General features: G+C 35.5%; 2 protein-coding genes and 3 pseudogenes across 3 annotated transcripts; all 5 read left to right on the plus strand.

Moving 5' to 3' along the window:
- Positions 1 to 1,436: 1,436 nt before the first annotated feature.
- On the plus strand, positions 1,437 to 9,091 carry LOC142165718 (TMV resistance protein N-like; annotated as a pseudogene).
- A 968-nt stretch (positions 9,092 to 10,059) lies between these two features.
- Positions 10,060 to 19,120, plus strand: LOC107761218 (TMV resistance protein N-like). 2 transcript variants are annotated; one of them, XM_075224717.1, is made up of 7 exons: positions 10,060 to 10,216; positions 10,838 to 11,347; positions 12,134 to 13,229; positions 13,916 to 14,194; positions 15,624 to 17,284; positions 17,438 to 17,900; positions 18,430 to 19,120. In XM_075224717.1, the coding sequence occupies exons 2-5, from the start codon at positions 10,854 to 10,856 to the stop codon at positions 17,271 to 17,273; spliced, it is 3,519 nt and encodes a 1,172-aa protein (XP_075080818.1). In that variant the 5' UTR covers positions 10,060 to 10,216; positions 10,838 to 10,853; the 3' UTR covers positions 17,274 to 17,284; positions 17,438 to 17,900; positions 18,430 to 19,120. The 2 variants fall into 2 exon arrangements, with proteins under 2 accessions (XP_075080818.1, XP_075080819.1); XM_075224718.1 differs by having other exon boundaries at positions 17,438 to 17,602.
- A 12,375-nt stretch (positions 19,121 to 31,495) lies between these two features.
- LOC107761219 (TMV resistance protein N-like) lies at positions 31,496 to 37,080 on the plus strand (annotated as a pseudogene).
- A 7,883-nt stretch (positions 37,081 to 44,963) lies between these two features.
- On the plus strand, positions 44,964 to 51,262 carry LOC107761220 (TMV resistance protein N). The gene is made up of 4 exons (XM_075224079.1): positions 44,964 to 45,445; positions 46,180 to 47,275; positions 48,211 to 48,489; positions 49,661 to 51,262. Exons 1-4 carry the CDS (start codon positions 44,964 to 44,966, stop codon positions 51,260 to 51,262), a joined length of 3,459 nt encoding a protein of 1,152 aa, XP_075080180.1.
- On the plus strand, positions 51,258 to 60,116 carry LOC107761221 (TMV resistance protein N-like; annotated as a pseudogene).
- The last annotated feature ends 11,973 nt before the right edge of the window (positions 60,117 to 72,089 follow it).

Below are 72,089 nucleotides of genomic sequence, written 5' to 3' on the forward strand. Positions count from 1 at the left end.
CCCTTTGACTATAAAAGGGCTTGTTTATCATTCTTGTAGGGCATTTTTTTTTAGACTTAGACTATCAAAAACTGTATTATTTCCTCTGTAAGCAAGGGTGATATTTCTAGTTTCTTAGATTGATTCTATTTTGTTAAATCCTAAATTCACTGTTCATAATTGATTCGCCTGGATTACGTTTTCTCCAACCTATATTCATCCTTTTATTTATCCTAGCATTCTGTATTAAGTTGTACCACATATCTTTAAAACTGCGTATAAATTTAACTATATCCATTTTTCGGGTAAACAATCGTACATATGTCTTTCACAGTTCCAATTAAATCTAACGATCACAGTTTGTTCATCAAAATGCTCTCTTTTTTAATAGAGATCAAAATGCTACTTTACAAACTTAAAGCACCAAAACTATATAGGAGTATAATTTAAGGGACCATCTTAAATTTGTGAGGAACTTTGTGTTCTCTTTTAGCAGATAAGAAATTTCATTTCTTCTTCTCCTTCTCCAGCGAGATTGAGATTCGACTGTGAGTAGCTTACTTCACCTCTTTTTCTTTGTAATAGGCATAGTAATTTCTATATTTAAGTAACCGAAGCGGTTGTTGAAAAGTTAATTTGATAGATCTGAGAGTTGTTAATGATTTTGAAACATCATAATATTTGCAGTAGAGTGTCCAATCGATCTCAAAATCTATGAATTTGAGTTCCTTTCGCTGTGGAGTAACTACAATTGAGAATTGAGGTGAATTCGGGGACTTGAATCCTGAACATTGCTTTTAATCGACCTCACTAGAAATTGAGAATTTAGCTGAATTTGGGTGCTTGAATGCTAAAACATTTATAGGGTTTGAGTAAATTCAAGACTTTTTCAACTTCCGCGGAAAACTACAAACAATTCACTCAATGGGGGTCTTTTCATGGATAAATTGGTTAGTAGGAGGACAAGTTTTTGCCAGAGAAGAGAAAGGGACGTTTGTGTTTGGACTTTTGGAGCAATAATTCGGTTCAACTGGGATATTTTCCTAGGTACACTCTTTCTTTGCAGCTTCATCCTCTTGTACTTTTAGTTGTTCATTGTGTACATATTACAATGGAGTTTGGTGCAGGAGGGTAGTCTTTGAAGGAATTTTCGACTTCCTTCTATTAAAGTTCAAAGAAAACTCAATAACAATAATTCAAATCAACTGGAGTAGAGCATTAAGAAGCTTCACAAAAATTTCCTACAACTTCTAATCCTACAGTGTATATTAGTTGACTAGGTCCAATACAATAATTCTACGGAGTAGAGCCCATCTCATACAAACATTTCATATTTGAACTTTTGAAGTACTAAATTGTTTTATTTCTTCTCTCCTATTATAATCAGTTGAACTCTTATCACAACCACAATCTTACCACACGGTTTTGTTTCTTCTTTTCAGACGTACAATTGAATCCATGGTTCTGCGAGTATTTCGCAGTTTCCTCGATGGAACTACAAAGTCTTTCTAAGTTTTAGAGGTGAAGATACTCGGAAAACATTTACAGGTCGCCTGTACAAACACTTGGAAAACATGGGAATTAAAGCCTTTCAAGATGACAAAAGGCTAGAGCATGGCGCATTGTATCCGAAGAACTCTTGAAAGCTATTGAAGAATCTCAAGTTGCCGTCATCATTTTCTCAAAGAATTATGCTACATCGAGGTGGTGCTTGGATGAACTAGTGAAGATCATGGATTGCAAGAATCAGTTTGGACAAATTGTCATACCGGTCTTCTATGATGTGGATCCATCCGAAGTCCGAAACCAGAGGGAGAGCTTTGCAGAAGCCTTTGCCAAACATGAATCAAAGTATAAGGATGATGTTGAAGGAATGCAAAAGGTGCAAAGATGGAGGACTGCTCTAACTGCTGCCGCAAATCTAAAAGGATATGACACCTGCAAATTATGTGACGGGTGAGTTAAAAACACATAAACTGGAACAGAGGGAATAATTTCTATTCAAATTTGGATGCTTCTATGAGGACTGGGTACACATATTCTACTCTAGAACAGAGAATCTGTACCTCAAAATGAGTTAAACAGAATCTTAAATAATTTTTTTCATATTTTCTCGAAAAAGAATGATAGCTGATTATATATGTTTCTATAAGTACGAAGGGATAGTTCCTAGCAATATTACTCAATAACATTGTTACATAGATACTATGTTGGTTGGCTCTTCAAGAGTTTGATTTATGTGCTTAGTCCTTTTTATCATAATTGTGTACTCTACGTCTACGGTGTGCTTGTTATTGACTTAATTTCTTACTTGTATATATCAACAATCTTTTTTTTCCCGTAGGATTGAATCAGACTGTATTCAACACATTGTTGACCAAATTTCCAAATTATGCAAGATAGCTTTATCCCTGCAAGATGTTGTGGGAATAAATACTCATTTAGAGAAAGTAAAATCCCTACTAGAGATAGAAACTAATGATGTTCGTATCCTGGGGATTTGTGGCATGGGAGGAGTCGGTAAAACGACAATAGCAAAAGCCATTTTTGATACACTCTCGTATCAGTTTGAAGCTGCTTGTTTCCTTGCGGATGTTAAAGAAAATGAAAAAAGATATCAACTGCATTCTTTACAAAACACTCTTCTCTCTAAATTGTTAAGAAGCAAAGATGATTGCGTCAATAATAAGCTTGAAGGGAAGCAGATGATTCCGGACAGACTTTGTTCTAAGAAGGTCCTAATTGTGCTTGATGACATAGATGATGGAGAACAATTGGAGTATTTAGCAGGTGATCTTAGTTGGTTTGGTAAGGGCACTAGAGTTATCGTAACAACTAGAGACAAGCATTTGATAGGGAAGAATGATGTAATATATGAAGTGACTACACTACCTGATCATGAAGCTACGCAGTTGTTCAAGCAATATGCTTTTAAAGAAGAAGATCCAGATGTGTGTTTTGAGAAGCTAATATTGGACGTAGTAAGTCATGCTAAAGGCCTTCCTTTAGCCCTCAAAGTGTGGGGTTCTTCGTTACATAAGAGGGATATAACTGTTTGGAGAAGTGCTATAGAGCAAACGAAAGTCAATTCTAATTCAAAAATTGTTGAAAAGCTCAAAATTAGTTATGATGGATTAGATCCCATACAACAAGAGATGTTTCTAGATATAGAATGCTTCTTACGAGGGGAAGGAAAAGATTACATCCTACAAATTCTTGAGAGTTGTCATATTGGAGCTGAATACGGATTGCGCATTTTAATTGACAAATCTCTTGTGTTCATCTCTGAATATAATCGGATTCAAATGCATGACTTAATACAGGATATGGGTAAATATATAGTGAACATGCAAAAATATCCGGGGGAACGTAGCAGACTATGGCTCGCCGAGGATTTCGATGAAGTGATGATCAACAATACAATAAGTAGGCTAAACCATGCAATAATATTTAATTTCTAGTTTTCATATTCAATGACATATAGGGCAGTCAATTCCAATTATTTGTTCTTCTTGCTTCATATTCTTGCATGTACGCCATTTTAGTTGTTTACTTTTGCAGGAGAAGCAAAAGTAACATTAGTTGGCTAACGCGGCATAATTCGTCAAGTAGGCACTTTAATTAATGTTGCCTAATTCGCTTATGTTATTAAGCTATGAATTAGTTTAGTAGCCGCTTAAGCTGTTTAATCCAACTTTCATTCTTTGGATTAACTTAAAATTTGTATGTTATTTTGTACATAATAACTCAATCAGGAATTTTTAAAGATGATATCACTAGATATTTACCCCGAGTAACTTTTTATTAATATAAATCCTCAAATGAAAAAGTAAAAATTAGGAGGGACAAAACTTACCTTACCAATACTCAATCAAGAATTCACTTTACCATTGATTATTTTTTATTTGAAAAATGACAGTTTGTTGGTACTGTTTCAAATAATTTCGTTCTATCATTGCATGGAAAACTTTTAGACTTGACTTAAAAAAGTTCTCAGAAAATGCATTATTAGAAAATTGAATTAGAGACTTAATTGCACTAAGTATTTCTCTTAAGCGACCTATTTCTTAAAGAAGACCTAACTAATACTCCCTTAAATTTTTTTAGTGGTGCTAGCTAGCTCTTCAACGAAGTTTGGCATTGAGAGGAGTCCAAAAGTAGTCATAATGGCAAGTAAATTTTATACTTTGTTGACTAATGATCTTTTTGCCAGGGGACCAAGGCAGTGGAAGCAATCTGGTTTCGTTATTTTGAAAAACTGTGCTTTAACAAAGAGGCAATGAAAAATATGAAAAGGCATAGGATATTATACATACATGAGCAGGACGGGCATTTGCAGATCCATGGTGGCTGCATTGAGTACCTGTCCAACAACTTGCGTTGGTTTGTGTGGGATCTCTATCCTTGTGAGTCATTGCCAACTAATTTTGAACCCAGAAAGCTTGTTCATCTTAATCTCAGTTTCAGTTTAGTGCGTCATCTATGGACGGGAACAAAGGTACAATGGTTGAGTTCTATTTTATTTTTGTTTTCCTCTATAACTATTTTTGTCCTTTAGTGATGTCTTTCGTCCCGTTTTATTTGAGAGACTTTCTATTTTAGCTTTTCTGAGAATTATGATGCCTGTCTTTAAATGAAACAAAGTTATTAATTCCACAAACTCAAATTAATGTGTTTTATACTATTTTGTGTTGTCATATTGTTACTATAAGATATTTATTTCTTTTTCTTTTTTCAAATCTTTCCATCATAATTTTAACTAATAAGCTCAAATTTAAACTCATACAACATTTTCTTAACAAGACATGAATCTCATCATAGGTTTTATGCGTGCGAGTGAAGAAAAACTTATTAAAATAAAAGTAGTTCATTCTGTACAACTATTTTCTAGAATGATATATAAGCTTTCATACATTGCTTCTGAATTTAACACTTTGTTTTTCCCGTTCAATATTACACTTCGTTAAAGAGACAAAAATTTTCTTTGGCTACAATTTTTTTCAATCATTTCTAAATAGATTTAACAATATTTTCTATTTAGGCAGAATACCTACATCCCCCCCTCCCCTAAACTTGGCACATTTTATTCAGTGTATACCTAAACTTTATATTGTCTTAATTACCCCCTTAAACTTGACTGTTTGTTATTAAAATTAAGACCATACAAAATTTAACAACAACAAGAACAACATACCCAGTGTAATTCCACATAGTGGGGTCTAAACATTTTTTTTTTGGTGCATTAAATAAAATTTGTCAAGTTTAGGAGAGTTTTTAGGTAATATGCCTTTTATTTATAATACACTTCTATACTTATAAAAAAAATTATAATACATTTCTATACATGTAATTTCCGTATAAAGATATAAAAAATAAATATCTAATTTCACACAAAATAATGTGTTGACCTTCATAATCCAAAATCATCCATTTTTTGGTCTGAGGGAGTAAATTTTCTAATAAGTACTTTTCAGGATCACTAGCAACGGTAATTAAAATTCAAGAAAACAGAAGGTCACTTGGTGCCCACCAATAAAAATGGAAAAAATAAATTAGTTTCTAGATTCATAGATAGCCCACTAGCTAAATCTTTTTACAACATTTTTTGTCTATCTCATTCTTTCTGTGTTCTGAACAGCATTTGCCGTCTCTGCGGAAGCTAGATCTCGGCTTCTCTAAAAGCCTGATGCAAACACCAGATTTCACGGGGATGCCAAATTTGGAGTATTTGAATCTGGAGGAATGTAGTGATCTTGAAGAGGTTCATGGTTCCCTGGGATGTTCCAGAAAACTCATCGAGTTACATTTGTTTCATTGTAAAAGCGTTAAGAGGTTTCCATGTGTTAATGTGGAATCTCTTGAATATCTGGATCTATATGATTGCTCAAGTTTAGAGAAATTTCCAGAGATTCTCGGAAGAATGAAGCTGGAGTTAGAGATTGACATGAGATACTCTGGGATAAGGGAACTACCATCTTCTATTATTCAGTACCTAACTCATACTACCAAGCTAGACTTAAGCTCTTTTAAAAACCTTGTAGCTCTTCCAAGCAGCATTGGTTTGTTGAAAAGTTTGGTGGAGCTAGATGTGTCGGGTTGCTCAAAACTTGAAAGCTTTCCAGAAGAGATAGGAGGTTTAGAAAACTTGGAGGAGCTTGACGCCAAAAATACTCTAATTTCATGTCCTCCGTCTTCCATAGTGTGCTTGAACAAACTTAAATCCTTGAATTTTGGAAAAGATACTGAAGAAATGGGGTATCTATTGGGTTTCAAAGATGAAGTGTACTTTATGTTCCCTCCGGTAGCAGAAGGATTACACTCATTGGAAATTCTGGATCTCAGTTGCTGCAACTTAACAGATGGAGGACTTCCGGAAGACATCGGATGCTTATCCTCTTTGAAAAGCTTGTACCTCAGTGGAAATAATTTTGAGCATTTGCCTTGAAGCGTAGCCCAACTTGTTGCTCTTCGATCCTTGAACTTATCAGATTGCAAGAGGCTTAAAGATTTGCTGAATTTCAGGAGGATGCCAAATTTGGAGAAGTTGTATCTGTCATCTTGTTTGAATCTTGAAGAGTTGCCAGATTTCATGGGGATGCCAAACTTGGAGACTTTGAATCTGTCAGCTTGCAAGAGGCTTAAAGAGTTGCCAGGTTTCATGGGGATGCCAAGTTTGGAGACATTGAATCTGTCAAACTGTGTGAATCTTGAAGAGGTTCATCATTCCCTGGGATTTTGTAAAAAGCTCCGTAAATTACAATTGACTAATTGTGAACGGCTTAAGAGGTTTCCAGCTCTGTGCATCGATTCCCTTAAATATCTGTGTCTACGAGATTGCTCTATTTTAGAAAATTTTCCAGAAATCCTCGGAAGCATGAAGCTGGAGTTAGAGATTCACACGAGAGACCGTCGGATAAGGGAACTAAATTTGAGAGGTTTCAAAAACCTTGTAACACTTCCGAGCAGCATTTGCAAGTTGAAAAGCTTGGTGGAGCTAGATGTGTTAGGATGCTCAAAACTTGAAACCTTGCCAGAAGAGATAGGGGATTTAGAAAACTTGGTGCGGCTTAATGCCAGAGATACTCTAATCTCACAACCTCCGCCTTCCATTGTCCGGTTGAACAAGCTTAAATTCTTGAGTTTAGCAAAACAAAAATCAGAAAAAGGCCTCGAAGATGGAGTGTACTTTGTGTTTCCTCCCGTTGCTGAAGGATTACGTTCATTGGAAATTCTGAATCTCAGTTACTGCAATCTAACAGATGGAGGACTTCCGGAAGACATTGGATGCTTATCCTCTTTGAAAGTGTTGTATCTCAGTGGAAATAATTTTGAGCATTTGCCTCGAAGCATGGCCCAACTTGGCGCTCTTCGGTTCTTGAACTTAACAGAGTGCAAGAGTCTTACACAGCTGCCAGAACTTCCCCCAGAATTAAATGAATTGCATGTAGATTGTCATATGGCTCTGAACAGTATCCATGATTTAGTAACAAAGAGAAAGAAACTACAGAGGGTGATATTCATGCCACTGTATGATAAAGATGACGCATATAATGATTCGATCTATAATTTGTTTGCACATACCCTGTTTCAGAATGTCTCCTCCTTGCAAAATGACATTTCTGCTTCATATTCCTTGTCACTAAGAGTATTTACCATTGTGCATCCTGAAAGGAAGATCCCAAGTTGGTTACAACATCAGGGTAAGGATAGAAGTGTATCAGTCATTTTGCCTGAAAATTGGTATGTATGTGATAACTTCTTGGGGTTCGCTGTATGTTACTCTGGCAGCTTAATTGACACCACAGTTCACTTGATTCCCTTATGTAATGATGGCATGTCATGGATGACCCAGGAACTAGAATTATCCAACCGTTCAGAATATGATGAGATGTTGTTGATGAACGGGGAACTAGAGTTATCCGACCATCCAGAACGTGATGTAGAATCCACTATTCATTTTCTCTTGGTACCTCTTACTGGCTTATGGGATACATCCAAGGCAAATGGAAAAACACCAAATGACTATGGGCATATCAGGCTATCTTTTTCTGGAGAAATAAAGAAGTTTGGATTTCGTTTGTTGTATAAAGATGAACCAACAGAACATCGTGTTGGGATAAGGAGCAGATATGACAATGGTGAACACCATGGCACCGCGACTGATGAAGCCAGCTGCTGTCGCATACTCTAATAACATTAGAAACAAAGGTCACATTCTAATGAAAGTAAGTTGCAAGTTTGGAAGCCCTTTGCTCTAAAGACTGATTACACTAATTCATGATTAGATGTGATGTTGTGATCGTTTTGGATAAGCAATATGTGATAACATGTGCTGGTGTTGTTTATGTCGATCTAGATAAAGCAATAACATCTATATTTTGATTACTTATAAGCGGTTTTCATAAGTCTTTTGGTTTTTGATCACTTTTGCAGTGCAAACTGGGAACATGGTACTTTGGGAACAAAGCCGGTGACACTGCCCATGAAGAGCATATGTTTCCTTTGTTTGTAGCAGAACAACTAGACTCGTGGCCTGAGAAAGAGATTCGCAAGAGAACTTACTTGGGTATGCAATAATCCATTCTTTTTAAATCTACATATATCTATATTTTGCTCTTATTAGTAAAGGTGACATGACGCCTCTCTTAGACAAGAATAGTAGTCTTGTGAAATGAAATCACATCTTCGCCTTTGCTGACAGGTAGACTTTCAAAAACCAATTGCAGATGAATGTTCGCGAAGCAAGAAAGCTGTGCCAAAACGGATGGATGAAAGAAGCCTTGGAACTAGTAGTAAGCCGCCTCACACCACAAAGCAAGCGGACCAAAGGGGAACTATTTCCTGGAATCAAACGTACCTCCAGCGGTCGAGCATTTTTCCTTTGGGATGTAGAGCTCAAATACTCTCTGCCACTAACAAGTTCTACTGAAAAGCATAGGCTTAGAAATAGTCTTTGAAAGATGCAGTGTCCCATTTTAATGCCTCTAATGTAATCCTTATTGGCAAAAGCTAGTTAATTACTTAATTTTATTAGTTGATGTTAGTTGGAATAGCTAGTAGTAAATTTAATAGTAGAATATATGAGGTTAATGAAGTAGTGATCGTTTGTAAATAGCTCCCAGAAAAATTATTGCATTGAATTATTGGATGTTCTGTTGAATTTGCTAAAAAAATTCCCCGAGATCTCTACGATTCTTTAATTCTTCATCTTGCTGGTAAATTTAGAAGGATAAAATTATTTACTAGATCCGATAAAATCTTGATAAAATAGAAGTGATATGTTTCAAAATGCCGTTAGTCCCTCAATCTAATGTTGGCCATTCACAAATAGGCACAACTCCATCTTGAAACCCTATTCAAGAAAGAAGAAAATAACAAAAATGGTCCCTTGAGTACATACCTAAGAAGTATTTATCTTTTAAGTTTGTTAAAAGTGAACTTTTTTGGTCTTCGTCCAATATTTAACAAGCTATGGCAAGTAAAATGTGCGAAAACACACCAGAACTAGATTTAATAGGAAATGTTATTAAAAAAGATTGAACTAGAACGTAGAAAGTTCTGTCAAATCTGAGAAACTAAACATTACACCATACACTACCACTAGATTAAAAATATCAAAAACTGCACCTTAAAAAGTTGCAACAAATCCAAAAATAGACCAAAAAAAGAGCATAAATTATAGAAATGCAAATTCATATGTGAGTTCATACCTTTGTTTTCCATAGATCCAATTAAATCTAACAATCAAAGTTTGATCAAATATTTGACGGAGACTAAAATGCTCTCCTTTTACAAACTTAAAGGGCCCGTTTGGCCATAAAAAGATTTCTTTCTTTTTTTTCGATTTTTGTATTTTTTTTTGAAATTAATGTTTAACCATAAAAATTTTAATTTTTACTTGAATTTGAATTTCGAATTTTTTTCGGAATTTGAAAAACTCAAACCGTTTACAGTTTTTATGTCCAAACGCCCACAAAGTACCAAAACTATAGTATAGGCCTGGGAACATTTTAAATTTGTTTGGGGGACATTTTTGTCATTCTCTCAGAAAATCTCGGTAAAAAGCTTTCCTTTCTTAATGTTTTTTCAAGAGCAATTGGGTGTAAATGGCGACAAATTCGCTGTCTTTGTTTTGCTGCGTTGACTTTCTGTACTTTTTAGCAGATAAGAAGAACAGTAGGATTAGGCAAATGCATCAAACCGCACAAGACTTCGTCTCCTCCGGCGAGATTCCGCTGTGAGTTGCTTCACCTTTTTTTCCTTTGTAAAAGTCATGTTATTTTTATACTGTTTGAGTTCAATTGTCAAGAACAGGAACAATCAATAATCTACTAAATTGGAATCTAAATTGGTCTCTTTTGAGGAAATGAAAGATTGTATATCAAGTTACTAAATTCAGGTCAGGTACATCAAGTTGTATATCCAAATGCATCCAAGGATATGACCTAATGATCAAATAGCTCGGATATTACCCTTCTTTTTCTTTGTAGCTTCAGCTGCTTGTACTTTTAGCTATCCATTGTGTACATATTACAGGCTTACATACAGTGGACTAAAGAAAGGATAGTTCCTACTTCCTTCTATTAAATTTCAAAGAAAACAAAATAACAATGATTCAAATCACCTGGAGTAGAGCATTAAGAAGAAGCTTCACAATAACTTTTTACCACACTAAATGTTACAGTGTATCAGTTGACTAGGTCCTATACCAATAATTCTATGGAGTAAAGCCCATCTCATACAAACTTTTCTTATTTGAAGTGCTACTAATTGTTTATTTCTTTCTCTCCTATTATCATCATTTTATCCCTTACCACAACTACAATTTATCTACAAACAGTTTTTTTTTTCTTTTCAGATAATTAACTGAATCAATGGCATCATCTTCTACTTTTGCGAGTACTTCACAGTTTCCTCGATGGAACTATGATGTCTTTCTAAGCTTTAGAGGTGAAGATACTCGGAAAACATTTACGAGTCACCTGTACGAAATCTTGGATATCAGGGGAATAAAAACCTTTCAAGATGATAAAAGGCTAGAGCATGGCGCATCCATCTCAGATGAACTCTGTAAAGCTATCGAAGAGTCTCAATGTGCTGTCATCATTTTCTCAAAGAATTATGCAACATCGAGGTGGTGCTTGAATGAACTAGTGAAGATCATGAATTGCAAGACTCAATTTGGACAAACTGTAATACCAGTCTTCTATGATGTGGATCCATCATATGTTCGGAACCAGAGGGAGAGCTTTGCTGAAGCATTTGCCAAACATGAAACAAAGTATATGGATGATGTCGAAGGAATACAAAGTTGGAGGATTGCTTTAACTGCAGCGGCCAATCTCAAAGGCTGTGATATTCGTGACAAGTGAGTTAAAAACACAATTCCTTATAAAAATGGAGTAATTTCCATTCAGTTTTGGATGATTATGTGAAGACTAATGCATATTCTACTATAGAACAAAGAATCTATACCACCTAAAATGAGTTAAACGAAATCGACATTAAGCTCCAATTTGGCCATAGATTTTGGCTACTTTTTTAAAAGAAAAATTAAAAACACTGTTTGTTTCATGGAACATGATAGTTTTTGAAACAAGTTAAATTTTTTTTTTCAAGTTCCCAAAAACTGGTTTAGGACCGTTTTTTGTTGAATTTTTCTCTTCCACGCACAAAATTTCAAGTTTTTTTTCCAAATAAAATGCATGTCCAAACACAACTTCAACTTCTAAAACTATTTTTTCAAGTTTCAACCAAATCTATGTCCAAACTCTAGCTAAATAAATCTATCATATTTACAAAAATAAAAAATTAAAAGGTGGAAAGTTAATCATTTTGTTTTGTTAAGAGTACTGCATGCACAATCTAATTTCATTGAATATCATTTAAAGGTTAAAAACTATTTTTATTTTATATTTCCTGAAAAAAGAATAATGGTTGATTATGTATGTTTTTATCAGTAAGAACGGATAGTTCCTATCAATTTAATTACTCAATGACATTATTACGTAGATAATATTTAGATTGGTAATTCAAGAGATTGATTTATGTGCACAGTCCTTTTTATCATAATTCTGCACTCTACAGTGTGAAATACCTCTTGTAATTCTTGACTTATTTACCTGTATATATCGACAATCTTCTTATTTTGTAGGACTGAATCAGACTGTATTCGACAGATTGTTGACCGAATCTCGTCCAAATTATGCAAGATTTCTTTATCTTATTTGCAAAACATTGTTGGAATAGATACTCATTTAAAGGAAATAGAATCCTTACTAGGGATAGGAATCAATGATGTTCGGATTGTGGGGATTTGGGGCATGGGGGGAGTCGGTAAAACGACAATAGCTAGAGCTATGTTTGATACTCTCTTAGTAAAAAGGGATAGTTCTTATCAATTTGATGGTGCTTGTTTCCTTGCGAATATTAAAGAAAACAAACGTGGAATGCATTCTCTGCAAAATATCCTTCTCTCTGAACTTTTAAAGGAAAAAGCTAATAACAATAGTGAGGAGGACGGAAAGCACCAAATGGCTAGTAGGTTTCGTTCTAAGAAGGTCCTAATTGTGCTTGATGACATAGATGATAAAGATCATTATTTGGAGTATTTAGCAGGTCATCTTGATTGGTTTGGTAATGGCAGTAGAATTATTGTAACAACTAGAGACAAGCATTTGATAGGGAAGAATGATGTAATATATGAAGTGACTGCACTACCTGACCATGAATCCATTCAATTGTTCTATCAGCATGCTTTCAAAAAAGAGGTTCCAAATGAGCATTTTAAGGAGCTTTCATTGGAGGTAGTAAATTATGCTAAAGGCCTTCCTTTAGCCCTCAGAGTGTGGGGTTCTTTGCTACATAACCTAGGCCTAACTGAATGGAAAAGTGCTATAGAGCACATGAAAAATTACTCTAATTCTGGAATTGTTGATAAGCTCAAAATTAGTTATGATGGATTAGAGCCCAAACAACAAGAGATGTTTCTAGATATAGCATGCTTCTTCCGAGGGGCAAAAAAAGAGTATGCCATGCAAATTCTTGAGAGTTGTCATTGTGCAGCTGAATACGGATTGCGTGTCTTAATTGACAAATCTCTTGTGTCCATCATTGAAAATGATCGTATTCAAATGCATGACTTAATGCAAGATATGGGTAAATATATAGTGAACTTGCAAAAGGATTCGGGGGAATGCAGCAGGCTATGGCTCGACGAGGATTTTGAAGAAGTGATGATCAACAATAAGGTAAGTAGGCTTAACAATGCAATAATATTTAATTTCTAATTTTCATATTCCAAAGACATATGGGGCAGTCAACTCCATTTATTTGTCCCCCTGCTTCATAGTCTTGCAGGTACGTCATTTTAGTTGTTTACTTTAGTTAGTAGAAGAAGCAAAAGTAATAATAATTGCCTAATAAGATAAAAAAAATTAATTGCCTAATTCGTTTAGTAGCCTCTTTAATTTACGTCGCCTAATTCGTTTTTCTTATATTTTTAAGCGATGGATTAGTCTAGTAGCCACTTAATGTGTTTGATCCAATGTCATTCTTTGGATTAACTTGAAAATTTTATGACATTTTATTACATAATAACTCAATCAAACATTCACTTTACCATTATTATTTTTATAAAAAAGTTACAATTTATTGGTCCTGTTTCAATTACAATTACTTTCTATCACAACATGAAAAGCTTATAGACTTGACTCTAATGAACTTCTAAGAAAAATGTAATAATTGAAAATAAAACTATAGAATTAATTGCAAAAAGTATTTTTCTGAAGTAACGTCAGTATTTCTTAAAAAGAATCTAATTAATATTGTATCTTATACTTTGGCATTGCAAAGAGTGAGAAAGTAGTCATATTAGCAAGCGGATTTTATACTACGTCTGAAATTATACTTTGTAGACTAATGATCTTCTTACCAGGGGACCACGAAAATGGAAGCAATCTGGTTTCCTTATTACCATTGTGGTACATTACGCTTTAGCAAAGAGGCCATGAAAAATATGAAAAAGCTTAGGATATTAAACATAGAGAGGTCGTGTACCTGTGATGGTTCTATTGAGTATCTGCCCAACAACTTGCGTTGGTTTGTATGGAAATGCTATCCTTGGGAGTCATTGCCAGCTGAATTTGAACCCAAAAAGCTTGTTCATCTTGCAGTCAAATCCAGTTCACTATGTTATTTATGGACGGGAACAAAGGTACAATAGTTGAGTTCTATTTTACTTATATTTTTCTCTCTATCTATCTTTGTCCTTTAATTTAGTGATAATGAACAAATATTATTACTTTTTTCACGTATTATTTGAGGTACTTTCTATTTTGGCTAGAATTATGATGCATGTCTTTAAATGAACAAAAGTTATTAATTCCATACGCTCAAATTAATGTATTTCCATCTCCAAAAAATTATTGTATTTTATATTATTTATGGTTGTTCTAAGTACTATTGTAAGATCTTTATGTCTTTTTTTTCTCCAAATCTTCCCATCATCATTTTAACTAAGATGCTCAATTTAAAAACTAATTCAATTATTTCTCATAGTAAGATTAGATTCATAGAAATTTCATCCTAGGTTGTACATAGTGGGACGGAAGTAATACTTATTAGTAAAACAAAAGGAGTTTATTCTGTACAACTATTCTAAGTTACTCGGACACGGGTGTAGGTGTCCAACATGGGTGCGGATCTAGAAGTCGGATCCTTTGAGATGTAAATTCTAAGATTCGTGGATACGGATCCTAGTACGGATACGGGTGCAAGGATCCGGCTAAAAATAATTCAAAAAATAAAAATATAAAAAATATTTCTAAATTATGATAAATTTTGGGGAATACTTATGTATAGCTTGTAAAGTGTGAATTTCTTTTTTATTCTCAAGTTGTAGATAAGAAAAAGATTGATTTCCTAGATAAGGTATGCTATTTTATTCAAATTTATCCTAATTTTGGTTTTGATTTCGGGAATTAAATTGTATATCATCTCGAATTTTTTCGTCCGTCATGGTCAAAGTATCCAAAATCGTTTGACCAGATCCGGTATGGATCCCATACCTACACCCATACTAGTGTCATGTCGATACGGGTGCGGCACCTAAACTGCCATGTCGGAGCAACTTAGCAACTATTTTCTCGAATGACGTGTACACTTTCATACATTGCTTCCGGATTTAACATTTGGGTTTCCCCATTTTATATTACCCTTCTTTGAAGCACTTTTCTCTTTGCTGCAGGTTTTTTCAATCATTTTTAATTGAATTTAGCAATATTATTTTAATTATAATTTACTTTTATTCAGTTTCTAAACAAGTAATTTTCCATATATAAAAAATAAATTTCTGATTTCATACAAAATAATGTGTTGGCCCTCATAATTCAAATGCTATCATTCATTTGTTGTCGAGGGAGTCATAAATGGATTACTTTTTAGGAACGCTAGCAACAAGTAATTAAGAATTTAAGAAACAGAGGTCATTTGATGCCCACAAATACAAATGATAAAACAAAATAGTTTCTACATTCATAGATAGCCCCACTAGCCAAATATTTTATTATTGGAATCCAGTGGAGGAGCAAAATAGGTTCTTTTTTTCTTCTCTCTCTATCTCATTCCATTTGCATTCTGAACAGCAATTGTCGTCTCTACGGACGCTAGATCTCAGATACTCTGAAAGCCTGGTGCGAACGCCAGATTTCACGGGGATGCCAAATTTGGAGTATTTGAATCTGGAGGAATGTTGTGATCTTGAAGAGGTTCACCATTCCTTGGGATTTTGCAGAAAACTCATTCGGTTAAATTTGGAGTCTTGTGGACGCCTTAATTGGTTTCCATGTGTTAACGTGGAATCTCTTGAATATCTGGATCTAGATTTTTGCTGTAGTTTAGAGAAATTTCCAGAAATCCATGGGAGAATGAAGCCGGAGATACAGATTCACATGAAACGCTCTGGGATAAGGGAACTACCATCATCTATTATTCAGTACCAAACTCATATTACCTTCCTAGATTTGAGCGCTATGAAAAACCTTGTAGCTCTTCCAAGCAGCATCTGTAGGTTGAAAAGTTTGGTTAGTCTAAATGTGTCGGGCTGCACAAAACTTGAAAGCTTGCCAGAAGAGATAGGGGATTTAGAAAACTTGGAGGAGCTTTATGCAAGGTATGCTCTAATTTCACGACCTCCGTCTACCATCGTACGCTTGAACAAACTTAAAATCCTGAAGTTTGGAGGCCTCCAAGATGGAGTGCACTTTGAGTTCCCTCCAGCGGCTGAAGGATTACGGTCATTGGAACATCTGGATCTCACTTGTTGCAATCTAATAGATGGAGGACTTCCGGAAGACATTGGATGCCTATCTTCTTTGAAAGAATTGTATCTCAGTGGAAATAATTTTGAGCATTTGCCTCGAAGTATAGCCCAACTTGGTGCTCTTCGAATCTTGAACTTAAGAAATTGCAAGAGGCTTACACAGCTGCCAGAACTTCCACCAGAATCAGATACAATATATGCAGATTGGAGCAATGATTTGATCTGTAATTCGTTGTTTCAGAATATCTCGTCAGTGCAGCATGACATCTCTGCTTCAGATTCCTTGTCACTAAGAGTATTTACCAGTGTGCATCTTGGGAAGAAGCCAAGTTGGTTCCTCTATCAGGGAACAGATAGTGGTGTATCAGTCAATACGGATAGTGGTGTGTCAGTCAATTTGCCTGGAAATTGGTATATACCTGATAAATTCTTGGGATTTGCTGTATATTACTCTGGCAGCTTAATTGGCACCACAGCTCAATTGATTCCCGTATGTGATGATGGGATGTTGTGGATGACCCAGAAACTTGCCTTATCCAACCATTCAGAATGTGATACAAAATATAATATTAATTTTTTCTTGGTACCTCTTGCTGGCTTATGGGATACATCTAAGGCAAATGGAAAAACACCAAATGACTATGGGCTTATTAGGCTATCTTTTTCTGGAGAAGTGAAGAAGTGTGGACTTCGTTTGTTGTATAAAGAAGAACCTGAGGTTGAGGCCTTGTTACAAATGAGGGAAAATAACCATGAACCAACAGAACATTCCACTTGGATAAGGAGGACCCGATATAACAATAGTGAACACGACTTCGTGATCAATGAAGCCAGCTGCTCCTCGGGTAAGAAACAAAAGAGTCACATTTCTAATATTCAGGGGAGCTCTGTCTTTGAGAATCTGCAGCAACAAGTAGAGGGGCCTGTCTCTTCAGAAACTTTGCAGCTCTTTCCTGCAAACCCAGGATTTTAGCTCAGATAGAGGTATATACCTCATGCCTTGTTTTTTTTTTTTCTAGTTGGTATTGAAATTTGTGTTCTCTCCTTCTATTAGCTACAAAGTCTTCTTCCAAAAATATATTTTCTTCTCATTCTTTCTTACTTTTTCCTTTTTCGTTTTCTTTCCCCTATTTACAGGAGCTCATCAATGGGTGATGTACATATCAACAATGAGTTTTTGTCTATTGATTCTCCATCTTAACCATGGTGAGTTAAAGGATTCCAACAAGTATAACTTTTTGTGCTCAAATCAGAACCTGGAATTGTGAATGTGGAGAAAGCTGAGTACGAGATGAAGTTGAGGTTCGTTCTCCCTCGTGATCTCTCAGGCCAGGAAGTGATTTATGTAATTAGAGAACCTAAGACTATCATCTGTAACCACCTTTTAGTAGGTGGATTTCGTTCCAAAAGTTAATTACCCTGTGAATAATGATCATTGGAGTGATGAAAGATGTTATCCAAATAGTATTGAATGGATCGGCGGAAGTTTCTCCTGACTTGTGAATGATGCTGTAAGATGGATTCTAACTAATGCAATTTTGGATAAACTGACGAAATTGATGTTAGGTTTTGGTGGCTTGTGATTCCCCATGATAGCCAGGTGAATTTTCATTAGCTCACAAAACTGCTAGAAATAGAGTAACTTTACTTTATTTCTTTTTGTTGTTATACCATTCTTTGTCTATAACACCAAAAGAGAAAAAGTCAATAATTTATATGAACCGCTGTGTGCATACAAGGATGCTTCATACTTTTTTGTATTATCTTATCACAAACGAGTCAGTTGATTCAAAGAGGCAAATTACTATCTTTGGTGACATATTTTTGTTTGTTTTGTTAGTACTATTCATTCTGTCTGGTTTTTCATAACCAAGTTGGTTTCATTATGTAGGCATATTATATTAATTAATCTACTTTGGGGATTGTTCAACTCAAGTATCAATTTTAAGATATGTGTGTATAGCCCAAATTGCTACACTATTGTAATTTTGCTCTTTCACCTCTTTGTCGCCCTCCCTATGATTAAACTTAGTTCTCTGTTTGGCTTCTTTAAAGCAACGATTCCTGTGCCTTGATTCTTTCTTGTTTCCTGTCTTTGTTATCTTACTACCTTTTCTGGTGTTTTGCAGTGTATTACCTTTCATTCGTTGAAGAGTTTTAGAATTGCAATCTCAACATGTCAGTGCGCTTCCCTCGGGACATGTGAAAGGTGTCTTGCAGATAAGCTGTTCTTAAACCAGTCCATCAAAATTGCAGTCTTTATACACTAGCGATGAAAGGCAATATGTTTCTCTGCAATTTGAGAAAATGCCTAAAAATCTACTAGAGGAAGCAAGTATATCTTTTTTCAGCCTCGAGGATCTGTCATGAGCAATGGAAATTACAAACAGAACATGAGTAAGCTTCAGATGTGACATTCAAAGATGACCTTATGCCAAGTTCAACAGCTTTGTTGAAAATGCAAGTTCTGGCTCAGAGATAAAAACAGATTTCGAGTATCCTTGTCTCACTCCTAAACTGGATAAACATACAGAGACCTGATCCTAGCAGTTTTTTCCATTTGCAATGTTATGTAATTATGCAGGAAAAACAGTTCCAGGTGGTTGCATTTCATCAGTTAGTTAATTTTACTGGGGTTTGGTAGGGTGAATTAGTTTGGCAGGGTGAATTCTTTGACGCATAATAGTTGCAAGAAAACTCAGGCTGCTTCGAGTTTTGCCTGACAAGTGCAGATGAAAAGCTTTTGAGAAAGCATATGTACATGTAAAAGAAAACTCAGGTTGCGGCCAAACTGCATAAAGAAAGGAAACTTTTTTCAAAGTGCTTTAGGTAGCTTAGTTAGACTGAAAATCCTGTGTGGTTCGAATTCTCATCAACGAAAGAGAATGCCGGATATCGGACTTGGGTCAGATCATCAGGCTCATGACCGGAAGATTACAAGTTCGAATCCTGTCCCCGCCTAATCAGTGGAACATTGTTCACTAGGATAGAAGGCAGGTAATGCCAATTGGCAAAGTGACGTTAAGCTTCCCTAGCAGTACAAAAAGAGAGACCGTGATAATATCATCTACGTCTGCTCCTCGTTGAGTAGATTCAATAAGACTTGATCCGCTCCTAGCTACTTCGGGGTGCCATAGGATGCCGGGAATAAGGGGGGACATACTCGATGTGACCACTCCCTTTGTTGGGGGCTTGTCGCCCTGCTCTTCGAGTCTCAACTTACAAGTATCCGTTGGTTCACTATTTCTTAACGTGTCTACACAACTTATGCAAAATCATGCATACGCCACTGGTTGAATCGTTCTTTTATATCTACTAAATTGGTCAACTTATCTCCAGTTTCGCTTAGTCTTTTGAGAGAAAATGATTGAATTATAACTTATTGCGGTCTAATTTGATGATATGGAAGACCGCCGAGACCAAATTACTAAATTCAGATCCATCAAGTATCCAAATGGTTTATAGGTAAAGTTAAGTTTGTTGTATGCCAAATATAGCATGGGTTTGGACAATTTTTTACCTCAAAATTTATGAATTGAGTTCCTTTCAGTGTGGAACAAGATTATGAACTAGTTAAGAATTTAGCCTAGATTCATGAATTTGGGAATTTGGATGCTGAACATTAATAGAGTTTGATTTTCCACCATTTGTTGGTAGGAAATGTATTAAAAACATGAAATTGAGGAATATTGTTATGGATGCGATGAAAAAAAAATGATACTCCCCCTATCCAATTTTAATTGTCGTTTTTGCCCAAAAATGTTTCAAAAAATCCGTGGCTTTAAAAATTTAACAAAATTATTATTTTTTCTTTCAATTTTACTCTTGCTATTTAATAGATTGAAAGTAATTATTAGTAGGTACTCGCTTTTTAATATTAGCATTTAATAGTCAAGGAAATAAATAAGGTTGATTTAGTAAATTACAGCTAGCACTTAATACTCTCTCCGTTCACTTTTACTTGGCATGTATACTAAAAATAGATTTTTATTTTTACTTGTCACTTTACTCATATCAAGAGAAGACAATATTTTTTTTCCAGTTATACTCACAGTATTTATTACTCATTTCAAATTATTTTCTCAAATCCAATAAAAAATATATCAATTAATATGGGTATCATGGTAAATTATACACTTCATTTATTATTTCTTAAGGGGTGTGAAAAGTCAAAACGTGCCAAGTAAAAGTGAACGGAGGGAGTACTAATGTTTTCTTAATGAATTTAAATGTTGATTCAATTTTATTTAATACTCAGAATTTATTGGGGTTTCGAAAAGTAGGCAACAGAGCTAGAGGAAAATGCACTGCAATTTTGCAACAAGCGACAAAGGATATAATGCATATATCAAAATTGCTTCTTCTTCCCAAAAGGAAAAATTGACAATATAGATTTTCAAGTCATCGACATGGACGTTACAAAGGTAAAGTTTGTTGTAATTAATTACAGCAGTTGATCCTTCTATATAAAACAATGGAGAAAAGTAACATTCTTCTCATTTATGGACCTATATTTGTTGTCACTTTCTATATGCGCAAAGAAAAATAAGACTATAGTACCAGTGGCGGAGTCAGGATTTTCATTAAGGAAAGTTAAAATATAAAGAAATAAACTCATCAAAAAGTCAAATGGTGTCATTATATAGTATATATACATATTTATATAAAAATTATCGAGGTATACAGTATAATTTTCCGGCGACTTTGGTGCATGTGGCTCTGCCACTGCATAGTACTGCTTAAGAAGAAGCTCCACAAAAAACTCCTACTATTTACTTTATATTAGGGGTAGACAGAGGCGGATCCAGAATTTTAGGAGGATTGGTACATTATTACGGAGAGGTGAATCCAGGATATAAATTCTATAGGTTCAATGTTTGGTTCTTAATATTGCACCCATTATACGTTTGGAATTATAAGTTCAAAACTATTATTTTTAATAATAATTTTCTTACATCTATATCCATACTTCGTGCTGAAAATGTTGGGATAAGTTGAACCTAATAGCTATATATTGCATCATCCACTAGTTTAATATGCACATTTTATTTAATCATATAAGATTTTTCGGTGACGAAAAAAAATAATAATTTCAATATGTGAATTTTTTTAAAGAATAAATCAAAAAGAAAGAAAGAAAAAGAAATGCACTTAATTAATACACACCATGTGATGCCTAGTTTTAGAAAGAAAAAAAATAATAAGATTGATGTAAGATTTGAACACACACTGTCACTTAGAGAGATGCACCTAATATTATATATGATCTAGGGAGAAGAGCATGGATTTACGTCCTTCGAAGTAATACTGAATGTAACCCTACCATATATAATGCTACATTATCCAATAGCAATAATTGTATGGAGTAGAGCCCATCTTTTTTAGAAACTTTTCATTTTTGGAGTGATAATTATTTATTTCTTGTCTTCTTTTCTTAACTTAGTCGGAAATATCATCAATTGTCTTCCTACAACAACCACAATATATCTATACAATTTTCTTTTTTCTTCTTTAGACAATTAACTAAATCCATGGCATCATTATCTTCTTCTTCTGCTATAGCCCACGCCTTTTGCTTGAGCCCGGTCCTCTGGACCCGGATCGCCTAAAATTTAGTCGGATAACTGACATTGACCTACGTAAAATTGGTCACTAACCCGCCATGACCGTTCCTTATATTTTAGCAATTTAGGGCCATAAAATGAGAACTCAGCCCTTCTAGTTTTTAACAAATTATGATAAATCGAGTTAGGAACTTCCGAATTCGATTCTGAGCATACGCCCAAGTCCCAAATCACGATACGGACCCACCAGGACCGTCAAAATACTGATTTGGGTCCATTTACTTAAAATGTTGACCGAAGTCAAACCTAGTAGAAGGTTAACATCGCAAATACGATCTCCCACCTTGCATTTGCGAGGCCTACAACACATGTTCACGCCAACAACATTAAAACTCTCCCAAATACTCCGAAATGCATACGACACTCACCCGGACCATCGGGGCTCCAAACCAAACACCAACACAAGTCTAAAATCATAACACGAACTCGCTCACACGATCAAATCATCAATATAACATCCGAAATCACGAATCGGACCACTTCGCATTCGCGTACAGCCCTTTGCGTTCGCATAAGGCAAAATTCCACCTAGCCCGTTCACTCTACACGTTCGCGGTTGTGCCTTAGCGAACGCGAAGAAGGAAAATAGATGACAACTGAAGCTAAGTAAAAACCTGATTTTCTAAGTTTCAAACCACCCGTAGCCTATCCGAAATTCACCCGAGCCCCCGGGGCTCCAAATCAAACATGCACACAAGTCCAAAAATATCATACGAACTTGCTAGCACGATCAAAATACCAAAATCATGAATTACTTTTAATGTTTGCATCCTTTATTGATTAAAGTACTTGAATCATATTGAAAATTGTTAGATGATATAGTAAAAGACCGAAATTTTACATACTTGAATTTTTGTGCAAATTACTCGATCGTTAATAAAAATTATATATCCTTATGTGTTAGCCTTGTGATAGCTTCTCATTCCGGAGGTTCATAAAATGTCCTCCTTTCTTGTAGAGCGAGCCGAACGCCTCGGCAATATAGATGCATCTATGGATCGTGTCGTACGTCCCTCGGTAGTGTACACGTTATTCCGGATCGGGCCCATAAAAATGACCTAAGGAAAATTAGTCATCGCCTCTCCATGACCGTTTCTCGTTTTTTGGTATTTTATGGCCATAAAACTGGAATTTTACCCGATTCTCATATTTCAATGTGATATAGCCCACACCATCTGCATGGGCTCCGAAGGCCGGACCCGAATTGCCTAAAATTTTGCTGGCCCATCAAAAACGACCTAAAAAATATTAGTCATCGCCTCACCATGACTGTTCCATCTAATTGTTATGTATCTTAGTTAACCTCTTTGAGCCTGTAATCTTGTTTCTTTGGCAATCACATTACAAAAACTTCATGCTAATATAGCATGAAGTTATTTCACATTGAAGCTAAAACTTCATGTTAATGCATGCTGAAGTTATTTATCCTGCAGTCTACAATTTTATCCGAAGCTTCAGTTTAAACATGTTGAAGTTATTTAGTTCATTTGCTAAAACTTCAGACTAAACATGCTGAAGTTATTTAGTTGCTTTGCTAAAACTTCAGACTAAACATGCTTAAGTTATTTAGTTCATTTGCTAAAACTTCAAATCCGATATATCCTATTTGAGGGAGGATAGACCCGATATATCCTATTTGAGGGCGGATGGACCCGATATATCCTATTTGGCTGCGGATAAATCCGATATATCCTATTTGACTGCGGATAAATCTGATATATCCTATTTGAGGGTGGATGGACCCGATATATCATATTTGAGGGCGGATGGACCCGATGGTCGGGTCGGGCCTGGGACCACGAGCTAGGACCGTTTGGCCCACTAGAGGTGGGCTCGTACTGGTCTCGTGGGCTGGTTCTAAGCTAGGAACCGTTAGGACCGGGCCCGTTTGGCCCGCCAAAAGACCGTGACTAGACCGGTCCCTTGGCAGGCCAAACGGGCCCAACGGATATTATTTTTTTTAAAAAGAGTTGTTTGGCTTTTGAAAAAAGGAGCCATTGGGGGTTTAAAAAATAGCCGTTGGGTATTTAAAAAATAGTCATTTAAACCCCCATCCCCCCAAACTTAGTTTTAACCCCAAACGTTTTATTATTATACTTTTTTCTTATTTTCTACTATAAATACCCCCTCATTATTTCATTTTCCGTTCAACCCGAACCCTTCCAAATCCTGAACTAACTATCTCCACTAGTCATAAAATAGTAAAAGCACATACATAGAGTCTTATTTAGGGGAATGATGATCTAGAAAGTAGAATAACCGGTCAGGTCGTTACAAGTGCAGACCGCACAAGAATTGTGCGACCGCAGAAGATGCTTCACAACAACAATCCAGAAATGTGCGGTTGCAAAATCAAAGCTCCTACCAACTGAAGAAATCTGCAGACCGCACATGGAACCTGGAATCTCATCTATAAACACATCTACATACTCTCTGACTACTGGGATAGACTGAAGTGTAGGTATCTCAGCATATGTATCTCTAACTCGCACAATATGATAAATGCACCCTTTTGCTATCATTTTCCTCACCTTAGATAGGAAATAAACCTACCTCTAGGTGTCGTTGTATTTCCTACCCATTCAAGGACTGGCTCACCATGTGAGTTGTCTGTGCAGATCCAAATATTGATACTATAGCATGTGAGTTATCCGTGCAGATCCGGATATTGATATTATATCACGTGAGTTGTTCGTGCAACACGTGAGTTGTCCATGCGGATTATAGCGCTTGGGCTAAAGGAGCACCTCCGAAGTCTACACATAGACCCAGTAAGCGCAGGTACCTATTGAGTGTGAGTGTTGAGTGATTGGGATAGTAGCCCCGGAACTGAGGATGCTATTACTACCCACGTGGAGGGGTATTTAAGTATTTACACTTACCCGTTCACACTGGGCCTGGTAGACCCAGTTATTTTAGATTTTTGCAAGAGATACGAGGTGTGTCTTAGGAAAATCCACCCGTCTATATGGAGGATCATGATCCTTCTCCGTTACTTTGTGAATAATACCAAGTCTCGTCGGTTTACTATCGACCACCTGCTCCGTCTATACAGTCCCCGAATTTTTTGAGGGGTTCACCGGTTCGTGATGAGGTTGGAGCCTCACCTACTTAATGACTGTATGTGGGTCTCACTTCAGCCAGGCATGGATATTTCTCGTATTCAGGCATACGCTTAGGGTGTAAAGGAGCGTAAGCAGAAGTAGAGGGCACATAGCATTGGATCTTTGTATTTTGACGGCGAGGATGAAGTTTTAGCTGGAATAAATTATGGACCGCTGATGAATTGGATCAATGGTCGAGATTTGTTTGTGCTTCTTTGTGAGTGTGGAAAATGGTCTACATGGCGCAATCAGATTGGCTTAGAGAGGAGTGGATTGCCAACCTGGACTAGTGAGGGCGATTAGACTAGGTCAGGTAGGGGATTGGGGCAAACTTTTGTGGAAAATCCATCATTGTCTTATCTTGATCCACGTGCCTCTATTTGTGAAAAAGAGGTGCAAAAGATTATCCATTTGCAGAAAATAGCAAATCAAATGCCAGATGTATTTACAGATCTGAAAAGGATAACAAAATCACATATCCCTGTAGAGAATGTTCCAATCTGTATTGATGTCCCTGTTGGACATTCTTCTAGTGTCATAGCTAATGAGTCAAAATATGTGCAGTACATTTTGTTGAAGAGGCGTGCCCATCCTTTAACATTTCCAGGTTTTGCAAATCTATCTGGTGTGTATGTCATCTTCTTTGGATGATGACTAGCAATATAATCATTCAATGGCCTACGCAGGAACTCTTAACAACAGTCTCCTCTTTGGAGATGCTCTAACAACCAAACCTAAAGATTGCACCCTTCGAAATATCCGGTCCCATGCCTGCATTGATGCAAGGCCCGATACATCTCGACTAGTATCATAGGAACGATAGTTTATTTTGGTCTTTCGATTCTTTCCATCATGGTCCTAGCGACCATGTCTAAACGAGTGTGAATTTTTCCTCCTTATATTGGGAAAATCAACAGACCCGGGAAGCAGACTATGAAGACATAAATTCGATGATGAATGCCCGTACTTAGCCTTGGACGGAATTCACCACCCGATTTGGGTTGCATTCCCAAACAACCCGACTCATAGATAGCGCCTTGTGGTGCGACAGGGTCCGGGCACAACGGAGCTCTCACCCTATCTGGCGCCCCCTTCCAGGGGATTTGGGGCCCGGTCCGCCGCTGAGGACGCTTCTCAAGACTACAATTCGGATGATGGAGCCTCCCGATTCTAGGTCTGGGTTGTTCTCGGTTCGCTTGCCATTACTAGGGAAATCCTTGTAAGTTTCTTTTCCTCCGCTTATTGATATGCTTAAACGCAACGAGTAGTCCCGCCTGACCTGGGGTCGCAGTCGGAGCGCCTAAGCGTAATAAAGGTTGGGGAGCCCAAACATGCGACGGGTTGAGCCACGACATTACGAGAGTTGAGTTTCAACCACCACTTGTAGTATCATCCGTCATCGTGGACTCGCATTTAGGCCAACCGCACACTCGGGGCGCACATATGGCCAGTATCCGTCCCACGACATCACCACGACCATAATTCTGGGTGCGGTGTGCGGGGGCGACGATCGACTACCTTGTTTGATTATACAGTCCCCGGATATTCCAAGGAGGCTGATCAAGCTTACACGTCGGGCCAGCAAGGCCCTCTTCTCCAGTATCGACGAAGACCGAGACTGTGGCTGGCAGGGATGCTTCGTCCGAGTAAAGATCGAGGATTTGATCCCCCCTGAATACATGCCATTCCTTGAGAAATGGAATATGTCTCGTAAGTGCAACTCCTTCATCAAAATTTCTTCTGCGTGTACCCAGCCCCCGGACCTAGATCGCCTCAAATATTTTCAGGCCATCAAAAACGATCTAAGGAAGCAAACTCACTGCCCCGTCATGACCGCTCCTCATTTTTTGGCGTTTTATGGCCATAAAACTGAAATTCCGCCTAATTCTCTGAGTTTCGTGTGCTATAGCCCACGCCTTCCGCGTGGGCCCGGACCCGGACCCGGATTCATTTTCTGGAAGAAGACACTTGTTCTTCTTCACTGCATGCAAAATTCACAGATGCTAAGTCCACACACATGCATCGATCATTGTATCATCCAGTGCTCCATCTCTTTTGTCAATCACAGCACACAGAGGCAACATTCAAGTTAGTTCCTCAGCAGGCTTGTCACGACCCGAAATTTTTACCTTTAAACCGTGATGGCGCCTAACATTTTACTTGCTAGGCAAGCCAACGTTATAATAATATTAATCAATTTTTAAATAATTTTAAATTATTAATAATCAAAGAAACAAATGCGGAAACAAAGTTTGAAATATAGTGAATAATCCATAAAAATAATGGTGTCTAAATACCATCCTAGAATTGGTGTCACAAGTGCACGAGCTTCTAGAATAATACAAATAAAGATCCGAATAAAATGAAGCTGTCTGGAAATAAACACACAGCTAAAGTAAAATAGACGGGGACTTCAGAACTGCGGACGCAATACAGTTATACCTCAAGTCTCCTCCGAGTAGCTGAAATCCGAGCAAGTCTATGGCACGCCGCTGGGACCAACTCTGAAATCTGCACAAGAAGTGCAGAGTGTAGTATCAGTACAACCGACTCCATGTACTGGTAAGTGCTGAGCCTAACCTCGACGAAGTTGTGACGAGGCTAAGGCGGTTCACTTATATTAACCTGTACGCAATATTAGTAATAACAGCAATAGTAGAAATAAATCAGGTAACTCATTTATAATAATTGAAGCCAACTCAACAGTTATACCCAATTATCATTTCCATCAATTATGTTACAGCGTGCAACCCACTCTCACAATATATTCATATTCAATTCTGTTGCAGCGTGCAACCCGCTCTCACAATATATGCACATTCGGTTTTGTTGCAGCGTGCAACCCGCTCTCACAATATATTCACATTCGGTTATGTTGCAGCGTACAACTCGCTCTCACAATATATTCACATTCGGTTCTGTTGCAGCGTACAACCCGCTCTCACAATATATTCACATTCGGTTCTGTTGCAGCGTACAACCCGCTCTCACAATATATTCATTTTAATCAAGTCTGTTGCGGCGTGCAACCCGATCCCCCATATATATATATATATATATATATATATATATATATATATATATATATATATATATATATATATATATATATATATATATATATGTCAACTTTTAAATAAGTCTGTTGCGGCGTGCAACCCGATCCTCCAATATGGACTTTTAATAAATCTGTTGCGGCGTGCAACCCGATCCTTCAACATGGAATTTTAATAAGTTTGTTGCGGCGTGCAACCCAATCCTCCAATATGAACTTTTAATTAATCTGTTGCGGCGTGCAACCCGATCCTCCAACATATTCATTATAATCAATCATGTTGCGGCGTGCAATCTGCTCTTCCAACATATTCATTTACCAATTCTTATAGAAGAATTTTCTCAATAAATGCAACAATTAATATAAAATTATAAGACAACAAGCATACAATAATTATGATTTAATTACGAAATAAACAAATTCAAATAGCAAATTATTATAGAAATCAGAGAGAAAATATGCAGTTTAATATTTAATATGCTAAATGTCAAATAACAATTAAGGCACATAATTCAAATAGCATGTAACAATTAATGCAGGAATTCGAGAATTAATATTTGACAAATAATAGGAGAGAAACAATTATTATAATAATTAATTTATGATTTAAAATAATTTATGATTTTTCATGTATGCAAACAAACAATTAATTTGACAACGTATAGACACTCGTCACCTCGCCTATACGCCGTTCACATGCAATTCATATAACAATTAATTTAAGGGTTCTGTTCCCTCAATTCAAGGTTAACCAAGACACTTACCTCGCTTTGCAAATTCCAATCAATTATTCAACCGCAACTTTTCCTTTTTAATTTATTTCCGAAAGCTTCAAATCTATTCACAAACAATTCGATATATTCAGTATTAATCATAGGAGTTAATTCCATATGAATTTATTAATTTTCCAGATAAAATTCAAAATTTATTAAAATATTCGACAGTGGGACCCACATCTCAAATCTCGAAAAAACTTACGAAATCCGAACACCTATTCCGAGATGAGTCCAACCATACAAAAATTATCCAATTCCGATATCAAATGGACCTTCAAATCTTACATTTTTGTTTTTGATTTTATAAAAATTCCAAATTCTTCCATCTAAATTCGAAATAAATGATGAATATAGACATGGATTTGTGAAATATAATCACTTTTAGTTAAAGAACACTTACCCAATTAAAAGTCATGAAAATCCCCCTTGAAATCGCCCAAATCCGAGACTTGAAACTCAAAAAAATGAGCAAAAATGGCTAAGACCCGATTTTATGTATTCTGCCCAGCATTTTCTCATCTGCGACCTATATTTTCACATCTGCGGTCTCGCATTTGCGATACAAAGCTCGCATTTGCGGAACAGGGCAGCTTGACCAGCGGCCGCATCTGCGCCCAAAAATATCGCACCTGCGACATCGCAGAAGCGCACAAGTGATCGTAGAAGCGGTCTTCTCGCAGAAGCGGCTTGTCCATCGCGGATGCGGTTTCACACCTGTGCTCATTTTTTCGTAGAAGCGGAGCTCGGCAAGGCTGTTCAATATTGCAGAAGCGACTAGTATTTCCGCAGGAACGGCCACGCACCTGCGCACAAAATGTCGCAGGTGCGACACACCAGAACCAACACTGGGCAGCAAGTTCCAATTGCTCTGTGGCTCGTCCGAAACTCATTCGAGCCACTCGGGATCTCGTCCGAATATTCCAACAAGTCCAAAAATATAATACAGACTTACTCAAGGTTTCAATTCACGTCAAACAATATCAAAATTACAATTCACACCTCGATTCGAGTTTTGAGTTTTAAACTTTTCCATTTGCAAATCTTGTGCCAAAACATATTAAATGAATCCGGAATGACTTCAAACTTGGCACACAATTCATAACTGACATAACGGAGTTGTTCAAATCTCCAGAATCAGATTCTGGCTCCGATATTAAAAAGTCAACCCCGTGGTCTAACTTGAAAATCTTTAGCCTTTAAATTGCTAATTCCGTTAAATGGTCATAACTTGAGCTAGGAACCTTCAAATTAAATTTTGGGCATATGCCTAAGTCCCAGATCACGATACAGAACTACCGGAACTGTCAAAATATTGATCCGGGTCCGTTTACTAAAAATGTTGACCAAAGTCAACTCAGTTGATTTTAAAACTCTATTTCACATTTTAATCCATTTTTCACCTGAAAACTTTTCGAAAAATTTTACGGACTGCGCACGCAAGTCGAGGAATAATAAATGGTACTTTTCGAGGTCTTAGAACATAGAATTACTTATTAAATTTAAAGATGATATTTTGGATCATCATAAGGCTGCCTCTTCATCTTTCCAACCGGCCGCCGGTACTGAGGCGGTCACTCGTGAAATTGCTTTCTTCGAGACAGCTATTCCCGAAGTGGCTTCCACCGACTCGGCTCCCGATCCCCCCTTGAAAAGCTTTATTCCCGGGGGCTGTTCAATTGCGAACAACTTTAAGGTCGAGAAACCCTCATCCAAAAAGGACCGGGGTGAAGGAGTATCGAGATATATATGCCCCGTTACCGAAGACGTCCTTCCCGTGGTAAGGAAGCTGATTGGTGGGATTCCCCTGAGGGGTGCACCGCCAACCGACCTTGATCTTCGAGTCGTGACGACACTCGGGCCACTAGATTGAAGGCTTCTGATTGGTTATTATCTTCCACTACAATAAAGTCAAGTTGTCGTGCGTTGTTAGTGACAAAAAAATTACTCGGATATTACCTTGCTTTTAGTCTTTAACATATTTTACTATTCAAATAAACACGCTCGTAATTTTTTGAGTAGGCAAATTATTTAATTAGGTTCCTTATTAATTCAGTCAGTTGAAGACTGAGAAATATTTGGATCTAAAGGTATTCCTAATGGTCAATAAAGTGAAGATAAAAATCATGAAATTTCATGTTCAAATAAAAACACTATAGGCAAAAATCATTAGGTGATTAATTTTTATCTGGCTCCAATAAAATAGTTGAGATGGAACGATATAACTTGGACAATATAATCATATAAAAAATAAAATAAGAAATTGAGAAATATGTTGCTGGAAAAAGACTTTTTCAACCTCCATAGAAAATTAAAATAGAAAAAGAAATTCAATCAATGGGGTCCTTTTTCTTTGGCAGAGAAGAGAGAGAGGGACGTTTGTGTTTGTGCTTTTGAGCTATAATTCAATTCAATTGGGATATGTATGACTCTTTCTTTGTAGCTTCATATGTCCACTTGTACTTTTAGCTGTCCATTGTGTATATACAATGGAGAATTTCCTACTTCCTTCTATTAAAGTTCAAAGAAAACAAAAAAAAAAAAACAATAATTCAAATCAAGAGCAAAGCATTAAGAAGAAGCTTCACAATAATTTCCTACCACATTAAATGTCACAGTATGCATCAGTTGACTGACTTTCCTTCTATTAAAGTTCAAAGAAAACCCAGTACCAATAATTCTGTGGAGTAGAGCCCATCTCATACCAACTTTTCCAATAGCAATAATTCTTATCTCTTCTAACATATTATAAAACTATGTTGAAAATATCATCTAGAGTTCTATTACCACAACCATAATTTTTTCACATACCGTTTTCAGAGAATTAACATGGAGTCCATGGCATCTTCTGCCAGATGGAGCTATGATGTTTTCCTAAGTTTTAGAGGTGAAGATACTCGAAAAATATTTAAAAGTCACTTATACGAAGTCTTGAATGATAGGGAAATAAAAACCTTTCAAGATGAAAAACGGCTAGAGTATGATGCAACCATCCCAGAAGAACTCTGTAAAGCTATAGAAGAGTCTCAATTTGCCATTGTCGTTTTCTCAAAGAATTATGCAACATCGAGGTGGTGTTTGAATGAACTAGTGAAGATTATGGAATGCAAGACTCAATTTAAACAAACTGTTATACCGATATTCTATGATGTGGATCCATCATATGTTCGGAACCAAAAGGAGAACTTTGCAAAAGCCTTTGAAGAACATGAAACAAAGTATAAGGATGATGTTGAGGGAATACAAAGATGGAGGATTGCTTTAAATGCAGCGGCCAATCTCAAAAGCTCATGTGATAATCGTAACAAGTGAGCTAAAAACACATAAGCTGATACTTTATACATTCAAATGAGTTAAACATAATCTTAAATAAATTTTTCAAATTTTCGGAATAAGTAATTCTAGTTGATTATATATGTTTCTATCAATTTAATTACAAACTCAATAACATTGTTACACAGATAAAATTTAATTAGTTCTTCAAAGAGTTTGATTTATGTGCACACTCCTTGTATATATCACAATCTTCTACTTTTTGTAGGACTGATGCAGACTGTATTCGGCTGATTGTTGACCAAATCTCGTCCAAATTATGCAAGATTTCTTTATCTTATTTGCAAAACATTGTTGGAATAGATACCCATTTAGAGAAAATAGAATCCTTACTAGAGATAGGAATCAATGATGTTCGGATTATGGGGATCTGGGGCATGGGGGAGTCGGTAAAACGACATAAGCAAGAGCTATGTTTGATACTCTTTTAGGAAGAAGGGATAGTTCCTATCAATTTGATGGTGCTTGTTTCCTAAGGGATATTAAAGAAAACAAACGTGGAATGCATTCTCTACAAAATACCCTTCTATGTGAACTTTTAAGGGAAAAAGCTAATCACAATAATGAGGAGGACGGGAAGCACCAAATGGCTAGTACGCTTCGTTCTAAGAAGGTTCTAATTGTGCTTGATGACATAGATGATAAAGACTATTATTTGGAGTATTTAGCAGGTGATCTTGATTGGTTTGGTAATGGTTCTAGAATTATTGTAACAACTAGAGATCAAGCATTTGATAGAGAAGAATGATATATTATATGAAGTGAGTGCACTACCTAATCATGAATCCATTCAGTTGTTCAATCAACATGCTTTCAAAAAAGAAGTTCCAGATGAGCATTTTAAGAAACTTTCATTGGAGGTAGTAAATTATGCTAAAGGCTTTCCTTTAGCCCTCAAAGTGTGGGGTTCTTCCTTGACATAACTGTATGAAAAAGTGCTATAGAGCAAATGAAAATTAATCCTAATTCAAAAATTATTGAAAAACTCAAAATTAGTTATGATGGATTAGACTCCATGCAACAAGAGATTTTCCTGGATATAGCATGCTTCTTACGAGGGTTAGAAAAAGATTACATCATGCAAATTCTCAAGAGTTGTCATTTTGGAGCTGAATATGGATTGGATGTCCTCATCGAAAAATCTCTTGTGTTCATCACTGAATACGGTAAAATTGAAATGCATGACTTAATACAAGAAATGGGTAGATATATAGTGAACTTGCAAAAGAATCCGGGAGAACGCAGCAGACTAAGGCTCGTCAAGGATTTTGAAGAAGTGATGATCAACAATGCAGTAAGTAGGATAAACAATGGAAGAGTATTTGATTTCTAATTTTCATATTCCAAAGACATATAGGACAGTCAACTCCATTTATCTGTTCCTCTTGCTTCATAATCTTGCAGGTACATCATTTTAGTTGTTTACTTTGGTTAGTAGGAAAAGCAAAAGTAATATTAATTGCCTAATTAGTAAAAAAAGATATTAATTGCCTAATCCATTAAGTAGCCTCTTTAATTTACATTGCCTAATTCGTTTTTCTTATATTTTTTAGCGATTGATTAGTCTAGCTAGTAGCCACTTAATCTGTTTGATCCAATTTCATTCTTTGGATTAACTTGAAAATTGTATGACATTTTATTACATAATAAAATGGGTGGGGAGTTCTTAGAGGGAGGGAGCCGAGTGTCTATCGGAAACAACCTCTTTATCCCAGGGTAGAGATAAGGTCTGCGTACACACTACCCTCCCCAGACCCCACTAGTGAGATTATACTGGGTTGTTATTGTTGTTGTTTTTTATTACATAATAACTCAATCAGAGATTCACTTTTTCATTATTTGTTTTTAAAAAAAAAAGTCACTACAAATTTTTGGTATTGTTTCAATTGCAGTTTCTTCTATCGCAACATGTAAAGCTTATAAACTTGACTCTAATGAACTTCTAAGAAAAGTGTAATATTAGAAAATAGAACTATAGAATTAATTGCAAAAAGTATTTCTGTGAAGTAACATTAGTATTTCCTATGATCTTCTTACTAGGGGACCATGGCAGTGGAAGCAATTTGGGTTCGTTATAATTTTGGTACACTACGCTTTAGCAATATGAAAAGGCTTAGGATATTATGCATAGAGAATAACAGGTGGGGCAATGATGGCTCCATTGAGCACCTGCCCAATAACTTGCGTTGGTTTGTTTTGAGTGGCTATCCTTGGGAGTTATTGCCGGCTGAATTTGAACCCAAAATGCTTGTTCATCTTCAACTCAAACAGAATTCACTGCGTCATTTATGGACGGAAACAAAGGTATAATAGTTGAGTTCTATTTTACTTTTCTGTTTCTCTCTAACTATCTTTTTCCTTTAATTTAGTGATAATGAACACATATTATTACTTTTGTCGCGTATTATTTGAGGTACTTTCTATTTTTGCTAAAATTATAAACGAACAAAGGTTATTAATTCCATAAGCTCAAATTTTTGTATTTCCATCTCAAAAAATTAATTTTATATTATTTGAGGTTGTTCTCAATATTATTGTAAAAGATCTTCATGTCTTTTTTCTCCAAATCTTCCCATCATCATTTTAACTAAGAAGCTCAATTTAAAAGCTCCTTCAATTATTTCTCATGGTAAGATTAAATTCATATGAATCTCATCCCGGGCTGTACATAGTGGGACGGAAGGAATACTTATTAGTAAAACAAAAGAAATTTATTGTGTACGACTATTTTTTCGAATGTTATATACGCTTTCATACACTGCTTATGGATTTAAGATTTGGGTTTTCCCGTTTTATATTACACTTTTTTAAAGAGAAACATTTTTCTCTTTGCTAAATTTTTTTTCAATCATGTTAAATTACAATTAGCAATATTTTATTTATAATTTACTTTTATTCAGTTTCTTAACAAGTAATTTTCCATATATAAAAAATAAATTTCTAATTTCGCACAAAAATAATGTGTTAGACCCTCATAATTCAAATGCTATCATTCATTTCTTGTCGAGTGAGTAATAAATACTTTTAGGAAAGCTAGCAATAAGTAATTAAGAATTCAAGAAAACAGAGGTCATTTGATGCTCGCAAATACAAATGAAAAAACAAAACAAAAAAGGTTTCTACATTCATACATAGCCCCACTAGCCAAATATTTTATTATTGGAATCCAGCAGAGCAGCAATCAAGGTTCATTATTTTCTCTATATCTCATTCTGTCGGTGTTCTGAACAGGATTTGCAGTCTCTACGGAGGATAGATCCCAGCTACTCTGAAAGCCTTATGCGAACACCAGATTTCACGGGGATGCCAAATTTGGAGTATTTGAATCTAGAGTATTCTGCTCTTGAAGAGGTTCACCATTCCCTGGGGTGTTGTAGAAAACTCGCCGAGTTAAATTTGACTTGGTGTGAACGCCTTGAGAGGTTTCCATGTGTTAACGTGGAATCACTTGAAATTTTGTCATAGTTTAGAGAAATTTTCAGAAATCCACGGGAGAATGAAGCCGGAGATACAGATTCGCATGCGAGACTCTGGGATAAGGAAACTACCATCATCTATTACCCAGTACCAAACTCATATTACCAAGCTAGATTTGAGCTTTATGAGAAACCTTGTAGCTCTTCCAAGCAGCATCTGTAGGTTGAAAAGTTTGGTTAGTCTAAATGTGTCGTTTTGCTCAAAACTGGAAAGCTTGCCAGAAGAGATGGGGGATTTAGACAACTTGGAGGAGCTTGATGCCAGCTATACTCTAATTTCACGACCTCCGTCTACAATCGTACGCTTGAACAAACTTAAAATCTTGAAGTTTGGAGGCGTCAAAGATAGAGTGCACTTTGAGTTCTCGCCGGTGGCAGAAGGATTACGGTCATTGGAAACTTTGAGTCTCAGTTACTGCAATCTAATAGATGGAGGACTTCCAAAAGACATTGGATCGTTATCCTCTTTGAAAAAGTTGTATCTCAGAGGAAATAATTTTGAGCATTTGCCTCGAAGTATAGCCCAACTTGGTGCTCTTCGAATCTTGGACTTAAGAAAGTGCAAGAGGCTTACACGGCTGCCAAAACTTCCACCAGAATTAGATACAATACATGCAGATTATTGGAGCAATGATTCCATCTGTAATTCGTTGTTTCAGAATATCTCGTCTGTTTCAGATTCCTTGTCACTAAGAGTATTTACCAGTGTGGTTCCTTATGATTATGAGGAGATCCATGATATCCCAAGTTGGTTCCTCTTTAAGGGAAGGGATAGAAGTGTATCAGTCAATTTGCCTGAAAATTGGTATATACCTCATAAATTCTTGGGATTTGCTGTATGTTACTCTGGCAGATTAGTTGACACCACAGCTCACTTGATTCCCTTATGTAATGATGGCATGTCGTGGATGACCCAAGAACTTGCTTTATCCAACCATTCAGAATCATCCGGCAGTTCAAATATACATTTTTTGTTTGTTCCTTTTGCTGGCTTATGGGATACATCTAAGGCAAATGGAAAAACACCAAATGACTGGGGGATTATTAGGCTATCTTTTTCGGGAGTAATGAAGTAGTATGGACTTCGTTTGTTGTATAAAGAAGAAGCTGAGGTTGAGGCCTTGTTACAAATGAGGAAAAATAACAATGAACCAACAGAACATTCCACTGGGATATAACAATATGAACACGACTTCATGATCAATGAAGCCAGTTGCTCCTCGGGTAAGAAACAAAAGAGTCACAATTCCAAACTTTGCAGCTCAAATTTTAGCTCAGGTATATACATCAGATGAATAACAGAATACTAGTTTTGTGGTAGAGTTAAAGGCTCACGATCTTTTAAAATATTGAGTGTTTTCTTTCAAGATTGTTTGCACTAATTCATCTAATATGATCGTTTCAAATTAGGAATATCCGATGTTTTTTATATTAACGTATGTTGTTACTTGTTAAAATAGATCTTGATAAATTAATAACATCTATATCTCTATATTACTTATAAGTGGTTTTAACAAGTTTACTCTTTTGCTTTTGGATTAGTTTTTACAGTTCAAATGGGAACAAGGTATTTTGAGAACTAAACTGCATATGAAAGATTGGAAGTCCCATCAAGATCAAATCATTGAGAAGGTCAAAGAGGCTTTATTTGTGCACTTAGATGAATAAGATTTGCTAATTTGAGAATATGGAGTTTCTTCTCCTAGCAGATTTTAGTCAAGTAGCTTATGAACAATTTTAAATCTTTTTAGTCTTTTCTAGTGAACCAAAAAAAATGTTTTTCATACAATATGTGTTTGTTCGCGTGACAATATCCATTTCTCCCTTTTTACCCCCTGTGAAATAAAATAAAATTTCAGATAAAGTAAAAGATAGAAATGTCACGTTTTAAATCTTCAAAGGGCAATTTGTATAATTTCTTTATTTGGAACTTATATTTGAAGAGCAAGGTGAACTTATATTTCATTACAACAATTACTATATTATTCTCTGTTTTAACTTTTAAATTCACAATTCTCGTAACAATAATACTTTTCTCATTTCACCCTTAACAATATCGATTTAATGGAATAACTAATGTCATGTTTTTCATAACATTTTCTACCAAGACATGGTGGAATTTACTCATAATCTATATAAATGTTCTTGATTACACTACAAATAACCAACTTCGATTTGATATTTCAAATCAGATCGTATTTTTGTTTAAGAAATGAAAATAAATCACTTGGAACCCATATAAGAGAAATCTAAATTGGAAATTGTGAAAGTTAGACCCCATGGAATTCATATCTACGACTAAAATAATAAAACAAAACAAGTAAGAGTTATTTTGAAGTTTCAAAATTTTTAACAAATTATAGTAATTATGTTACTATTGTTTATCCACACTCGATGTGCATATCAAAAAGACCAATAAAACTTATACTTTATAAACATTATGACATTTCACTATTATCATTTCAAGATAAGAAAAGACAACAGAAAGGACTAATATGCTAGGCTTCAGTTTTTCTTATATTTATAAAGAATTTAATTTTAAACTAGGACTATTATCTTGAAACAAGAGGAAAATATTTGAGAAAATTTTCGTCCAGAAGGGTCACACTCATCTAAGCTCACAGGAAGAAAAAAAATTTATATAGCTCTAATAAATTTTTTTTTTAAAGTCAAAATATAATCATAAATTCATATTTAAAGAAAAAGCTATTAAGAAAAGTCAATGTTAAAAATAAATAAATAAATTCTCTATCAGTAAAAAGAAGAATTCTTTCTCTTGTTATAAAATAAAGACTATAAAAGAAATAAACTGAAAACAAGTATAGAGGGGGATTGATATTTTATTCCAACTTTCAAACTGATATCTATAATGAACTAAAAACTCCTCTATTTATAGAAGAAAAGAAGCAGTTGCGAGGCTTTTCTTCAGCTGCTTGTAAGTTGTCTGCATGAGCTGCTCGCAACTTACATGTTTAATAAAAAGTTGCTGCAAATCATTTCATTGAGTTACTTGCAACCTGCCTGCATCAGCTGCTTGTAGATAAATTTCAACAGAGTACTAAATGGATGATCTTCTTCAAGAAGATTATTTACAGCGGAGTAATAAATAGACATCCACAAATAATAGTTTCATAACACTCCCCCTTGGATGTTCATTAAAGATAATATGCCTCGTTAAAACCTTACTAGAAAAAACCCAGTGTGAAAAAACCTAGTGAAGGAAAAAGAGTATACATATTTAGTAATACGCATTTCTAGTTGCCTCATTAAAAACCTTACAAGAAAAACCCCATGTGAAAAAAATTTAGTAAGGAAAAAAGAGTACAACGCGTATTTCACTCCCCCTTATGAAAACCTTATTTCAAATATTTGAGTCTCCGCATTCCAATCTTGTATACCATCTTCTCAAAAGTTGAAGTTGGCAAAGACTTAGTGAACAAATCTGTCGGATTGTCACTTGAACGGATTTGTTGCACATCAATGTCGCCATTTTTCTGAAGATCATGTGTGTAGAATAATTTTGGTGAAATGTGCTTCATTCTATCTCCTTTATAAATCCTCCCTTTCATTGGGCTATGCATGCATCATTGTCTTCGTATAAAATTGTGGATCTTTTATCATATTCCAAACCACATATTTCTCGAATGAAATGAATCACCGATCTCAACCATACGCATTTCTTACTTGCTTCATGAATAGCTATTATCTCAGCATGATTTGAAAAAGTAGCAACAATAGATTATTTTGTGGAGTGCCATGATATGATAATACCTCCATATGTAAACACGTACCCAGTTTGAGATCGAGCTTTATGGGGGTCTGATAAATAACCTGCATCTGCATAACCAACAAGATCTGCACTAGTTTTGTTAGCATAAAACAAATCCATATCAAGAGTTCCATTTAAATACCGCAATATATGCTTAATCCCATTCCAATGTCTCCGTATAGGAGAAAAACTATATTTTGCTAGTAAATTAACAGAAAATGCTATGACATGCCTTGTAGCATTAGCAAGATACATAAGTGCACCAATTGCACTGAGATAGTGTGTTTCAGGACCAAGGAGTTCCTCATTCTCTTCTGGAGGTCGGAACGGGTCCTTATTCACTTCAAGTGATCGAGCAATAATTGGTGTAATCAATGGGTGCGCTTTGTCCATGTAAAAGCGTTTTAAGACCCTTTATGTAGAGGCAGATTGATGGATGAAGATCCCGTCTGCTAAATGTTAAATTTGCAGACCAAGATAAAGTTTTGTCTTTCCAAGATCTTTCATCTCAAATTCTTTCTTAAGATATTCAATTGCCTTTTGGAGCTTTTCTGGAGTTCCAACAAGATTTATGTCATCAACATAAACAACAAGTATAACAAATTCTGATGCCATTTTCTTTATAAAAATACATGGACAAATAACATCATTTATGTAACATTCTTTCAACAAATATTCACTAAGGCGATTTATACCACATGCGCCCAGATTGCTTTAAACCGTACAAAGATCTTTGTAATCTGATTGAATACATTTTCTGAGATATTGAATTTGCTTCAGGCATTTTAAATCCTTCAGGGATCTTCATATAGAATTAATCAAATGAGTCATATAGGTTATAACTTACATTTAAATGGCATGACATCTTCAGGTGTCTGGACTGCAGGTCCGATCCTCACAATCTTTTATAATATTGTGCACTATATTATATCAAATATATCGTCGACGATCATTTCGTATCAGTTCGCAAGCGACATAACTTGTTGAGATCTTATCACTTTTTTTATTTTCAGGTGCCTGAACTTCTTCTGGAGTTTCATGAAATATTATGTCATGGGCTATTCCAGAGATTATTTCCTCCTAATTATGATCATTTTGATCATTTACTCCTATTCTTTTCAAGGATTGTTACCTTTGGAACCGATTGGTCCACACTTCATGCGTACAGTAAACTCTATCCTTCAGGGACTTTAATTTTAATAAGAGCATTTGCAGCTGAAATATGATATTTAATTTTGGATCAGCAAATGCTTCTGGCATTTGACTTGAATTATCTTCTAAGCAAGGATCATATTAATGATAATTCGATTCATACAACATATTTTCTAGCTGTTTTATTCCATCCCCCAAATATTAGAAAAACTAACTCATATCCCCAATCTTCTTTGGGAAACATATCTTTGTGCATTGTGGTAGAAAAATTAATCATATACCACACATCAAAAGTTATTAAATAGTAAAAATATTTTGTTTCTGATCCTAAATCAATTGTGAGGGGATGACTTATCATATTTTGTTGGTCTGATGCATACAAGTGCTGTTGTATGCAATTTAAAAAATCTTAGACCAACACATGAGGCTTTGTCCTCATAAGCAATAGTTTAGCCATTAATAGGAGGTATTCAATGCTAAACTAGCTTGGATATAAATCATCATCATCAAGATGAACTATCTTGATTTCATAATCTGAAAATTATGCTCTTAATTGAGAAAGACAATTTCAAATGCCAAACTGCAGGTTGACAATAAACATACATGTAACCATCTTATATATGCATCTATAAGTGTTTCACATGATAGGTGAATGAGCCTATATTTAACTTTTATATATTTTAGAATTCGGGGATTTTAGTCCCAACTTTAGCTGGTATAATTAAGTTATTATGAGAACAAGCAACACAAGAGAATTCTTGAAGAATCTTCTAGTTATTCAATATATGCTTATCTGAATTTTCAAATAGCTCATTTAAAAATGGCAAATGAAAACTTCAAGTTTATCATGGCATGTGTTATCTCTAAGTAAACTTCTGGTTTACTATGGCATAAACTTTTGCATCAATAAACTTCTGATTTATTGTGGCTACTTTTGTATCAGTAAATTTCTGATTCACTGTGACTGCTTTTGCATTAGTAAACTTCTGGTATACATAAGACGGATAACTTCTCACATATATATTTACTCCATATGATTGTGAAAATATGAAGATTTTCAATCTTTCAATCATTTGTAGTCTCAGTTTGACAGTCACATATATTAGTAAACTTCGGTTTATCATAACATATGTTCTGACCACAATAATGACAAATAAGCTTTTCGGGAGCCTTTCATTTATTGTCCACAATCAAATATTATTTAGACACTACTTATGTCATGTGTCTTCTAGACAAACAGTTAGCTCTTCAGGAGCTTTTGTTATACTACCAAATATTTCTCAGACACTTCTGGTGTCATGAGAGAAAATCATAATTAAATGAATAATATAAAGCTAATTCTAAATTTATAAATTACGAAAATTAAGAATTTTAATATTTCTACTACTAATTTTGTGACAAATATCTCCTTCAAGGAGAAATATCATTAGCATCTGACTATTTTGTATCGATACGACAACCACATAGTCATTGCATCTTTTAAAAAAAGATACACGAGTTGTTATTTCCTTCGGGGAACTCAATAACTAACCATAATATATTAATGTGGTTGTAGTAGAAAGCATTCTACAATAATGCTTTTGCCTTAGAATGATACTTAATAAAATTATCCAAGATGTTTACGTACAACAGGCACGTGCGACAATGATCTTTATGCCACAAAAATAATATTTATATTCTCTGTTATTCTAGCTCTTCCGGAGTTGAGTTGTGGTATTTATTCATTCACTCCAGGGAATGAAAATGTGCTTCAAAAATAACTTTGAATAGCTCATTATTTTATTTACGCACAGAAAGGCACAGTTTCATAATATTTTCCTGCTTCGGGAGAAAATTTCAATTGTGTTACTTCTTCAGGAGCAAATTAAAATACGAAAAATTGAGTATATATTCTCTCAATCATATTACCTCTTCTGGAAGTGAATCGTAATATATTTACATCAATAGCGCGCTCATATTTACGGCTTTATTAATATTGTCACATTCATTTCAGGGAATAGATTAATATTTATAAAAATTCTTATCCTTCAGGAAATCAAACATAATTATCTGAACACGCATTAATCACATCAAATTGTGATGCTTCAACCTCTTTTAAAATATTTACTACTTCAGGAGCAAATTGAGGCGTGCATGTAATATAGAGAATATTTCTCTAGCTTATCTTCATTATAACCATAGCAAGCCTAAATTATCACTTCTGGTGGTCATAGGCACATACCACTTCTGGTGGTTAACAAAATTTAGTTACAATGAGATATACGAAACACAATCACTTCTGATGGTTGTATATTTTTTGCAAACTCTGTTGGAGTTTAAGTGAATCTAACAATGTTATCCACTTTGTAATCCTTTATTAAGATAATAAGGATGGAAACAAATACCAAAATAGGTACTGTATACGTAACATATAATCAAGCAAGCGATGATAAAGATATTAAAATATAAGCAAAAGGCTCAAATTAAATTACGCAAATTTGGCCACTCCATATGTAAGTGATATCTACATCACTACTGCTAAGAAGAAAAACTCACCACCTCAAGGATATAATCTGCCTTGTGATGCTCGGAATGAACAAGATCTGACCACGGACATAAGAGTGTCGCCTTACATTGGAGATGAATACTTATTCAAAGTTATGAGATTTCTAGGTACATCTACCTAAGGCAGCTTTGGCTTCCATCGTCTTTTGCTCCAAATTATCTCAAGTTAGAGATAACTATACATTCAAACATAGAGACTCGTGCTGATAACGTGTTATAAAATAAAGACTATAAAAAAAATAAACTGAAGACAAGTATAGAGGGAGATTGATATTTTATTCAACTTTCAAAGTGATATCTATAATGAACTAAAAACTCCTCTATTTATAGAAGAAAAGAAGCAGTTGCGAGGCTTTTCAGGAAGCAGCTGCGAGGTTTTTCTTCAGCTGCTTGTAAGTTGTCTGCATGAGCTGCTCGCAACTTGCATGTTTAATAAGAAGCTGCTGCAAATCATTTCATTGAGTTGCTTGCAATCTGCCTGCATCGGCTGCTTGTAGATAAACTTCAACAGAGTACTAAATGGATAATCTTCTTCAAGAAGATCGAAGTAATAAATGAACATCCACAAATAATAGTTTCATAACATCTCTTAATTTGTTGATTGCAAATTTTCATGCATTTTAAATATCATAAATACCATAAATATCATAAAAATCACTCATGATTTGAAATACGTTTTATGTAGTTTTTAAATATTAAAATCTTATTTAAAACTAAAATAATCAATATCCGAGTTATCCAAAAAAATTAAAAATTCAATCCTCGTACTCAAAACCCTGCTCTATTATTTTGGGACTGAGGGAAACTAATTTTATCCTAAAATTAAAATTAGGAAAATATAGTGGAAAAAAGAAAATATTTGTGAATTCTTGGTCAAGCACTCAGTCTGTAGCAGCCCACTAATCCCTGGCTCCTAGTCCAGCCCAATCTTGTTCAACAAATTGAAATTTTCAGCTAAATTTGGAATCTTATTAAGTGGTATTTTCAGAGCCAAAAGTTGGAATTTTATTGTTTGTCATTGAGTAGTTGGTGAACAACAATATCAAACGGCAAAAAATCCAGCAGACCAAAGTACCCATTTAACTTCTAGCCTTTGTTTGATAAAAAGCGTCAACCTTTAACTCCAATTTTTACATACCCATTAAGGTAAAGTCCTTCAAATTCTTGATTTTTTTGTGTTTTTATTAAGTGGGGTTATGTGTTTTTGTTCATTATTTGATCTTAATTGGAGTTACTTATTATAAAAATTTGTTCTTGCTATGTATTGTTACACTTTGCAGTATTTAGTGGAAAAGCTGCAATCTTTAACTCCAATTTTTACATACCCATTAAGGTAAATCCTTCAAATTCTTGATTTTTTGTTTGTTTTTATTAAGTGGGGTCATGGGTTTTTGTTCATTATTTGATATTAATTGGAGTTCTGATTATAAAAATTCTTTCTTGGAATGTATTAGGACCTTTTGCAGTAGCTAGCTCGGACAATATAATCATATTTAAAAAACTGAGAAATATTTTGCCCGTAAAAAATTAAAATAGAAAAAGAAATTCAATCAATGGGGTCCTTTTTCTTTGGCAGAGAAGAGAGAGAGGGACGTTTGTGTTTTAGCTTTGGAGCAATAATTCAATTCAATAGTAACAATAATTCACGTCAACTGGACTATAGCATTAATGTTACAATGTATACCAGTACCAATAATTCTATGGAGTAGAGCCCATCTCATACAAACTTTTCTTATTTGAAGTGCCATAGCTAATTGTTTATTTCTTTCTCTCCTATTATCATTAGTTGATCCATATACATGTTTTTTTCTTTTCCGATAATTGACTGAATCAATGGGAACTTCACAGTTTCCTCGGTGGAACTACAAAGTCTTTCTAAGTTTTAGAGGTGAAGATAATCGAAGAACATTTACAGGTCACCTCTTCAAAGGCTTGGAAAACAGTGGAATATTCACGTTTCAAGATGATAAAAGGCTAGAGCATGGCGCATCAATATCAGATGAACTCTTGAAAGCTATCGAACAGTCTCAAGTTGCCCTCGTCGTTTTCTCAAAGAATTATGCAACATCGAGGTGGTGCTTAGATGAGCTAGTGAAGATCATGGAATGCAAGGATCAATGTGGACAGACTGTCATACCAGTCTTCTATGGTGTGGATCCATCACATGTTCGGAAACAGAGGGAGAGCTTTGCTGAAGCCTTTGACAGACATGAAACAAAGTATATGGATGATGTTGAAGGAAAGCAAAAGGTGCAAAGATGGAGGACTGCTCTAACTGCTGCCGCAGATCTAAAAGGATATGATATCCGTGACGGGTGAGTTAAAAACACATAGTAATTTCTTATAATGAAAAAAATGGAATACTACAAAGAGAGGGTTGCTCAAGTACTAAGCACCTCCAACTCCAAACCCTTGGGTTGCGGGTTCAAGTTACCATAGGAGCAAAGCAAGGAGCTCAAAAAGAATAATTTTCATTCAAATGTGGTTGCTTATGTGAAAAAGTACTACATATTCTACTATAGAAAAGGAACCTGTACCTCAAAAATGAGTTAAACAGAATAGACACTAAATAAATTTATCATATTTACAAAAGAAAAATTAAAAGGAGGAAACTTAATCAATTTATTTTGCTAAAAATACTGCTTACACAATCTAATTTCATTGATTGTCATTTAGACGTTAAAAATGTTTTTATTTTTTATTTTCCTGAAAAGGAATGATGGTTGTCATATATGTTTCTATCAGTAAGAAGACACTATAGTTCCTATCACTACAATTCCTCAATAACATTCTTGCACATATAATATTTTGATCGCTCCTTCAAGCGTTTATTTTATGTGCGTATTCTTTTAATCATCTCTATGCAAATTAACAATATTTAGTAGCTCAGTTTGTTGGCTATTTTCCTAGTTGATGAGAGTTCGATTCCTCACCTTGCAATCTTCTCTCCCTTTCCCCTACCCCTATGTAATAAAAAAATAATTATTAAATGCTTACTAATACTTGACTTTCTTACATTTATCCGCAATTAATCTTCCTACTTTTGTAGGATTGAAGCAGAGAATATTCAGCAGATTGTCGACCAAATTTCCAAATTGTGCAATAATGCTACTTTGTCTTCTTTGCGAGATGTTGTGGGAATAGATACTCATCTGGAGAAATTAAAGTCCCTACTTAAGGTAGGAATTAATGATGTTCGGATCATATTGGGGATCTGGGGCATGGGCGGTGTAGGGAAGACAACAATAGCAAGAGCCATTTTTGACACTTTATCTCATCAATTTGAAGCTGCTTGTTTCCTTGCGGATATTAAAGAAAACGAAAAACTGCTTTCTTTGCAAAATACCCTTCTCTCTGAATTGTTAAGAAGAAAAGATGATTACGTCAATAATAAGCTTGATGGGAAGCGGATGATTCCAGACAGACTTTGCTCTAAGAAGGTGCTAATTGTGCTTGATGATATAGGCCATAAAGATCATTTAGAGTATTTAGCAGGTGATATTGGTTGGTTTGGTAATGGCAGTAGGGTTGTTGTAACAACTAGAGACAAACATTTGATAGGGAAGGATGATGCAATATATGAGGTGGCTGCACTACCTGATCATGAATCCATTCAATTGTTTTATCAACATGCTTTCAAAAAAGAAGATCCAGATGAGTGTTTTAAGGAGCTTTCATTGGAGGTAGTAAATCATGCTAAAGGCCTTCCTTTAGCCCTCAAAGTGTGGGGTTCTTTGCTGCATAACCTAGGCTTAACTGAATGGAAAAGTGCAATAGAGCAAATGAAAATTAATTCTAATTCGGAAATTGTTGAAAAGCTCAAAATAAGTTATGATGGATTGGAGCCCATCCAACAAGAGATGTTTCTAGATGTAGCATGCTTCTTGCGAGGGAAATATAAAGGTTACGCCATGCAAATTCTTGAGAGTTGTCATTCTGGAGTTGAATACGGATTGCGTGTCTTAATTGACAAATCTCTTATATTTATCTCTGAAAAAGGTGAGTTTCAAATGCACGACTTAATACAAGAAATGGGTAAATATATAGTGAACTTGCAAAAGAATCCGGGAGAACGCAGCAGATTATGGCTCGTCAAGGATTTCGAAGAAGTGATGATCAACAATACAGCAAGTAAGCTAAACAATGTATTACTAGTATTTACTTCTAATTTTCATATTCAAAAAATATATAGGGCAGTCAATTCCAATTATTTGTTCATCTTGCTTCATACTCTTGCAGGTACGGCATTTTAGTTGTTCCCTTTAGTTAGTAGGAGAAGCAAAAGTAATATTAATTGCCTAATTAGTAAAAATATAAGACATTAATTGCCTAATTCGTTAAGTAGACTCTTTAATTTACATTGCCTAATTCGTTTTTCTTATATTATTAAGCGATGGATTAGTCTAGTGGTGATCCAATGTCATTCTTTGGATTAACTTGAAAATTTTATGACATTTTATTACATAATATCTCAATCAGAGATTCATTTTACCATTATTTTTTTTTATGGAAAGTTACAATTTATTGGTACTGTTTCAATTGCAATTACCTTCTATCACAACATGAAAAGCTTATAGACTTGACTTTAATGAACTTTTAAGAAAAATATAATAATAGAAAATAAAACTATATAATTAGTTGCAAAAAGTATTTTTCTGAAGTAACATAAGTATTTCTTAAAAAGAATCTACTCCCTCTGTTTCAAATTCGATGATGTACTTTCCTTTTTAGTCTCTTCCAAAATAAATGACACATTTCTAAATTTGAAAATAATTTAACTTTAAACTCTTCATTTTACCCATTTTACCCTTAATGAGAAGCTTTTATAACCACACAAATGTCATGGCCCCACAAAGCTTTTATCCCTTAAGCTTTTAAAATCACAAGTTTTAAAAGTCTTCTTTTTTTTCTTAAACTCCGTGCCGAGTCAAACTACCTCATCTAAATTGAAACAGAGGGAGTAATTAATATTGTATCTTAAACTTAGGCATTGCAAGAAGTGAGAAAGTAGTCATTTTAGCAAGCGGATTTTATACGACATTTGAAATTATACTTTGTAGACTAATGATCTTCTTATCAGGGGACCATGGCAATGGAAGCAATCTTTCTTCCTTATTTCGATTTTGATACATTACGCTTTAGCAAAGAGGCCATGAAAAATATGAAAAGGCTTAGGATATTAAACATAGGGAAGTGGCAGACCGGTGATGGTTCCATTGATTATCTGCCCAACAACTTGCGTTGTTTTGTCTGGACTAAGTATCCTTGGGAGTCATTGCCATCTACATTTGAACCCAAAATGCTTGTTCACCTTGAACTCCAGAGCAGTTCACTGTGTTCTTTATGGATGGAAACAAAGGTACAACAGTTTGAATTCTATTTTATTGCCATTTATTTTTTTCTCTAACTATCTTTGTCCTTTAATTTAGTGATAATGAACAAATATTATTGCTTTTGTCAAGTATTATTTGAGGTACTTCCTTTTTTTAGCTAGAATTATGATGCATGTCTTTAAATGAACAGAAATTAGTCCCTCCGGTCCATAATAAGTGATTTTTTTGCCTTTTTATTTTGGTCCAAAATAAGTGACCTTTTACATAATCAAGAAGATATTAATTTCAATTTTCCAAACTTTGCCCTTTTTTACAAATCTCAATATGTCAGGTTAACAATATGCTAATTTTAATTAAAAGTAATTTCGTCAAAATACTTTTTTTTAGGAGTTATTATTTTCTTAAGGGGTGTGCCAATAGCCAAAATGTCACTTATTATGGACCAGAGGGAGTATTAATTAATAAGCTCAAATTAATGTATTTCCATCTCAAAAGAAATTATTGTATTTTATATTATTTGGGATTGTTCTCACTATTATTGTAAGATATTTATGTCCTTTTTTTTTCCAAATCTTCCCATCATCATTTTAACTAAGAAGCTCAATTTAAGAACTCATTCAATTATTTCTCATAGTAAGATTAGATTCATATGAATTTCATCCTAGATTGCATACAATGGGATGGAAGGAATACTTATTAGTAAAACAAAAAGAGTTCATACATTGCTTCCGGATTTAACATTTGGGTTTCCCCATTTTATATTACACTTTTTAAAAGTGAGAAACACTTTTCTCTTTGCTACCTTTTTTTCAATCATGTTAAATTATAGTTAGCAATATTTTTATTTATAATCTACTTTTATTCAGTTTCTTAACAAGTAATTTTCCATATATAAAAAATAAATTTCTGATTCCATACAAAATACTGAGTTGGCCCTCATAATTCAAATGCTATCATTCATCTGTTGTCGAGGGAGTAATAAATGGAGTACTTTTTGGGAACGCTAGCAACAAGTAATTAAGAATTCAAGAAAACAGAGGTCATTTGATGCCCACAAATACAAATGAAAAAATAAAACAGTTTCTAAATTCATAGTCTCATAGATAGCCCCACTAATCAAATATTTTATTATTGGAATCCTGCGGAGCAACAAAATAGGTTCTTTCTTTTTTCTCATTCTGTTTGCGTTCTGAACAGCATTTGCCGTCTCTACGGACGATAGATCTCAGCTACTCTAAAAGCTTGATACGAACACCAGATTTCAAGGGAATGCCAAATTTGGAGTATTTGAATTTGGAGGAATGTAGTAATCTTGATGAGGTTCACCATTCGCTGGGGTGTTGTAGAAAACTCATTCGGTTAGATTTGAGTTATTGTGAAAGCCTTGAGAGGTTTCCATGTGTTAACGTGGAATCTCTTGAATATCTGACTGTAAATGATTGCTATAGTTTAGAGACATTTCCAGAAATTCACGGGAGAATGAAGCCGAAGATAGAGATTCACATGCTAGGCTCTGGGATAAGGGAACTACCATCCTCTTTTTTTCAGTACCAAACTCATATTACCGAGCTAGATTTGAGCGGTATGGAAAACCTTGTAGCTCTTCCAAGCAGCATCTCTAGGTTGAAAAGTTTGGTTATTTTATGTGTGTTGGGTTGCTCAAAACTTGAAAGCTTGCCAGAAGAGATCGGGGATTTAGAAAACTTGGAGAGGCTTGATGCCACCTTTACCCTAATATCACGACCTCCGTCTTCCATCGTACGCTTGAACAAACTTAGAGTCTTGGATTTTGGATTCTGCAAGGATGGAATGTACTTTGAGTTCCCTCCAGTGGCTGAAGGATTATGCTCGTTGGAATATCTGAATCTCAGTAACTGCAATCTAACAGATGGAGGACTTCCGGAAGATATTGGATCCTTATCCTCTTTGAAATATTTGGATCTCACAGGAAATAATTTTGAGCATTTGCCTCAAAGCATAGCCCAACTTGGTGCTCTTCGAATCTTGGACTTAACAGAGTGCGAGAGGCTTACACAACTACCAGAACTTCCACCAGAATTAAATGAATTGTATGTAGATTGTCATATGGCTCTGAAAAGTATCCATGATTTAGTATCAAAGAGAAAGAAACTACAGAGGGTGAAATTCTTGCCTCTGTATGGTAAGGATGATGCACATAATGATTCTATATATAATTTGTTTGCACATGCCCTGTTTCAGAATATCTCTGCTTCATATTCCTTGTCCGAAAATGTACTTACCATTTGGCATCCTCACAAGAAGATCCCAAGTTGGTTCCTCTATCAGGGAACGGATCGTAGAGTATCAGTGAATTTGCCTGAAAATTGGTATATACCTGATAAATTCTTGGGATTTGCTGGATGTTACAATGGCAGCTTAATTGACACCACAGCTCAATTGATTCCCAAATGTGATGACGGGATGTCGTGCATGACCCAGAAACTTGCTCAAATTTGCATGACCCATTCAAATCTTGATAAAGAATATAATATACATTTTTTCTTTGTACCTTTTGCTGGCTTATGGGATACGTCTAAGGCAGATGGACAAACACCAAATGACTATGGGCTTATTAGGCTATCTTTTTCTGGAGAAATGAAGAAGTATGGACTTCATTTGTTGTATAAAGAAGAACCTGAGGTTGAGGCCTTGTTACAAATTAGGGAAAATAACAATGAACCAACAGAATATCGCATTGAGATAAGGAGTAGCAGATCTGACAATAGTGAACACCATGACTCCGTGACAGATGAAGCCAGTTGCTGTCGCATACTGTAATAACATTAGAAACAAAGGTCACATTCTAATGAAAGTAAGTTGCAAGTTTGGAAGCCCTTTGCTCTAAAGTCGGTGGCATTGCCTTTGAAGAGCATATGTTTCCTTTGTTTGTAGCAGAACAACTAGACTCTTGGCCTGAGAAAGAGATTCGCGAGAGAACTTACTTGGGTATGCAATAATCCATTCTTTTTAAATCTACACATATCTATACTATATACTGGTCTTATTAGTAAAGGTGACGTGACACCTCTCTTAAACCAGAATAGTAGTCTTGTGAAATGATATCACATCTTCGCCTTTGCTGACAGGTAGACTTTCAAAAACCAATTCAGATGAATGTTCGCGAAGCAAGAAAGCTGTGCCGAAATGGATGGATGAAAGAAGCCTTGGAACTGTTCTTCCTTTGGGATGTAGAGCTCAACTAGTCTTGTATTCTCTCCGTCAGAAACTGATGTTCACCTTTTCACTTGCAAAATAATTTTCATCTTGGAAAAACCAGAAGTTTCTTACACACTACATAACTTTAAATGTTGCTTGTCGTAATGATCATGCTCTAACTTTAGCAATACACTTTTGCAGGGCCATTTTCATATTTGTACCAAGTTAAATGTGGAGGTTCAGTTTAGTATAGAGGGAGTAAAACATCTTCTTAAATATTGTGTTTTTTTTCTTCATAAAAAGTCATGAAAAGGAAAAATCTGTTTCATTTGGAACTTCAATCGCAGAAGTACCAGATTAATCAACTTAATATATCATGAAAATAGCAGAAATCAGAAATTTCAAAAAACACTTGCAACAAACATGCATGTTTCCTAGGAAAGCTTTCCAAAACTTAAAAAACCTTGCAACAAAGTATGCTTTCTTTACTTGTGTTTGTGCTATTCTTTTCTGACAAAATCGATGTATATGAAGGTGTTGAGATACGTTGGAGTCGTGGATGGTGTCAATGGAAAAGCGACTGTCAAGCTGCAAAAATACAATAATGAACGCCCATTTGCACAACTCTCAGGATCGGATAACATAATTACATTTACAATTGAAAGACATGCGAAGAACCATTAGTAGTGTGTGGTCCAGTTGCTGGAGCTGAAGTGACTGCTTGTGGAGTATGCTGTGACATCTGGCTGACTTGCATCAACTATTGGTGCTCCATCTTAATTCATTTACTGCAAGGCAGTGAAGGGCAGTCCGGTGCACTAAGCTCCCGCTATATGGGGGTCCGCGGAAGGGCCGAATCACAAGGGTCTATAGTACACCGTCTTACTCTGCATTTCTGCAACATGTTATTTTCACTGTTCGAACCCGTGACCTCCTGGTCATATGGCAACAACTTTACCAGTTACGCCAAGGCTCCCCTTCAATTACTGCAAGCCAGTATTTTGCTTTTTTTTTTTTTTTTTTTTTTATTACCAAGTTTTAGACTTTGTTGTATGATTTTCATGTGGAAAGATGTATTTGGTGTTAAGGTTGTAGTTCAATTATTAACTTCCCTTTTTATTACCAAGTTTCAGACGTTTGATGTGCCACACTGTAGTCTCTATGCTTTACATGGTGTTGCCGTTTAAGCAACAACATGCACGGCTCACTCTGTGGCTTGTCTCTTCTCTTCTTCTATAGGATAGGATTTTTTTGTAGCTTGCTTATTTGTAAATTGCAACTCTGATATTGATTCAAGCCTGCTCCAAAGTCAGCAGCGAGGTCAGCTCCATCTCCTCTTTCCTTTGTCTTTTTTACTGTTCATCCTTGACCTTCTTTCCGAACTCGTTAACACCGGAACACCCGCCATGAAGGTCACTCAAAAGTAACCTACTCGAGCTTCGCCCTTTGTATATAAGTTGTATTTTGGTTGAAATCAGTTAGTGAAGCAGATTGGTGATGTATGTTGATGCATCATCAACGACTATATAGTGTTCATATAGCCGACTATAAGTCTGTAACTCTCTTGAGATTGAGGCGTAATTATTGTTATTTGTACCTAAAAATAAGGTGTACATTTGGTTCTTTTGATTTGGTTGTTTGTTTTTTAATTTTGAAAGAAAATAAATCCAATTCGAAGTAAAATAGATTTGGTTTGGTTCAATTTTCTTTTTTGTTCGAATTGATTTTTTGGGTTTTCAATTATCAAGCAAAATAATATTTATAGAAAAACCATAAAAGGAGTTCATTTTTGTGAAACATGAAATAAAAAATTTACAACTGAAACTATTGCCATTTTACATAGAATTAAGTAGACATAGTATTTGAACTTTGGAGCAATAATTCTATTCAACTGGGCATATTGTTTTCTTTGTTTCTTCATCGGCTTGTACTTTTAGCTGCCCATTGTGTACATCTTATAGTGGACTTTTGGTTTCCTAATACATTCTATTACATACAGTTCAAAGAAAACTCAATAAACAATAATTCTAATCAACTGGAGAAAGAGATTAAGAAGCTTTACAGAAATTTCCTACTACTTACTTCTATTAATATTCAATAAAAATGTACCACATATAATGCTATATAGATATATATATATCAGTTGACTAGATCCAATAGCAATAGTTTTATTCAACTGGAGTAGAGCCCATCGTCTTAGAAGCTTTCATATTTGAAGTGATACTTGCTTATTCTTCTCTGCTGTATGTAATATTTTTCTGAAATATCATCAGCTATTCAGCTGATCTCTTAACACGACCACAATCTATCCACACAGTTTTTTTTCATATCAACCAATAAACTGAATCCATGGCATCATCTTCTTCTTTCGCGAGTAATTCACAGTACTGTCCTGGATGGAAGTACGATGTTTTCCTAAGTTTTAGAGGTGAAGATACTCGCAAAACGTTTACTGGGCACTTATATGAAGGCTTGAGAAACAGGGGAATATTCACCTTTCAAGACGCCAAAAGGCTAGAGCATGGCGCATCAATATCAGAAGAACTTTGTAAAGCTATCGAAGAGTCTCAAGTTGCCGTCATCATTTTCTCAAAAAATTATGCTACATCGAGGTGGTGCTTGGATGAACTAGTGAAGATCATGGAATGCAAGACTAAATTTGAACAAACTGTCATACCGGTCTTCTATGATGTGGATCCATCAATAATTCGATACCAAAAGCAGAGCTTTGCTGAAGCCTTTTACAAACATGAATCAAAGTTTAAGGATGATGTTGAGGGATTGCAGAAGGTATAAAGATGGAGGAATGCTTTAACTGAAGCGGCAAATCTCAAAGGCTGTGATATTCGTGACAGGTGAGTTAAAAACACTTTAGCTTGAACAGAGGGAATACTTTGCATTCAAATTTGGATGCTTCTATGAAGACTAGCTACACATATTCTATACCTCAAAAATGAGTTAAACAGAACCCTTAAATAATTTTTTCATATTTTCTAAAAGAAGATTGATGGTTGATTATATATGCTTCTATAAGTAAGAAGACATAGCTTATCAGTTTAATTACTCAATTATATTGTTACGTAGATACTATTTTGATTGGTTCTTCAAGAGTTTGATTTATGTGTCCTTTTTATCATAATTATGCGCTATACGGTGTGAAACACTTCTTGTTATTGACTTTCTTACCTGTATATATCAACAATGTTTTTATTTTTTGTAGGATTGAATCAGACTGCGTTCAGCAGATCGTTGACCAAATTTCCAAGTTATGCAAGTTTTCTTTATCTTATTTGCAAGATATTGTGGGAATAAATCCACATTTAGAGGAAGTAAAATCCCTACTACAGATAGAAATCAATGATGTTCGGCTTGTGGGGATCTGGGGCATGGGAGGAGTTGGTAAAACGACAATAACAAGAGCCATTTTTGATACACTCTCGTATCAATTTGAAGTTACTTGCTTCCTTGCGGATGTTAAAGAAAACAATTGTGGAATGCATTCTTTGCAAAATATCGTTCTTTCAGAACTGTTAAGGGAAAACGCTAATTACGTGAATAATAAGGAGGACGGAAAGCACTTGATGGCTCGTAGACTTCGTTCTAAGAAGGTTTTAGTTGTGCTTGATGACATAGATCACACAGACCATTTGGAGTACCTAGCAGGGGATCTTGGTTGGTTCGGCAATGGCAGTAGAATTATTGCAACAACTAGAGACAAGCATTTGATAGGGAAGAAGGATGCATTATATGAAGTGACTACACTAGCTGACCGTGAAGCTATTCGATTGTTCAATCGATATGCTTTTAAGGAAGAAGTTCCAGATGTGTGTTTTGAGAAGCTAACATTGGAAGTAGTAAGTCATGCTAAAGGCCTTCCTTTAGCGCTGAAAGTGTGGGGTTCTTTCTTACATAAGAGGGATATAAAAGAGTGGAGAAGTGCTATACTGCAAATGAAAAAATACTCCAATTCAGAAATTGTTGACAAGCTCAAAATTAGTTATGATGGATTAGAGCCCATGGAGCAGGCGATATTTTTAGATATAGCATGCTTCTTACGAGGGACAGAAAAGGATGAGATCATACAGATTCTTGAGAGCTGTGATTTTAGAGCTGATATCGGATTGCGTGTCCTAATTGACAAATCTCTTGTGTTCATCTCCGAAAAAGATACGATTGAAATGCATGACATAATACAAGATATGGGTAAATATGTAGTGAACATGCAAAAGGATCCGGGAGAACGTAGCAGACTATGGCTCGCTAAAGATTTCGAAGAAGTGATGACCAATAATACGGTAAGTAGGCTAAACAATGCAATAATATTCAATTTCTAGTTTTTATATTCCAAAAATATATAGGGTGATTTCCAAATGTATGTTCCTCTTGTTTCATATTCTCGCACATTAGTCATTTTAGTTGTTTACTTTAGTAGGAGAAGCAAAAGTAACATTAATTGCCTAACACTGCCTGATTCGTCAAGTAGCCACTTTGATTAACACTGCATAATATATTTTTTTTATGCTATTAAGCCATAGTAGTCTAGTAGCCATTTAATCTGTTTGATCCAATTTCATTCTTTGGATTAACTTGATAAGTGTATGATATTTTAATATTTTATGACTGATTGATTATTTTTTATTTTAAATAACTTCAAGTGCAATATTAAATAGTACAAACCATGATGAAATTTGGCAACTGGAGGAGTGAGAAAGTAGTCATATTGGCAAAGCGAATTTTATATGACATTTGAAGTTATACTTTGTGGACTAAAAATCTTTTTACCAGGGGACCAAGGCAATGGAAGCAATCTGGTTTCATTATTCTCAACGACTATACTTCAGCAAAGAGGCCATGAAAAATATGAAAAGGCTTAGGATATTCTACATACGTGCGTACTTGAATTCGTGGATCCGTGATGACTTCAATTGCCATGATGGCCCCATTGAGTACCTGTCTAACAACTTGCGTTGGTTTGTCTGGGATCACTATCCTTGGGATTCATTGTCAATTAATTTTGAACCTAAAAGGCTTGTTCATCTTCAATTCTGGCGCAGTTCAGTGCATCATTTATGGACAGGGATAAAGGTACAATAGCTGAATTATTTATTTTTTTCCTCTAACGTTTTCCTTTAATTCAGTGATATTGACCATATATTATTGCTTTTGTCCTGTTTTATTTGAGTTACTTACTATTTTGGCTTGTCCTAGAATTGTGATGCATGTCCTTAAATGAAAAAAAATTGTTAATTCCAAATGCTCAAATTAATGTGTTATACATATATTATTCCTTATGTAATGTTTCTGCAACCTTTCTATATTATCCTAAATTGTATATTGTGTAAGTTTGCATACATTGCTTCTGAATTTAACACTTTGTTTTCCCATTTTATATTACACTTCTTGAAAGAGTCATACATTTTTCTATTTGGCTACAATATTTTTCAATCATGTCTAAATAAATTTATCAGTACTTTTATTTATAATACACTTTTATTTAGTTACTAAACATATAATTTCCATATTAAGATTAAAATATTAATTTCTAATTTCACACAAAATAATGTGTTGACCCTCATGATCCAAATGTAATCGTTCATTATTGGTCTTGGGAGTAAATCTTTTACTTAATACTTTTTAGGAACACTAGCAACAATAATTAAAATTCAAGAGAACAGAGGTCATTTGGGAAGAAAAAAAAAAGAACGAAATAGTTTCTTGATTCATAGATAGCCCACTACCATATTGATATGATAATTCTTTTATCCGTCTGTTCTTGTGTTTGCTGTCTCTCATTCTTTTTGTGTTCTGAATAGCATTTGCCGTATCTGCGAAAGCTAGATCTCAGGGAATCTGAAAGCCTGATGCGAACACCAGATTTTACGGGGATGCCAAATTTGGAGTATTTGAATTTGAAGAAATGTAGTAATCTTGAAGAGGTTCATTATTCCCTGGGATGTTGCAGCAAACTCATTCGGTTAGATTTGGATAGTTGTCGTCGCCTTAAGAGGTTTCCATGTGTTAACATGGAATCTCTTGAATATCTGGGACTATATTGTTGCTATAGTTTAGAGAAATTTCCAGAAATCCTAGGAAGAATGAAGCTGGAGTTAAAGCTTTACATGCAATACTCTGGGATAAGAGAACTACCATCATCTATTACTCAGTGCCAAACTCACATTACCAAGCTAAATTTGAGCAATTTAAGAGACATTGCAACTCTTCCAAGTAGCATTCGCATGTTGAAAAGCTTAGTGGAGCTAGATGTGTCGGATTGCTCAAAACTTGAAATCTTGCCAGAAGAGATAGGGGATTTAGAAAACTTGGAGAAGCTTGATGCTGCACGTACTTTAATTTCACGGCCTCCCTCTTCCATTGTATGCTTGAACAAACTTAAATTGTTGTCTTTTGATCAAAGAGAATCAAAAGAAGGCCAAGTCGTGTATTTTGTGTTCCCTCCGGTGGCTGAAGGGTTACACTCATTGGAAATTTTGCATCTCAGTGACTGCAATCTAATAGATGGAGGACTTCCAGAAGACATTGGATGCTTATCCTCTTTGAAAAAGTTGTATCTCGGTTACAATGATTTTGAGCATTTGCCTCAAAGCATAGCCCAACTTGGTGCTCTTCAATTCTTGTACTTATCAGGTTGCAGTTTGCTTAAAGAGTTGCCAGATTTCATGGGGATGCCAAATTTGGAGAAGTTGGAGCTGTCATATTGTGAGAATCTTGAAGAGGTTCATCATTCCCTAGGATTTTTTAAAAATCTCCGTAAATTATCATTGGATACTTGTGAACGGCTGGTCTGTGCATTGATTCTCTTGAATTTCTGTGGATACGGGGTTGCTCTAGTTTAGAAAAATTTCCAGAAATCCATGGAAGCATAAACTCTGAGTTAGAGATTCACATGCAAGGCAATGTGATAAGAAATCTAGATTTGAGAGGTCTAGAAAACCTTGTAACACTTCCGAGCTGCATTTGTAAGTTTAAAAGCTTGGTGAAGCTAGATGTGTCAGATTGCTCAAAACTTGAAATCTTGCCAGAAGAGATAGGGGATTTAGAAAACTTGGAGTGGCTTGATGCCAGAGATACTATAATCTCACAACCTCCGCCTTCCATTATCCTATTGAACAAGCTTAAATTCTTGAGTTTTGCAAAACAAAAATCACAACTAGGCGTCGAAGATGAAGTGTACTTTGTGTTCCCTCCGGTGGCTCAAGGATTACGCTCATTGGAAATTCTGAATCTCAGTTACTGCAATCTAATAGATGGAGGACTTCCGGAAGACATTGGATGCTTATCCGCTTTGAAAGAGTTGAATCTCAGTGGAAATAATTTTGAGCATTTGCCTCGAAGTATAGCCCAACTTGGTGCTCTTCGATCCTTGGACTTAACAGAGTGCACGAGTCTTACACAGCTTCCAGAACTTCCACCAGAATTAGATGCATTGCGTGCAGATTGTCATATGGCTCTGAAAAGTATTCATAATATAGCAACCAAGAAGAAGAAATTACAGCGGGTGACATTCAAACCACTGTATGATAACGATGATACGTACAATGATTCAATCTGTAATTTGTTTACTATTGTACATTCTGAGAAGAAGGTCCCAAGTTGGTTCCATTATCAGGGAACTGATAGAACTATATCTGTCAATTTGCCTGAAAATTGGTACATATGGGATAACTTCTTGGGATTTGTTGTATGTTACTTTGGCAGCGTAGTTGAAACCATAGCTCAATTGATTCCCTTAGGTGATGTTGGGATATTGTCGATGACCCAGAAACTTGCCTCACACGACTATTCAAGATGTGAAATGAAATCGATGATTCATTTTTTCTTAGTAGCTCTTGCTGGCTTATGGGATACATCTAAGGCAAATGGAAAAACACCAAATGACTATGGTCTTATTAGGCTATCTTTTTCTGGAGAAATGAAGGAGTATGGATTCCGTTTGTTGTATAAAGATGAACCTGAGCTTGAGGCGTTGTTACAAATGAGGGAAAATAACAATGAGCCAACAGAACATTGCATTGGGATAAGGAGGAGCAGATATGACAATAGTGAACACCATGACTCCGTGACCAATGAAGCCAGTTCCTCGTCTTGTAAGAAACATCGAAATACCGTGTGATTCAAAGCCCAGCTAGTTTTGGTTTTAGTTGTATGAAAAAGATGGGTTTGAGTCGAGGACGATGAGGTTGCAGTTGAGTTCTGGCGAGATTTTGAGGTTCTCGGTTAGTCGCGGCTAAGAAAAGTGTAAACCCAGATTCATTTTTTGAAAAGGCTTCTAAAGGTCCATTGCTCACCTATTATCTTTTCTGCACTCATCCTTCAAATATAGAAGTGTTCTTAGCGAATTTGTTTGAATTTTCATGTCATCTATGTAATCTATTGAGATTTCATGAGCTTTTGTCATGTTTCAGTTATCATTTATTGAGATGAATTATTTATTAGTATTAATAAGTTTTTCTAGTTTCATTGATAGTCCCTACTAGTGGGATTTTACTAGGTCGTTGTTGTTGTTGTTGTTGTTGTTATTGTTGTTGTTGTTGTAGCAGTAGTTTCATTGATAGGTTGAAATATGACGTTTTTGTTTGTTTGAGCTAAAAACGAAAAGAGATTTTGACTTATTGCTAGTGGTCTATGGGATCTGATTTAGTTCGTTGGGTGTAGGTTTGTAAAAATAATACGGGCTAGCCAGTTTTCGGACTGGTCATTCAAAAATAGCCAGCGTTTGCCAAGTCATTAAAAAATAGCCACTATTTTGCTGCAACAGAGACCGGTCCAGCATAATATACTGGAGTTCGATGCACCTGTGTATGAACTTCCAGCATATTATGCTGGAACTCCAACACGCAGAAAGTTCCAGCATAATATACTGGAGATTCGAGCACCTGTGTATGAACTTCCAGCATATTATGCTGAACCAGTGTACTTTGCTGGAACTCTAGTATAATATACTGGAGTTCTAGTATACTTATGCTGGAACTCTAGTATGAGTTCCAGCATAAGTATACTGGAACTCCAGTATATTATGCTGGAGTATTTTTCAGATTTTGAACAGTGTTTTCGTTCAGATTTATCTTTACATGAAAAATGGCTAAATTTTAATTACTTTTGAAACTGTGGCTATTTTTGAATAACCACTTGTAAATTTGACTATTTTTAAATTTCTCTCTGTAGGTTTATACTACAAGAGAATGGGTCTATTACCTTGATTTTGCTTATTTGGCCACTTTCTGAAATAACAAATTTGTTTGAACTCATAATTTCCAACGTAGTACTTCAAGAGCCATGGATTCTGTTTGATTTGGCCTTAATTTCTGTTTGATCAGTATCTGTTTATACCTTACTTGAACCAATAAAGCTACTGTGTGGCGTGGATATAAAAGGATGTGAAAGGAGCATGAATGGCTATTTGATAAACATATGTACAAGTTAAGTGAATTGGTTGGAGGTTTATTCCTTCCATTTTTGTTTGATCTACTACTATACTTATGAACACATGTTTTTGTATTGTGAAATTTATGGAGTTTGTCTCCTTACTGTTTGTTTCAATATAGTCATTGAGTTGGTTTCTGGGTTAATTAGCAATTGGAGTACTCGGATGCTTAAACCATTTTATCCCAAGGCTACATGTTAAGAAAGGTTTGTTAAGTTGGACAAGTTGTTTGGTTTAGTTGGCGTAGAAACAAGAACTTTTGATAGTTAATTTGAATTTGTCACGGCCCAAAATCCCTCCGAAGGAGTCGTGATGTCACCTAATCTCTAAAACTAGGTAAGCAACTAGGTAAGCATAACACATATCAAAATGATAACAGGTTTTACTAAACAGGTATTAAACATGGACCGGAAATTTCTAAATAAGCCAATAGTCTCAACATCATACATTCTCCCAAACCGATAGTACAAGTCATAAGCCTTTCTAGAAGTAATTAACATAATGAATACATCATTGTTCTAGAGTAATAGGAAACAATGGAAATAAATACAATAGAAGGTGACTTCGGGGCCTGCGAATGTCGAACAGGTATACTTTGAAGTCTCTAGCAGCGTAGACATAAGTCTTCAACCAACTCAATCATAAGTACCTGAATCTGTATAGAAAAATATGCAGAAGTGTAGCATGAGTACACCACAGCCGGTACTCAGTAAGTATCAAGACTATCATCGGTGGAATAGTGACGAGGTACCGTCAAGACACTCACTAGTCAAATAACATATGCAATATAGCAGCATAACAATAATAATGAAAAACATGAAGCAGGAAATGGCAACAAAAATCAACCACGGAAATAAAAAACAAAGCAATAATAATTCCGTAGAGTATCAATCAAAAACAAATTAGGAACACGAGTACAACCAATTAATCAAGTCTTTCAAATTCAGGTTTTTCACAACAAGGTCACTCTGTGGTATCTTATCTCATAATCACAAATCACGAGTCCCAACCCACTATCATATTCTCACGGCACCTCGTGCCCACATCTCATATCACTTTCGCGCGAAAAAATCCACATGCTACCATGTACTTTATATCCGTGTCCAATGCTAATAAAAAAATGTTCGAAGGAGCATTTTATTTCCAATAAAGTAAAATTTCAATTTTTGAATCAAGTAGAAAAGCAACAAGGAAATGAGTTTAAATAAAGTATCGGATAAGCTACTGATTTGAATATAGAATTTAATAAATTAAACATAATAGCAATTTCTTTTTAAGTAAAGTAGAAACACTAGATAGGGTAATGAGATTAAGTTGAGAAATCAATTAAAGTGAAATAGACGACTATTAAAAATAGTAAAGTACCGAATGAAAAACGAGTCTTAACTTAAGAGTCATAGAAGGTAAGGATGTCGCTAATTCGTTTATTTACAACCGTTATATTACTAACAACTCAGCAGGATATGAGGTAATGACTCAACGTAGTAAATTCATCTTGAAAATCAATTCACCAAAATAGTAGTATTAGGAAAAGAATTCAACAAATGACGGCAAGGCAATGAATTAATGAAAACAACTCAATCTTTAGAGTCTCACACGAAAGAATCGAAGCCAATTCAATACAACAAGGAATACAAAATACATAAATTGTTGCGGCGTGCAATCCGATCCCATCGTACAATACTATTCACCCTTATTCCACCATGTAAATATCAATAATAATAAATAAATATATGTTGCGGCGCGCAACCTGATCCCACCATATAATCAGAGTCAATATCATAATTCACCCTTATTTCACTATATCAATTCACCCTTCTTTCACCTGTTGCGGCATGCAACCCGATCCCACCGTACAATATCAATATCATACTTCACCCTTATTTCACCATAACAATTCACCCTTATTTCACATGTTGCGGCATGCAACCCGAACCCACCGTACAATATCATAATAGTAAACAAAATATGTTGCGGCGCGCAACCCGATCCCACCATACAATATTGATATCATAATTCACCCTTATTTCACCATAACAATTCACCCTTTTTCACCTGTTGCAGTGTGCAACCCGATCCCACCGTACAATATCAATATCATAATTCACCCTTATTTAACCATAACAATTCACCTTTATTTCACATGTTGCGGCGTGCAACCCCATCCCACCATACAATAATTTAAATCAACAACAACAATTAAATAATTCAGTTTACAGAAATTTCTACAATCAAGGGTATGAGTACACGGCAATAAAGGAACCACGTAAAAATCAAGGGAATACAACAAACTTTACAAAAATGACATAACAAGTAAGGCACATGATAACTAAGATGTGCAATCATAACTAGGGATTATTTTAGGAAGATTTTCACAACTACGCATGTCTCCAGTAATTGAAATGCTATAAAGGAATGATCCTAAAAGCTATAATAACACTGACCTATACCCACTAGATAATCCTCTCACAAACGATGAGATTATTAAGGCATGCTTCTCCTTTAAATCATTCAAAGCTCCAGGCCTGGATGACCTTCACCCTTTCTTCTTCCAAAAATATTGGAACATTGTTGGCAAATCAATAACTAGCCTTTGTCAAGAAGCTTTCAATAGTGGAAAAATTCCTAATGGCATAAACGATACCCTCCTATGTCTTATCCCAAAAATTCCTAATGCTAATAACTTAAATTTTTTTAGGCCTATTGGACTATTTAACACTATTTACAAAATCATTACCAAAGTCATTTCAAATCGATTAAAGCCCTTCCTGAATAGACTCATTAGCCCCTATCAATCTAGTTTTACAAAAAATAGAAAGGCTAGTGACACTGCTATTATTATTCAAGAACTCATACTCAAATTAAATAGATACCATGGTAAAAAACAAAATATGTTCTTAAAAATTGACCTCAAAAAGGGTTTTGATTGTCTTGAATTATCTTTCATCTATAGAGCTTTCACCTTCTTTAAATTCCCCCAAACATTACTAAGCTTATTATGAACTGTATTTCCTCAACCAAAATTTCTATCCTAGTCAATGGCTCTAGAACTGATTACTTTGCCCCTACAAGGGGTATTAGGCAAAGCGATCCGATGTCTCCATACTTATTTATCCTTTGTATGGAAATGCTTTCCACTCTTATCAATCACAAAGTAGATATGGGTTGCAGGGATCCAATAACTATAGGTAAGAACAATTATCAATTGTCACACCTGTTCTTCGCGGATGACCTTACCCTAACGTGTAGGATCAATAACAAATCTATAAATACGATTAAGCATTGCCTTGATCTATTTTGCTCCTTGTCAGGGCTGACAATCAATAGGGCAAAATCAAAAATTATCATCTCCAAACACTTCCCCCAAAACATCTGCAACAACTTATCTAAATTGCTCAACATTAATATTAGTTACACATTTGGAAAATACTTAGGCTTTCCTATTACAAATTCAAAAACTAGAGCGAGTGATTTCCAATTTGTTATTGATAATATGCTAGCAAGATTAGCCACCTGAAAAATAAATTGTCTTACCATGGCAGGAAGGTGCACCCTAGCTACCTCGTTCCTAAATTCTCTCCCTAACCATATTATGCAATATACCCTATGTATTGGTAAAAATAAATATTACACGTGTAATTATATATGTGGCTGATATGGCAAGACACATGGATCACTAAGAAAGCAACAGCTGGAGAGTTGCAATAAAAGATGCACGAGTCGTAATAGGTATGAGTAAATTACTCACGAGATGAAAGAGGTACGGTTGCTCGAGCCTAAATTATTAAATGAAGAGACACTGGCAGGATAAATCAAGACAGTAAAGAGGGAGGATTCACGAATCGTCAATTAATGAGGATGAAGGATCATAAACATTACAGAATCTTCATGAACAGTTACGATTGCCAATTGTAACGTCTCATTAATGTCATTAATGCTCATAATGATTCGGTCATAAAGAAACGTTGTACTTATAGATTCCTATATAAGGGAAGGAGATTTCATTTGTAAGGACACGTTCTGATTATTATTGGAATACAATTACTTTCTTTTGCTTTCAATCGATTTTTTTTGCTATTTCTCATATTAATTTTCTTTCTTATTATTGAGAGAATACAGGATTTCTTGGTTATCAGTAGCCCGAGTACTTCTAAAAATAGGCTTTGACTGAGAATCTAATTTTTTGGTTAAACAAATTAGTTCCGTTACCGGGAATCTAATAATCTTCTTACTTTCCAAAATCTTTCTCTCTCACAACCAAATCATGTCGATTGTCAATGACAATAACCGGCAGGTGGAAAGGACTCCAGTTCCATCACCTCAGGGAACATCACGCACTTTACGAGAAGGGTCACCTGAAAGATCTACTACTCACAATAATGAACAACATGGAGATGAACAAATCATTGAGCAGGATGCTGTGAAGCAGTTGATCGCTGAACACGTGAATAATGCCCTCCAGGCTTTCGTGAGAGGACTATCAGCTGTGCCACCAGCTCCTCCTCCAAATAGTACTACAACTATGGAAATCCCACGCTTAGGATTAGCTAATTCAGGAAGCGGGGGAACTCCCAATGAGTCACGTTATGGGAGACCAGGTACGCCTAATAATTATGATTTATAAACTTTATTACTAACCTTGCAGAAACAGGTGAAAGAACAAAACGACCGTATTGAGAAAATACCTGGCGTACCACCTGTGATTAAGGGAATAGATATTGACAAATATTCGCAACAATCTTGAAAACCAAGCGCAACTCCATTGACCATCACCAAGAAGTTCAAAATGCCTGACATCCCAAAATATGATGGAACGACTGATCCACGTGACCATGTCACTGCGTTCACCACAGGAGTAAAAGACAATGATTTAACCAAACAGGAGATCGAATCAGTGTTGTGGTAAAAACGTTTGGAGAAACACTCACGAAAGGGGCGTTAACGGGGTGTTCTCTTTCACCTGAAAAGTCTATTGACTCTTTTTCTGAGCTTGAAGATTTGTTTATAAAAGCACACTCGGGAGCTCAAAAAGTGGAAAAAAGAATGGAAGACATCTTTAAAGTAAAGCAAGGTGATACAGAATTGCTTCGAGGATTTGTAGACAGATTCCAGCGTGAAAGGATGTTGTTACCAAGAGTACCTGACAATTGGGCGGCCATGACATTTGCAAGTAATTTAAATGAAAGAAGTTCAGAAGCTATGAGAAGATTTAAAGAAAGCTTACGAGAGTTCCCTTCCACAACATGGAATGATGTCTATAATAGGTATAGTGCCAAGTTGCGGATCGAAGAAGACATCATTGCTCAATCAAATGTTGATGAGAAAACAGGGTCGAGACGGTCAGAATCTGAGAAAAGGTCTGGTAAAAATAGGTACGAGCCTTATATGGGACCCTCAGGACGAGATTCACGTTCAAAACCAGAAAATACACGACCCGATCATAGATTTATAAACCGAGATTCAGGTTCATCATCATCGAGATTCAGAAAAGATCGAAGTGAGCATAAAAGGGATACCAACGCAAATGTAAGGATTGGTGATTACAGTTTTAATATTAGTACTTCCGAGTTGGTTGCTGTTTTAAGAAGCATGGGAGATAAGGTATGTGGCCAAAGGAAATGAGATCAAACCCAAACAGAAGAAATCCATATTTCTGGTGTGAATTTCACAACAACCATGGCCATAAAACATCAGATTGCAGACTGTTACAAGGTAAAGTAGAACATCCGTTGAAGCAAGGGTACTTGATAGATCTGTTTAGTGAAAAAGGAAAACAATATTACATGAAAAATAGACTAGAGCCTCCAAAACCTCCATCGCCGAAGAGAACAGTGAACGTGATAAGCGAAGGAGAAGAAGTCAATGGTGTAACATACACAACTACGAAAAGGATGTTAAAGTTCACAGTAACTCACGGGAAGCGAGTTTGTCAAACTTTGGAAGAAGACAACACAACATTTGACGATGCAGATGTGGACGGCTTGATGATTCCCCACAATGATGCACTGGTAATATCTTTACTTATACATGATACTAATGTAAAACGAGTTTTGATTGATTCAGGTAGCTCCGTGAATATTATTTTATTGTGAGTGGTGAACGAAATGCTAATTGGCAATCAAATAATTCCAAAAGCACGTTCCTTATCTAGGTTTGATAATTCAACCGTTATTACAAAGGGTGAGATGAAGCTAAATACATTCGCGGAAGGAGTCATCAAAGAAACAAAATTTCAAGTGATAGTCACGGACATGGCCTACAATGTGATTCTTGGGAGGCCATGGATTCATGACATGGATGATGTGCCGTCTACATAGCATCAGGTTATTAAATTCCCTTCAAAATGGAGAATTCGACAGATTCGAGGGGATCAAAAAACTTCAAAGAATATCAACTCAATGATGCAGCCAAGACAGAAAGATACAGGTGCAAACGAGGAAGATGTGGTAAATCAAATCTCAACTGAAATTGTATCAAAACAAACCAATGTGGATTTGAGACTGGATGTAACTCAAGAACCAATGGAGAGTGAAAACATCAAAACAACAATTGAGGAACTCGAAGCTGTTGTACTATTCGGGCAATGGCCAGATCGAAAAGTTCATACTGGAGCAAAGCTAAGCCCGAAAATGAGAGGTAAGATAATTGAATTCTTAAAACCTAACGCAGATTGTTTTGCATGGTCGCATTCAGATGTAACAGATATACCTCCGGAGGTGATGACCCATAAATTAAATGAAGATCCATCATATGTACTTGTCAAGCAAAAGAAGAGGAAGCAATGATCATTCAAAAATCAAGTGATCAATGATGAGGTACAAAAACTCTTAAAGATCGGTTCAATACGCGAGGTAAAATATCCTAATTGGTTAGCTAATACTGTGGTAGTTCCAAAAAAGAACGGTAAATGGTGAGTTTGTGTAGATTACACTCACTTAAATAAAGCATGTCCAAATGATTCATTCCCTTTACCGCATATAGATCAATTGATTGATTCTACCGCAGGTCATGAGCTATTAAGCTTTTTAGATGCATATTCTGGTTATAATCCAATAAAAATGGATCCCTTAGATGAAGAAAAAACTTCATTCATTACGGACAGGGGGACTTATTGTTACAAAGTCATGCCTTTTGGCTTAAAAAATGCTGGAGCCACATATCAGAGGTTGGTGACCAAGATGTTCCAAGAACACCTGGGAAAGATCATGGAGGTGTATATTGATGATATGTTGGTCAAATCCACACAAGCGGAAGATCATTTTCAACATTTTTCAAATACCTTCGAGATCCTCCGCAACTATAATATGAAATTGAACCCAGAAAAGTGCGCTTTTGGCGTAGCTTCAGGTAAGTTCTTAGGTTTCCTTGTATCTAATAGGGGTATTGAAGTAAATCCTGCACAGATTAAAGCTATTGAAGAAATACCTGATATACTCACGACCAAAGAAGAGGTACAAAGATTGACAGGTAGGATTGTAGCTCTGGGAAGATTCATTTCAAAATCTTCAGAGAAAAGTTTCAAATTCTTTTCAGTGTTGAAAAAGCAAAATGAGTTCGAATGGAATGAGGAATGCCAACAAGCCCTCAAAAATTTGAAGGCATACTTATCAAATCCTCCTTTGTTGGCTAAACCAAGGGATGGAGAGAAACTGTTTGTATATCTCGCAGTTTCAGAAATAGCTGTAAGTGCAGTTTTAGTACGAGAAGACAAAGGTAAGCAATCTCCAATTTATTATGTTAGTAAATCTTTGTTGGATGTTGAGACTAGATATCCTCATCTAGAAAAACTTGCTTTATCATTATTTATGGCATCTAGAAAATTGAGACCATACTTTCAATGTCACCATATTTCTATAATAACTGCATATTCTTTAAGGAATATTTTGCATAAACAAGATTTGTCGGGAAGATTAGCCAAGTGGGCAATAGAACTCAGTGAATATGATATCATGTACCAACCTAGAACTGCAATAAAATCTCAAGTTTTAGCAGATTTTGTAGCGGATTTTAGCAAAAAAAATAGTTCCTGAATTAGAAAAGGAATTACAAATATTCACTAGATCTAATCCAGGTACGTGGACTTTATTTACTGATGGTTCCTCAAATGTTAAAGGAGCCGGTTTGGGTATTGTCCTAATTCCACCCTCGGGGGAAAGTATAAGACAAGCAATTAAGTGTTACCCTATTACTAACAATGAAGCAGAGTACGAAGCTGTAATTGCAGGTTTGGAACTGGCACGAGAACTCTCCATAGAGCAAATTGTGATTAAAAGTGATTCTCAGCTGGTAGTCAATCAGATGCAGGGGACTTACATAGCTAGAGAGGCACAAATGCAACAATACTTGGAAAAGGCACGAGAACTGATCAGACAATTCCAATCATGGAAGATCGTGCAAATACCCATGGAAGAAAATGCAGAAGCGGGTGCGTTAGCTAACCTTGCGTCAGTTGCGGAAGTAACAAGTGCAAAAAATACTATTGTAATACATTTATTTCATTCAGCGCTGGACCAGGATAAGAATGGGGTAAGATTTAATAATTTAACCTAGGATTGGAGAAACGAGATTGTTAATTTTTTGCAGTACGGGATCCTACGTGATGGCAAGCAAGAGTCTCAATTGCTTCGACAAAAAGCTGCCCGTTATTATTTAATTCGAGGAAATTTATATCGAAAGATGTTCGGTGGTCCTTTAGCAAGGTGACTTAGACCCGCTCAAACGGAATATGTGATGAAAGAAGTGCATGAGAGGCATTGCGAAAATCATGCAGGTGGAAGATCTTTAGTTAAAACACTAATCATGGCAGGATACTACTGGCCTAAAATGGAAGATGATGCAAAGAATTTTGTAGACAAGTGTGATAAATGTCAACGACACGGCAATAATATGCACCGCCCTGCAGAATATTACATACAGTTATTTCCCCATGGCCATTTATAAAGTGGGGAATAGATATAATAGGCCCTTTACCATAAGCTAAAGGAAAGGTACGATTATTTTTAGTATTAACAGATTATTTTTCCAAATGGGTAGAGGCACGAGCTTTCAAACAGGTACGAGAAAAAGAGATAAAGGATTTCATTTGGCGAAATATTATATGCCGATTTGGAATACCAAAAGAAATCGTATGTGATAATGGCCCACAGTTTATAGGCTCGAAATCACAGAAATTTTTCAAAGTTGGCAAATCAAACGAATAACCTCTTCACCTTATCATCCCGTGGCAAATGGACAAGCTGAGTCGATAAATAAGATTATCATTAATAATTTGAAGAAGATATTGGAGAAATCAAAAGGCAATTGGCCTGAGGTATTACCAGGAGTATTATGGGCTTATAGAACAATAGAAAAAATAACTACAAGAGAAACACCATTTTCACTTGTTTACGGTTCATAGGCTTTAATCCCAGTCAAAATAGGAGAACCAAGTACGAGATTCACACTGGCGATGGAAGAGTCAAACGATGAAGAATTGAGAACAAACTTGGATTTACTCGAACAAAGAAGAGAAGTGGCTTTAATAAGGATGGCAGCACAAAGGCAAATCATAGAACGCTACTACAACAGGAAGGCCCATCTCAGATACTTCAAGATTGGGGACTTCGTTCTCAAAAAGGTTTTCCAATCAACAAAAATAACTGGAGCAGGAACGTTGAACCCAAATTGGGAAGGACCTTATAAAGTTTGTGGTATCGCTAGAAAGGGTGCTTACGAGTTATAAACTATGGACGGCAAGGTTTTACCTTCGAGTTGGAATACTATTCATTTGAAGAAATATTATTTCTGAGAGAAAGAAATACCCCCGGTCAGGTATCACTTAATTACGATTTTTGTTTTGTACAGTTAAGATTATACTAACAATTTTAGATGATAGGAAAAAAGCTAGCCCACACCAAATGATGATATTAGACCTGAAAGACACACAGATGCAAAATTATTCCTGGTCTAGGGTTACAATCTTTCTGATGGAAATAAAAAGGGTTAAGCAGTCATCATCTAAAAAAATATATACCTCTGAGTCCTGTATATTTTTTCCTTTTCAGAAAATGGACCACATGGAAGAAATAATCAAGTGCTCGAGATTTCATACTTCAAAGCTCTAACACTTGGGGACTATATATATGGAAGGCAAAGAAGACTAAAAAAGTCAGAATTCGAGTCAAGCCTGGGTCAATCTACCCAACAAATCGAAAGTTAAAGCAAATCAAGAGCCAAAAAGACAAGCCTGATTCAAAAACCTATGATGAAGTATACACTCGCAGACGTAAATTACAAAATCTTACGAGAACCTAGGTTAAAGGCAATATTTAGTCATGGGTTGCAAGATATACCCTTGAATTTTATAAAATCTGTTATAAAGAAAACAGTTATGAAAGAGTTGTAGATGCTACTTGAATACATGTAAAGTGTTATACAGTTTGAAAGTTCAAAAATACAAAACTTCCTCAAATTATTCAACAAATATGTATGTTCCTACTTCTTCTTTCGTATGTTTACACCAATATGAAGTTGAGACGTCTTCTTCATTAAGTGTCGTTTATAAAAGGGCCCTCTTTTATAATTCGTGCTTATTCAAAAAGTCACAGAGTATTGAAGCATTTTTAAATGCAATATAAGAGAGTAGAACAGAAACTCTAAATAAGATATTATAAGAGTTGAACAAAAACTCCGAATGTAATATTATATAAACTTGGTTAAAACTAAGTATATACTTAGTTCAAACCTAAGTATTTGATACTAAACCCCAAAACGGACCAGGGGTAAAACATCCCAATCATTCCACCATAAACAAAAACAACACAACAAACTTTCCAAACAAACTTCCATTATGGGGCAGGTTCTGAACCAGTACTATCAGGAGGATTCAAGATGGCATCATCTGCAGCAGCAGAAGGTTCGACTTGAGCAAAAGAGGTTTGAACATCAGCTTTACCAGGAGTAAGTTCATCACCCTCGGGAATGCCGACCTCAGGTGAAGAAAAGTTTTGACTCTGCTGAGTTTTCTCA

This window comes from Nicotiana tabacum, chromosome 11, assembly GCF_000715075.1.
Source record: "Nicotiana tabacum cultivar K326 chromosome 11, ASM71507v2, whole genome shotgun sequence".
NCBI lineage: Eukaryota > Viridiplantae > Streptophyta > Magnoliopsida > Solanales > Solanaceae > Nicotiana > Nicotiana tabacum.

Excerpts from the sequence above, each read along its gene's own strand:
- LOC107761218 (XM_075224717.1), top strand. The coding sequence starts at position 10,854 with ATGGCATCATCTTCTACTTTTGCGAGTACTTCACAGTTTCCTCGATGG. Across the intron at positions 13,230-13,915 it reads AAGTGATGATCAACAATAAG|GGGACCACGAAAATGGAAGC; the intron begins GTAAGTAGGCTT and ends TCTTCTTACCAG. Across the intron at positions 14,195-15,623 it reads ATTTATGGACGGGAACAAAG|CAATTGTCGTCTCTACGGAC; the intron begins GTACAATAGTTG and ends CATTCTGAACAG.
- LOC107761220 (XM_075224079.1), top strand. The coding sequence starts at position 44,964 with ATGGGAACTTCACAGTTTCCTCGGTGGAACTACAAAGTCTTTCTAAGT. Across the intron at positions 47,276-48,210 it reads CAGCAAGTAAGCTAAACAAT|GGGACCATGGCAATGGAAGC; the intron begins GTATTACTAGTA and ends TCTTCTTATCAG. Across the intron at positions 48,490-49,660 it reads CTTTATGGATGGAAACAAAG|CATTTGCCGTCTCTACGGAC; the intron begins GTACAACAGTTT and ends CGTTCTGAACAG.